Source organism: Schistocerca piceifrons, chromosome 5, assembly GCF_021461385.2.
Source record: "Schistocerca piceifrons isolate TAMUIC-IGC-003096 chromosome 5, iqSchPice1.1, whole genome shotgun sequence".
NCBI classification, from domain to species: Eukaryota; Metazoa; Arthropoda; class Insecta; order Orthoptera; family Acrididae; genus Schistocerca; species Schistocerca piceifrons.
The window spans coordinates 177307905-177379993 of record NC_060142.1 but is presented as its reverse complement, the minus strand read 5'-3'; the positions used below and the strand labels follow the sequence as shown (position 1 = coordinate 177379993).

Here is a 72089-nt window from a genome sequence, read left to right as displayed (position 1 = left end):
GAGACGTTTGTATTCCTTTTTGCCTGCTTCATTTACTGCATTTTTATATTTTCTCCTTTCATCAATTAAATTCAATATTTCTTCTGTTACCCAAGGATTTCTATTAGCCCTTGTCTTTTTACCTACTTGATCGTCTGCTGCCTTCACTACTTCATCCCTCAGAGCTACCCATTCTTCTTCTACTGTATTTCTTTCGCCCATTCCTGTCAATTGTTCCCTTATGCTCTCCCTGAAACTCTCTACAACCTCTGGTTCTTTCTGTTTATCCAGGTCCCATCTCCTTAAATTCTAAGCTGCAGTTCATAACCAATAGATTGTGGTCAGAATCCACATCTGCCCCTGGAAATGTCTTACAATTTAAAACCTGGTTCCTAAATCTCTGTCTTACCATTATATAATCTATCTGATACCTCTTAGTATCTCCAGGATTCTTCCAGGTATACACCCTTCTTTTATGATTCTTGAACCAAGTGTTAGCTATGATTAAGTCATGCTCTGTGCAAAATTCTACAAGGCGGCTTCCGCTTTCATTTCTTCCCCCCAATCCATATTCACCTACTACGTTTCCTTCTCTCCCTTTTCCTACTGACGAGTTCCAGTCACCCATGACTGTTAAATTTTCGTCTCCCTTCACTACCTGAATAATTTCTTTTATCTCGTCATACATTTCATCTATTTCTTCATCATCTGCAGAGCTAGTTGGCATATAAACTTGTACTACTATAGTAGGCATGGGCTTTGTGTCTATCTTGGCCACAATAATGCGTTCACTATGCTGTTTGTAGTAGCTAATGCGCACTCCTATTTTCTTATTCATTATTAAACCTACTCCTGTATTACCCCTATTTGATTTTGCATTTATAACCCTGTAATCACCTGACCAAAAGTCTTGTTCCTCCTGCCACTGAACTTCACTAGTTCCCACTATATCTAACTTTAACCTATCCATTTCCCTTTTTAAATTTTCTAACCTACCTGCCCGATTAAGGGATCTGACATTCCACGCTCCGATCCGTAGAACACCAGTATTCTTTCTCCTGATAACGACGTCCTCTTGAGTAGTCCCCGCCCGGAGATCCGAATGGGGGACTATTTTACCTCCGCACAATAACATCCCTGAAATATCCAGCCTGCAGAGATTCCCGATATGAACCCGTGGCAACCCCTGGATTAACTAATGTGTTGTCTTTGCTCCGCAGGCCGGGGTGGCCGAGCGGTTCTAGGCGCTTCAGTCTGGAACCGCGGCACCGATATTGTCACGGGTTCGAATCCTGCCCCGGGCATGGATGTGTGTGATGTCCTTAGGTTAGCTAGGTTTAAATAGTTCTAAGTTCTAGCGGACTGATAACCTCAGATGTTATGTCCCATAATGCTCAGAGCCATTTGAATCAGTTTTGACTTTTCTCCAGAACACAGCCTTCTCTGGTTCGGATTATGAGAAAGAATGGGCTGCTATTCCTCCAAAGACACTCACTAATCTCACTGAAAATATCCAGAGCCGAGATCAATCAGTCAAAAAGCGAAAGATAGACACACTTCACATTAATATGTAGAAGTGGTTGTTGGGTTACATTTGATCAGATAGCGTACTCGTCAAACGCAATATTAATGATTGTGTGTACTAGGTTACTTTATTTAATGATGTAAAGTCGTGAGTCTGAGCTCTGCTCCGTTCAGATCTTTTCGTACAGGTTATTGTCTGGCTCACTTAGTAAAAGCAAGATAAAATAGGCGTGACACAGGAGACAAATAATGTTCTTGTTTCTTCTGCTGCACTTAAGAGAAATTACATACGAACTCCACTCGCCTGAGGCGTCGCATTGCGAAACGACGTATGTATCACCACATTTCATGTGGTTAAAGTGATCATAGCAAGCCACTATAGGCTTATCTAATTTATTACTTTTGAAGTGGTTGTGAGGCATTTCTTGGAAAAGCTGCATTAATTTGGAATTAATAATGGTTGCTTTTTACCAACCCCTGGACTCAGATGATACAGTTCCTAAAAGTTTAAAAGGAAACATGACCCTCATTTCAAACAGGTATCGCATGCATACAGTTACGATGTTGGTAACTTCAATCTACTTCCGATATATTGGTGAAAATATAGAAATTACTTCTGGTGCCGACTCGAAGTGTAAATGTTTGTGAAAAATTACTTGCCTTCATATCAACAAATAATCATGAGCAAGTAAAGAGTATTACGAGGGTTACAGGTATCAGTTACCAAAAGAAGGTAGCAGCAAGACTCAATAGCTTGACATCCAAATCGCCCTCAAACCAACGCAAAATATATCCATTTAAAAAATAAGGTAAAAATTCGCTTGATTCTTTCCAAACAGTCTATGTAAGTGGAGACCAGAGAACGACAGCATTTGGGAAATGGATATCAAGTAAGGAGACGTAACAATTTTCCTGTGGTACACAATACGTATCAGAACACTGTTGGAGGGAAAACGAAAAGAGTTTACCTCACATCTCCAAGGTTGGATATGTTTTACAGACAGTCGAAATTTAGCGCGGTCTCCAATGCAAGGTGCTTTTCACAGATTTTACATCGAAACACTATCTCGAAATTTTGCATAAAGTCCATAGAGATTTTGGTTGTATGAAAAGCGTACAATCAATATCTTCACCGCGTGACAGCAGTGATACTGCTACCAAAGACAGTGCCACCAAAGTGGAGTTAATAGACACGTTTTTCCGAAGTTCATTCGCCAAAGATGAAGTAAATGTTCTAGAATTCGAATCAAGAGCAGCTTCCAAACAGATCAACTTAGATGACCACCGTGTACAAGCAGCTTAAACCACTTGATAAAGGAAAGTCTTCCGTTCCAGCTTGTGTAGCAGTTTAGTTTCTTTCAGAGTATACTCATATAACAGCGTAATGTTGAGCCATCATATACAACCGCTTAGTGGACGGTAGATCCATATCAAAAGACTGGAAAGTGTTACACAGAACGCCAAATTGCATTCACAGTTAAACCCGCAAAACTGTCTCCCAATTATCAAATACATACCACACTCACAAGAATACTGCAAGCCAGGAACATGTTTATCACTGTAACTACAATTATATATTACTATTCCTGCTACAAGCTGACACCAATCAATGTACACGTAATGTATCCTCTTGACGACTGTACTTCAGTATTTATAGCGCATATAATTTTACACCTAAAAGTTCTCACTCATACCCTCGTCGATATCAACCTGCTCAATCTATAAGTCCCTCACAATCATCCCCCTCTAGTCATGCCATATGCGAGCCCAAATTGCGGAGGAGAGAAAACTTGAAATTTGAAAAAGGTGTGGATCTGATATTTCTTATATTTTCTGAAATTACTATCCTAATGGGTGAAATAGCGGAAAAAAGCTCTTTTTAATGTCGCTATTAAGGCAATTTTGAAGCTAGACATATGAGAATTATTTTTTGGTTCTCGGCCAGAAATAAAGAAATGTAAGTTTCAGGAATTTTAAAAATTTAACCCTTTGTAGGCAAAATAGTGGGTGAAAGCCTTTTTTGAAAATATATCGTTGTTAAAGAACTACTATAGTGCTACTTGACTGCTCGGTTACACATAAAAAATATATGTTGGAGTATTTTCGGAGATTGAATCACTAAGGGGTTTAAATTGTGGGTGAAAGTTTTTTTTGAAAATAAATAATTACTGAAGAATTACTAAAGGATTTTTAAGGGTATATCTTTGACAACTGATATTTAACTTCTAGGTTATAAATAAAAAATATATGTGGTCTAGTGTTTTTTTAAATTCACCCACGAAGGAAGTGCAATAGGCGATGCAAATTTTTAAGAAAGTATTTCGTTACATCAACAAAATTTTAGGGCAAAATTTATTAAAACCGGTATTTTACTTATTGGTTAGATATAAAGAAATATTTGTTATGGGAGGAGAGTTGCAAGGGAGAAGTATCCACGAAAACGCAAAAGCCATGATTAACAAAAGCTTTGGAGTCCATCTGCCAGAATCGCTCTTCAGTCAGCAGTATATATAACACCATGCTTATATGGCGATAATTAGCGTCAGAAGCTCAGAAGGTGTTGCAATTTATGAAGAACATAAAAATTTTATTGAATGAAAACAAAAAAGTCTCTCTAGGCCATACAGTCTACTCGAGCCAAGTAGCGGGCCCTAAGCTACTATTGTAATATCTGTTGTTATAACTATGCTATGTCAACATGACTTCCTGTAACGCACTTCTCATAGGCAAGCTGTTAGCTGAATCTAGATCTGAGCTAAAATGCAAATGGTATTACAACTAATGCTGACCTTCTTTCTGTTCTGGATTACATTACAACCAAGCGGTTCAGGTATCCTCCTGCAGTCAAACCCAATCTAGTCGATAGTCAACACTGCAACATTGTCGGATTTCTGAGCTGTTCCAGTGTTCTTGGCAGTGTGAGCGCTTATATAAGACCGTTAATCAAGCCCCAAAAGAAAAAAGTCACGAGGTGTTAGGTCAATAGACCGGAGGGGAGGGTGAGAGGGCAAGGGAACAAAGCCATATTCTCGTCACCACTGCGCCCAACCCAGGTATGCGGTAGTTCGTCGTTTAGGCAGCGATGAACATTGATTCTCCAACGATGGAGTGCTCTGTCTTATTCGAAGATAAAACTCTTGGAATCAGCTGTCGCTTGCAGAAACCAGAACTACTACGACATTTCAGGCTAATACGAGTAGGTACCCGTCACAGTCTTCTCACAGAAGAAAAACGGACCATACAGCTTCGTCTGCAGCATTACACATAAAACATCAGCCTTCTCCGAATCTCGTTAATGTGTCACGACTTCATACGGATTATCGGCTCCCCACACTCTCACATTACGTGCATTAACATTTCCAGGTATATGGAGGGTTGGAGGCGAAATGTTCATTCCCATTGCTTTCTGATACTAAAACTGAGGGCTATGGCGAGAATCTTCCGATGTAATTCTTCCACGAGCATCAGACGGTACGGTATGAAATGTAACCGCCGTCGCAAAATCTTCCACACAATTTTCTGCGACGTTCCAAGTTCGTGACTTGCACGTAAATTTGATTTTTTTTTTACTACGAAACATATGCACAACCTCTCATGTGCATGTCACACTTGGTCGACCGATACATTTCTGTTCAGGGTGGTAACCAGTATCCCTAAATTATCGACGATAAAGCACAATGCTCTATTTACATGACGGGTCTTTTCCATATATTCTCAACTAAACATCTAGCATTTTCCAACACACAAAACCTATTTTCTTGCATTGTGAAAGTATTGCACTCATACCTCTAATTAGTAGCCACATTGCAGACTCGACAGTTTACGATTATATTCACGCATCAGTCGTATTTGTTCATGCATTACTTGGGAAAACATACAACTTTGGAAGGGAATGATTCATTCTTAGTATCCTGTAGTCCCTATTACTTTGCAATTGCGAAAAAATAATTATCTTGTTTTTATTTTATAAATTCTGCCCTTAAAATTGTTTTGATGGCAAAGATGGCCGGCGTATGCTCGATTACTCTGTTCATAGATCGTGCTTCTGTCGCCTACAAGTTCCAATTCTTAGGCATGTACCGCCAAACCAACTAGAAACTTCATTTCGTTTCTTAAACATTTCTTCCTTTAAATTTCAAACAAATTAATTTCGATTCTCCTACTTCATTTCTTTCACAATGTTTCTGTATGTATATTCCTAACTTCTTACCAAAATGGACTCAAAAACTAGCATTACTTGTACAAAATGTTACTTAAAACCCGTCTTGATTGCCAATTTTTTTATTATTCATATGAATAATAAAAAAAAATTGCTATCAAGACGGATTTTAAGTAACATTATAAAATCACTGATTGCTGTTATCCCATAAGACATTATGTCTGTTTTTGCAAAACTTGTACAAAAAATAAAAGATAGGATGTCAGAGCAAAATGTTCGCTGGCAATTACTCTTTATTTAACTATGCGTTACTTAAAATGTTTATGATATGTTATTCTGACGTTGACGTTATTGTAGACATCACAATTGTGACCTCCATGTCATTTTAAGGACTTTCTTTTCGATAAGAGTTTTCACTGTACATCAGTTTTGATCGAATTAGATACTCTAATGCGTAAGGTACTGTTATTTGCTGTCATAGGTGTTCTGACACTAGTACAGCCACCCATCACTTCGAGGGCATGGTAGAATGATGGAATTCCGTAGGCAAAGGCCAATTTATGCCTCAGCATTGTCCAATGACAGAGTGTCTTTCGTCTATAATGATATCATCTTCAGTGGTGTGCAAAGCACTTACATTCGTCTCCCCCACTGCAGTTCATTACACATAGTTACATTAAATACATTCTGGGAAAAAGTGATGTACGAATTAGGAGCACTCCTTAAAAGATTTAAAGGAAAGCCTCTCCCTATAACTTTTGTTACAAAGGAATTTTTCGGTTCGGTAACCACTAAGAGGAAATATAGCTAACATACAGAAAACGCTTGCAAGTTTGTATCTTCTTATTCGTCATACTAGAATTATCCTCCTTTAGGATCCGGCCCACTTTCTCCTCAACAAGCCGTCCACGTCGTTGCCTGTCGTTGGTTTCCAAGTGTGCCTACAATGGTAATTCGTGTGGATCAGGGTCTTAACTTTGCACACATATCCAAAATAGCAGAAAAATTTTTCTCGTCTACAGTTCATTAACGGTGGCCGTTGCACACTCTGATTAAGTAAACGCTGTGACAGGCGCACTGTAACACAGACTGACAAGGAGATAAGAAAAAAACATAATAACTATTTCAATCAAAACCTTTTTAAGAGAACGAATTTTAAAAATGGACTAGAAACTTCCTATGCCCGTAAAGAATCTTAACCACAAGTAGATATTCATGAAAATATGTGCTTGTCAATTTTTGATACTTTTAGAATTTACACCTACTGTTATCTCAAGAAAAGATCTAGAAGGTAAAAATTGGTGAGAATGGAGTTTCCATGGGGACTTACCAGCAACTATTCTTACCACGAAATATTCGCAAATGGAATAAGAGAAGGGGAAAGTACCAGTCTTACCAGAAGTACCCTCCCCGAAAAACCAGACATGAAAGTGGTTTAATATTACGTTGTTATAAGAATTCTGAGCGATGTTGACAGGTTCAAGGCCCTAACTCATAGGAAGGTTGGTTTAAAATAAATCGCAAAATTTGTAAGGAACAAACAGACACGAAAGCGACCTAATAAAACCGTCATGTTAAAGCATTTATTACGATTATGTTACAAATGATACCTAACTTTATCATAGCTCTATTCGTGGCCCTTGATATCTTAAACCGAATACAATGATACCAACGAACTTCTCTGACCCTTGACAGTATTTGAAATTTTAAGTGTAATTGATAGTAATGGCTGTAGACATTTTGTTGACGGTCGTTGTTCTCCATAAATAAAGACTTGTCCTTCGGAAAGTATTCAGAGTCCTGTCTGAGCTGACTAAAGGCACTGATGTGCAGTGTCTAACTGCTGGTGCGGAACTCACTGTCACTGATGCATACCTGTAGATCTGTGTGCGTGGTCTTGCAGAGTTTGAAAGGTATGTGCTGAGATTCGATCAGGATAGAGCCAGTGAAGAATGTAGATAGTTCCCAACCGCAAGGTTGGACGAGTAGTACATCTTCGAGTAGTAACGTCTTTGACAGTTAACAGAGCTAGATGCATGCGGTAAAAAGTTGGAGTAGTGGTGAGGAGATGCGCAGAGACAGCAGACGTGTTTCGAGTCGGAGCTAGATGCCTGAAGAAGGCAGCCGTGTCGTGACAGCATCAAAGTGGGAATTGGCGCTACGCACATAATAAGCTATATATTGAGCGAAACTCGGCACATAGCTGGAGAAACTAGAAAGAATTATTAATAAAATAGGTTTTCTTTGGTTAAATAATGTCTGAAAGCTAGATAGATATCCCATTGTTGATGCAATAAGCGTTTTGTGAAACTTTCTCGTAAATCCATGCTATAGAAGTTTTTTTTTTTTTGTTTTTCACATGTGCCTTAAAAGTTTGAACAATAAATATTTTTTAGATAAAATTAGAGTTTCATCTCACACCTTATGTCGTTCTCCGCATCCTGTGCTTGCATTGAACCAGAAGGTACATTAAAGTAAAGTTCCCATGAGTAAAGCTAATAATTTCATTTATCAGAGTAAAATAATCTACACTCCTGGAAATTGAAATAAGAACACCGTGAATTCATTGTCCCAGGAAGGGGAAATTTATTGACACATTCCTGGGGTCAGATACATCACATGATCACACTGACAGAACCACAGGCACATAGACACAGGCAACAGAGCATGCACAATGTCGGCACTAGTACAGTGTATATCCACCTTTCGCAGCAATGCAGGCTGCTATTCTCCCATGGAGACGATCGTAGAGATGCTGGATGTAGTCCTGTGGAACGGCTTGCCATGCCATTTCCACCTGGCGCCTCAGTTGGACCAGCGTTCGTGCTGGACGTGCAGACCGCGTGAGACGACGCTACATCCAGTCCCAAACATGCTCAATGGGGGACAGATCCGGAGATCTTGCTGGCCAGGGTAGTTGACTTACACCTTCTAGAGCACGTTGGGTGGCACGGATACATGCGGACGTGCATTGTCCTGTTGGAACAGCAAGTGCCCTTGCCGGTCTAGGAATGGTAGAACGATGGGTTCGATGACGGTTTGGATGTACCGTGCACTATTCAGTGTTCCCTCGACGATCACCAGTGGTGTACGGCCAGTGTAGGAGATCGCTCCCCACACCATGATGCCGGGTGTTGGCCCTGTGTGCCTCGGTCGTATGCAGTCCTGATTGTAGCGCTCACCTGCACGGCGCCAAACACGCATACGACCATCATTGGCACCAAGGCAGAAGCGACTCTCATCGTTGAAGACGACACGTCTCCATTCGTCCCTCCATTCACGCCTGTCGCGACACCACTGGAGGCGGGCTGCACGATGTTGGGGCGTGAGCGGAAGACGGCCTAACGGTGTGCGGGACCGTAGCCCAGCTTCATGGAGACGGTTGCGAATGGTCCTCGCCGATACCCCAGGAGCAACAGTGTCCCTAATTTGCTGGGAAGTGGCGGTGCGGTCCCCTACGGCACTGCGTAGGATCCTACGGTCTTGGCGTGCATCCGTGCGTCGCTGCGGTCCGGTCCCAGGTCGACGGGCACGTGCACCTTCCGCCGACCACTGGCGACAACATCGATGTACTGTGGAGACCTCACGCCCCACGTGTTGAGCAATTCGGCGGTACGTCCACCCGGCCTCCCGCATGCCCACTATACGCCCTTGCTCAAAGTCCGTCAACTGCACATACGGTTCACGTCCACGCTGTCGCGGCATGCTACCAGTGTTAAAGACTGCGATGGAGCTCGGTATGCCACGGCAAACTGGCTGACACTGACGGCGGCGGTGCACAAATGCTGCGCAGCTAGCGCCATTCGACGGCCAACACCGCGGTTCCTGGTGTGGCCGCTGTGCCGTGCGTGTGATCATTGCTTGTACAGCCCTCTCGCAGTGTCCGGAGCAAGTATGGTGGGTCTGACACACCGGTGTCAATGTGTTCTTTTTTCCATTTCCAGGGGTGTATATGCCATTGCACAGTTGGCAAATTATTCAGATCAGGACAGAAATAAGTAACAAACAGGGCCAAAATGAGTTAAGTTATCTAGAATGACAATTTTATGCCATTGCACTACGTCTGAGTTGAATATACGTTTTATTATCGGCTAAACGGGACGGAGTGCACGAGCTAAGTCGACAGACGCAGTCTGATGCAGGTTGGTGACTTTCATTTATTTTTACCACTAAACTTTCATGCAGTCAGATGTGTATTTTCAGTATTAATTTTCCAACAATATTTTCATGCAGTCAGATAAAGTTGAGCTCAGTTAAATACGAAGTCAGATGCAAGTTTTATTAAAGACTAAAGTGGTCACATGCAGTTCAGTCCAGTTTAAACAGAGAATTTTTACTAACAACACTTTCAAGTTTTGTAACTAGAAATTATTGCCATGAACTCATTTTTGAATCATTCAGTTAGGGACCAAACCTCCAGAGGCAGTCACTCCTGACTGCAGCTTGTTACTAGAAATCCTGTCCTGTTCAGGGCGCAATCATATATTCATCAGCATACAGTCAAGACTAACTTACACTCACTACACAAAATTGCTAGTCATGCCGTTGAAAGAGGACACTGGTAGTTCTGGAGGGCTTTATTGGTTTCAGAAGTGACACCAGGCGATCATTTGATCTTCACCGCTGACGAAAGTCGTAACTATGAAGTAATGTGTACGTGCCACTCGGTTGCATCAAATCTGCGGATAGCTCAAATTATTTGCAAGGAATATGTACAAGTCGCAGTCACGTCACGGGAGAACCGTGATTGTAAAAAGATGCTGTCCCATAGTGACCGTGGACAAATGTCACACCCCGACAGCAGCATCCTTTCAAAAATAGCAAGAACTGTTGCTATCAGTGAATGCTGGTCCTTTTTCAGTGCGAACGTAATGAATGGAAGTGCAAGCGTGGACAGCTTCCCAATAACTGATTGTTCCTTATTGAGGTCCGACGAATCACGAGTAAGCTAAAGGCTAGCCGACCCCAGACCCACCCACCCCGCACCCAACATGGGAGCCACTGCTAATTGAATATTCAATTTCTTATAGACGTATTCTTAGAAACGGATATTAGATGTTCATTCGCATTTATTACTCGTCAAAGCGAAGTGTAGAGACTCTCATAGCGGTAGCTAATTTTATGACGTGGTTATGTACGGCCACATTCAAGTTAAATCAGTGTGGGCTGTTAGCTACCAGTGCGCAGGGAGTAAAAGGCCTTAATTACCTTTTGACAGTGTTGACGAAACTACTAACTTTGAAATTATGTAGGCAGCAGAGACAAAATTCAGGGAGCGAATGTTTATTTACAACTTCTCCAGAAACTAGCCTTGGATTGTAAGTGAAGGACGTAAAAGGGAAGCACTGGTCGAGAATGGAGTTGTAGCTTATCGTCGATTCAACAGTCTTCGCGTCGAGCACGCAGTAAATGAAAGCAGGGATCTGTTTCGAGAGGGAATTAGAGTGCCAAGGGGAACATATATAAATCTGAGCAGCTGAACGGGATGAACAGGGTTTTGAAAAGAGATTATAAGACGAACAGCAACGAAACCTAAACAAAGACAGTGGAATGAAGTTCATATAAATCAGGTGAAGTTGAGGAAATTGATTCGGAAGTCGAAATGAGCGTTTGGCGTCATTGGCCGGGAGGCCCCTTGCGGGGCAGGTCAGGCCGCCTTGGTGCAGATGTTATCACATTCTATGCCACAATGGGCGACCTGCGCTCCGGATGGGGGTGAAATGATGATGAAGGCAACACAACACTAAGTCCCTGAGCGAAGAAAATATCCGACCCAGCCGGGAATCGAGCTCGGGCCCATAGGACGGCAATCCGACACGCTGACCACTTTTTTTCCTGCATTTTGTTCGTTGTTGATTGTTGTGTTTGGTAGTTGCGGACGTCACATGACATCAGGTCGAGTTCGTTTGTTGCTCCTTCCACTCAGTTTTTTTACTATAGATGCCAACCAGCTCTCTGACCGAACACGCTGAGCTACCGTGCCGGCGACCACTCAGCTCTCGGGGCGGACGATTCGGAAGCGAAACACTGAAAGTAGTAGATGACTAGTGCTTGGACATGAAAGTAACTGATGATGGTGGAATTAGAGAGAATATGAAACGCAAAGAGGCAAAACCAAGAAAAGAAATAAATTTAAGTGGTCTTTCTTGATGGTATTATTTCTGGAGTGTAGTCTTTTACAGGAATGAAACGTCTTTGATGAAAGTTCAGAAAAGAAGATTCGACGGATAGATCACTTAACTATTGAGGAGGTACTGAATCTAATTGGAGAAGAAATAGATTTACAGCATAACTTGATTCGTTGAAAGGACACATTCACAGGCGTCTGAAACTGATCAGATTGATTATGACTGGAAGTGTGGAATCGGCAGAATTGGAGGTGAGTTTCAAGTGTTACAATTATAGACGGAGACATAGGCATGTATACAGCTCCTGGATTCTGACGTATGTGTGTTGCAATAATCTTTACCAGAAGAAGGTGACGGCACAGCACAGAATTTTCTGCATCAAGTAACTGTTCTGACTAACGACCACAATCATCAAGGCATCAATAGAAATACAGTGAGCTGACTGAAGTCATGGGGTCGATCCGGACGTCCTTTTTGCAGGCGTAGCAGTAACTCGACATGGTATGGACTCAACAACTCGACGGAAGTTTCCTGTAGACATATTGATCTTTTCTGCGTCTATAGTCGTCCATAATTGCGAAGGTGTTGTCGGTGCAGCATTTTGTGCATGAACTAATCTCTCCGTTACGTCCGCCCGGTTAGCCGTGGGGTCTAACGCACTGCTCTCCGGATGGGAAGGCGTGACGGTCACCGGCACGAATCCGCTCGGCGGATTAGTGTCGAGGTCCAGTGCGCCAGCCAGTTTGTGGATGGTTCTTAAGGTGGTTTTCCATCCGCCTCAGTTACCCTATGTCGCCGATTGCTTCGCAAACACTTTCTCCACGGACGCCTACACCATACTTGCTTTACCATGCAAACATTGGGGTTACACTCGTCTGGTGTGAGATGTTCCCGAAGGGATCCACAGGGGGTCAAACCGCACAATAACCCTGGCTTCGGTGTGGGGCGGTGGTGAGGTGAGCGGACTGCTGTAGTCTCTTGTGGGGAGTACAACGCAACGCAACCTCTCGGTTATGTCCCATAAATGTACGATGCGATTCACGTAGTTCGAAATGGATGGCCAAATAATTCGCTCGAATTGTCCAGAACGTACTTCGAACCGATCGCAAACATTTGTGGCGCGGTTACACGGCATATTGTCGTCCACAAAAATGCCAAAGTTGTGTGGGAACATGACGTCAATGAATGGTTGCAAACGGTCAATGATCGGTTCAGTCGAAGCAGAGTCCCCAGCTCGTTCCATATAAACGCAGCCCACAATGTTATATAGCCACCACCAGCTTGCACAGTGGCTTGCTGACAACTTGGATACATCGCTTCACGGGGTCTGCGCCCAACTTGAAAGCCATCAGCAGTTCTTATCAACTGAAATCGGGCTCATCTTACCAGACCACGATTTCCCAGTCGCCTAGGGTCCAACCGAAATATTCACGAGCCCAGGAGAGGAGTATCAGCAGGCAATATCGTGTGGGTAGCAAAGGCGCTCGCCTCCGTAGTCTGCTGTTATAGCCCACTAATGCCAAATTCTGCCGCACTGCCCTAACGGATAACTTCGTCGTAAGTCCCACATTAATTTCTGTGGTTTTTTCCGCTGTTGCTTGTCTGTTGGCACTGATAACACTTCGCAAACACCGCTGCTCTCCGCCGATGCATGAAGGCCATTGGCAACTTTGTTGTCGTTTGTGAGATGAATTTCCGGAAATTTTGTATCCTCGGAACACTCCGGACACTGCGTAGCTCGGAATATTGAATTAGATAGCTATTTCCAAAGCGGACAGTTCCATGTGTCTAGCTGCGATTACTGTTCCGCGATCAAAGTCTGCTGATCCCCGACGTACGGCCATAATCAAGTCGAATACCTTTTCACCTGAGTAGATATGACAGTTTTTCCAATGCAGTGCCCCTTTATATCTTGTGTACGCGGTACTACAGCCATCTGTATGTATGCATATCGCTGTCCCATGACTGTCTCACCTAGTATAGCTACACGTCTTAAGAATTCTTCACAGTATTCGTCGTACATTACTGACCTTCGAAGCAAGTAATTAAACACTAAAAAGAATTTTTGTGTCGGATTTGGTTTCCAAAATTGCCGCACACGACGGGCCATCATGGGCGGATGACATAACATGGTTTATAACAAAGGATGTACTATTTACACAAAAAATTCAGCATCAGAATTTAAGCGGCGATTGGTTCATTCAAACGAAACGTGAATTCGTTCAGAATACACTGTAAATAAATGTTGTCCCGGTGACAGCGTGCGAGAACTGTTGTCAAACATAACTAGCCGTCAGTATTTATTTGGTATATTACGGGGCGTTGATGTACGGACGTGTGGTGCGTGACAGCGCTCCGGTTTGAGAGTGACTGTCAAAAGTTATCCCTCCCCTTCTCCACCTCTCCTACCCTTCCCACTCCTTTTTCAGTTACGTTCGGAGTTAAAAAGTATGCTATTGCTACCCGGCCTGAACTAAAGTTCACTTTTTCCAATAATACGTATGGTTCAAAGCCTTCGTTCTATCTTCTTCACGTGGATGGATCTTTTCCGATCGGCAATAACGCAGAGATCGTTGGCCTTCCTGCCGGAGGCTACGACCCAGCAGGTGGCCTCGCAGTCACCGTTACTGGATGGGGCAACGCGGTCCCCGGAGAGCTGTCGCCGTCTTCCCTGCAGAAGGTCGACATCAGTGTCACTGACCCCGCCACCTGCGTGTCCAAGTATAGGCTGACAGACCGCATGATTTGTGCCGGTGAGGTAGGCAAGAGCACCTGCAACAGCGACTCCGTTGGCCCCCTGGTTAGCGGCACCACACAAGTCGGCATCGTCACCTGGGGCAGAGAGTACTGCAAGACCGATGGTGGCGTGTACAGCATCGTCGGAAACCTCCGCCCGTGGATCGCAGCCGTTGCTGGCGTCAAATTCACTTTGCTACAGTTAAGCTGGATCACCAGAAGTCGTATGTGTCGTCACATATCATATTTTTTGTGATTACCTACAGTGTGACGTGCCATTATTCTTAAGGAAAGTAAGTAACGATTTCGTACCATATCTAGCGCCGATGCCCCACCTCCGCGAACGCAGAGTGGCAGTTAGGTCCTTCCCCAGTCTCAGTGTGAGCTAAGTTCTGTTGGCGAGTGGTCTGAATGCACAAAATGTTTGGCCTATCGAAATTTATAGGGAAATGAGGAATGTTTATGGTAACAGGGCATTCAACGAGACTTCAGTAGCGTGCAATTTTGTCGGAAAAGGTAAAGCTCCAAACACAGCAAGAACATCAACGTCATAAGTGGGTAAATTCTGGGTATCCTCGTTAGAGCCCTGTCTTGACAGAAAGTAATTTTCACATACTGCCGTATTAAAGGAATATTTTGTTAGAAAACAGTTCGAAGATGATGAAGAAACCGAAGAAGCAGTGATATCCTGGCTCAGATACTTGATGTAAGAGGAGTTGGGAATTAAAAAGCTGGTCCCATGGCACAATAAGTGGCTTGACAGTTGCGGCGTCTACATTTAAAAACAGAAGAACGTACTGTAACTTAGTTGATAAAGTTGTGAGTTGATACCTTTCCCTTTTTTATGATAAAACATTCTTAACTTTCCACACCACTTACGTAGATTGACATACCGTACACTGACCGAAGAGTGTATACATTGTATGACCGCTAAATAATGTAAAAAAATTTCTCCGACGTTCAAGTCCCATCAAGCTTTTAGGTCTGCAAGCGTTCGAGTATTTACCCACTTAATCACTTGATATGGCGACAAGCTAGAAAAAAATTGTAAAAGCATTTATTTCGCCATGTGTTAACAACAAAAACATAGATGAAATAGTGGTGCACAGCCAGCATTCTCTTATGCTCTCAAACATTAAATACCAAGAAATAACTCTCAATCATATCTTAACATATAATACCTATTTGATGTTCAAACATGACAGTGATACCATAGACATATTTACTAGAAATGTGCAGACAAGGATTAGCACTATGGAAGGCTAGATAAAAATCATATTAACAGCCGTGCTTTAAGTTGACATGGCAGCATAACAAGCAAATTAAAATGTTAAGATTATATTACTATAAAAGCTGGAATAAATGTACAAAATGACAATGAAAAATGAGGGAGCTCTTCAGCGAATTGTTTCATAGAAACGAAAAAATAAAAAACAGTTAAAGATAATCATGAACAGGAAAGTAATGTGTGGGAATTCAATTGCTTTTGGGTGTTAGTAACTTGTTGAAGCTTCCTAAAGATACTGTGTTACTTATGTCTACATGTTATTTCAAAGTCATCCATGAGTTTATTTTCAAGTGGTTTTTTCTCTTCAAACTCATGCAATAAGTTTTTAATTTTAGATTAAGTTTTGTGTGACACGTATAAATAACTATTTTCACTCTCCTTTTATGATTTTCTTATTACGGGTGGTAACGAAATTCCAGCTGATTATTATCATGAAATAATCTGCTGTCATTAGAAAGAGCAAAATTAATTGAGATAGAAATATTTGTGCAGCTTTACTATACCTGATAAACTTTTAGTAATTACTCCGAAATGCACTACAGTTCCATCTGTTGCTATGAATTTTCATAAATTAATTCTAAGAAACACAGAATACAACACACAGTATTTTATACCATATAAATGTGGGAAATAATACGTAGAAATCCATTGCAAATTATCAGTGATATTTTCTTTAATTTAGCACCTACAGTGATATTTTCTTAAATTCAGCACGTAGTACTAATGTCCTGTCAACACCTTTACATTTAACTGAAAGATACATGACTGAATTAATACAGGGCTTCTGCTTTGTATATGGACTCCGGTGCACGTGTGATATTTTTTCTTCCATCTGTCGCTGGATTAACTCACTATCTAGTTATGATCGTATCTACAGTTCAACGTAATTCAGCACATTTCTTCATCTGCAGACTTTGCATATACCTGTAAAGACACTTAAATTAAAAAAAAAAAACAACTATAAACCAGTGGCAAATTCTGCTAGCATTAATTTAGCATTGTATTTAGTAATAGATTTGTTTCACTATACAGAATACTGTAAAAATAGGCTGAATTATTAAGAATCCAAGTAAGTACCAGCTTCATGACAGTTGCTATAGCTTGTAGTGTTGATCTTTAATGTAAGTAAGAGATTGGTAGATGTCCTCATAACCTCCATTTTCCTTTGTTATTCGCAATACCTTTCATTATAACTTGAAATAAGTGATGGTACTTTTCCCATCTGATGCCTATCAAAGATGATATATCTAAGGATTGGATGGACTCGGAAGTCGAGTGTAGCAGCATACTATTCTTAAGTAAGTGGAGTTCTTATCAAATAAAGCTGTGCATTAAAACGGAAATAAGTGGAATAATTCAACGTGTAGGTTTGCAGCTAATGCGCAACGCAGACGTTAGAACTATCGTACTTTTATGTGAGGTACAGTATGCATTTAGTATAGCAATGAAATTAGCATTTCTCCAGTGCAAGTGTGGTACTCAATAAGTATAGAGTAATTTTAATGCGTTAACCAAGCCAGAGAAAATGATTTGCACAGAAAGTGACAACAGTGCGTGACATATCAGGGTATATATGCGATCAGTTTTACGTGAGAAATTTAAAGTTTTAAACATGTCAATAAGAAAGTTTTTATGATGTTACTAGTCAATAAGTAATCTGAAAAGCGTGCATCTGATGAGATCTACGTTTTGAAGGTTGTCTTTGTGGGACATGCAGCGCTGTACGTTTCGCGGGCATGATATAGCCTCCTTCTCACTTAGAAGGTTCTTTGTTAATAGAAGAGGCAAGGTACAGTGCACAGTCACTACGTGGCACATAGCGCTGCAGACGCAGTCAAGAATTTACATCCGCGCAGATCATGTGCTCACGTGACACCACGCATGCATCCTTACGCTGGCGTGTACTTAGGTCGGCACTCCGCCCCACCTCGCCAGTTACGTTCCGAGCTCCGAGCAACTAACAGCCGCCTCAGGCAGGGACGGAAGAAACCGAAAGGTTAAAATCGATACCGGTATTTTAGTTCTGATTGATCGGTATTTTTAAGTGTTTGGTCTGTATTTTAACATTTCTTTTATATTTTCTGATAATAACCCAGTAATAAAACCGAAATATCAATTATTCGTAGTAGCAGCGCTAAAATATTTCGTTTTTAAATAAACTTATTTTAAAATGGAGTATACGAGGGTTGTGCAGAAAGTAAGTTCCGATCGATCGCGAAACTGAAACCACAGTAAAAACCAAAAACGTTTTATTTGCAACAGTTAGGTACACCATCCACCTACGTCTCTACACAGTCGCAGCTCCAACTTCGAGTGGTGTCGTAGCGTTGTATCAACTTTCCAATAATCTCGTCATAGAAAGCAGCTGCCTGTGCTTTCGGCTAATTATCTGTACTGGTCTGCAGCTCGTTGTCTGTGGAAAAATTTTGTCTTCACAGCTAGCGGTCCTTGTGAGCAGAGATGAGACTCAGTGGTGAGCCAATTACGGACTGTGTTGTGGGTGATCAAAGACTTCTCATTGGAAACGCTGCAGGAGCGTCTTCATTGCCCCTACAGTGTGCGGCCGAGAATTGGCACGAAGAAGGAACTGCTCGATAGTTGTGTAATGTGGGTTGCATGACACAGGCGAAATCTCTAACCAGGACCTCACACTTGGCGGGAGACGCTATTCCCTACGCATCTTTACGTGCTCACTGGTCACTCAAAACTGAAAAGAGCGACAAGACGCGATCGACGGGCATGCTAGAGGCACTGCCCCACACATCTGCGCAAAGCTTTACCGGATTTTCCCAGTGGTTTCCATTTCGCGACCGATCGGAACACACTTTCTGGACAACGCTCGTATTTTACTCATTAAATTTGAATTGGTTTGAGATATTGCGTTATTACAGAATGTGGGAAAAGCGCTCAGTGGTGTTTTATAACAATACCTAACTATACCAGCATAGGAATTGATGCAGCACTGTTGAGACAATAATGTCCCTGTTGCCTCGTGTCGTGGTTATAGGTAAGCGTGTAGGCGTGTGTGTGCACTTCGCATGACTTGGTCCATACTGGTCTATACGGTAGTTCCTTGCTGTCGTCTCTGGACGCCCCTTATAATGCAGAGTGGCACCAACCCTAGCCTGGAAATACACTGAGGATGAAATGTAGTATGGAAGTGCAATGCCCCATTTGCTTCTAAAGTGTAAAGATTTGTCTGCCATTTCTATGAAGTAATAAAAGGGGAAATAACTAAGTAACAATAATAAATTAAAAACATACAAACGGCTCATTCATATTATACAACAAAAATAGAAAATAGCTGGTCTGTTTCTGCCTACTGAGAAGGTCTTGATCGATAAAGGAATAGATCTGTTTTCGATTCACTTGTTGTATCTGCGTAGCAGACATATTTTCTTCTACGGGAAATCCGCTTCTGCTTTCCTTTTCGTTTCCTGCTTGTTTGACGCCACTAAACTCTTTCGTTCAGCTTCTTTTGGGTTTCGGACGGAGCCTCTTCTGCCCGTGCACAAACACTGCTGTCGATATCGAATGAAATAACAAGTTTACTGTTACCAGTCACTGTTTATTTATCTCCAAGACGCCTTTCGAAGGTTTAAATCTCCACCATCAGATGGGTTTACATTTGTTTGTATGAAACTGGAGGTATTCTATTTCACTTGTTTTATTTTCACTGGTAGATATACGTTTAGTATTTAGTCAAATTACTCCCAAAACCATGTTCTGGAATAGTGTTTTGTTTCACCACTAGACAGTGCCACAAGCTCCGTCAAATCGTTACAAGACACATACATATATCATACTAACGAATGTAAAACCGTATGGTGATTATTAAAGTTTATACCTTAGAAACGCGTCGTGGAGATAAACAGTGACTGCTAACAGCACACTTGTTGTTTCATTCCATGTCAGTAACAGTCACGGTAAATCCTAACCTAAGACGTTCGCATTTAAATACTGCTTTCCTTGTCTTACTCATAGAGATCATTTGTAGCTTTTTCTGGTTTGTCTTGGCGACGTTTGTTTCGGACAGTTTTCGGACTCTCTCCACACATTCAGTTGTAAAAAGGATACGTCTTCGTCCATGTTGCTTCCACCAAACGCTCGACCCCTCCCTTTTTTTAGCGGCTGCACAGCAGTTATAGGAGGTGGCTTTTCTCCTTCTGGTTTTTTGTGAGTAATGGATGGAGGTTTGCAGCTGGTAGTTTTGGCTTCTCCTCTATCAAGCAATTGGTTCTCCATGTTGAATAAAATCCGCTCCAGTTGTTGCAAATCCTTTATTAGACGCACCACCAGTTTCATTATCATCATCGGGTGTAAATATTGTACTGGTCAAGACACTTTTGCACTCTGATCACCATCCTTCCTTTAAAATTTTAGAAATTTTCATGGATTAGAACGCCGCAATGAAGCTTAAACCTCAGCCGAGGCCGTGCCGGGATTGAACCCTGCGAGTAATGTGCGCGAACTTATCTCGTGAGATCATATACGTCAGCCGTAGCTTTCCGTCCCGGCGTAGCTTTAACTGAGGCTCCAGTAATTCACTGCCACCTTTCATCCGTGACTCATCCATTTTTTTTCGAAATTTTCCAAATATTTAAGCAAAGTGGCTTTATCACAATAATATTTGCATCTGATGATTTAATTTAAATTACGAAACTGGCCGTGCCTCTAAAAAAGAATTTGCAACAGCTGCCGCGGTTTTTGTTCAAGATACAGAATTCTGACTGTGGATGCCCTGCCACGAGTTCAGCTATCGTCAGTTTCCCACATTGACAAATACTTTACAATAATGATTCGTCTTTAGCAGTTGGTGTAGCTACAGAGGGTATAATCTACTTATACCATATAATCGTTCCAGTTCACCACATGATGGCATCAGACGTATGCTGAAATTTAATTCGACAACCAAAACAAGAAAACTTGCTACCACAGATTAAATATGTCACCAAATAATGGATTATCAGCAATTCTGGAACGAGACGTAACTCTGCCTGAGGGCTGTGCCAAGAGTCATGGCCAGTCGACTGTGGGAAACGTATGATGAATAGACTCTCTGAACAATAATGTGTCATCTTCATAGCATGATGGCAGGGCGACCTGATTCTTATCTCTCAAAACTTAAAGAGTGGGGACCGGGTCTCTCTGAGTTCTGTCCGGCCAATGACCGATACGCACTGGTTATTTCTGGATGTGTTATCAATGCCTGCGCTATCTGTAAGGAAGAATATCATTTTATGGCGTTTACCATAACTTCCACAGATGCTAGCCAATTCACGGGCCGTTGGGTGTCTTCCAATCTGAATCGAACTGGCATTTCGGCTGTGACCGTGATGTTTGTCCAAATTAAGCCTGGGAATATTTTTCCATTATATAGACTCGAAAAGAATGAAGTAGGAAAATAATGGACTAATGTCGCATCGATATTGAGGTCATTAGCGGTGGAGTCCAACCTCAATCAGAGCAATTATATGTGAAGGAATCTAGAGTCGTTTTCAGAGCACAGATTGGCCTAAAGTGATTTATAAAAACCACGAGAAACCTCATCTATAATAGGAGGGCGGTGACTGTAATCCCTGTCTTCTCGATTTCGAGGCCAGAGTTCTGCAAGAACAAAGTAAAGCAGGAACAGTAAAGGAAAATAATTCCACTTTAATGATGTATACGTATTAGGCATGCTGAGCCTTTACGTTTCGAATTCTGTCATGTGGCTTACGTTCCTCTCAAAGACGTTTTGAGAACAAATCGTTTCGAGTTCTGTAAATAGTGCACAATAATTTTATTCTTTTCAGATCTGCTACCTCACGCTTCTAAAATATATACCACAGTAACAGTAGGCAAAAATATTGTTTGATTCGTACATACCGTAACTGTTGTACGATTTTTAAATAAACTTTCCGCTGAATATTAAACATTACAACAAGGTTCATGTAATGAATCAGGTTAAGACCTGACAGGAAAATATAGTATGCCACTGTGATGACCAAAGACTGTAGCGTAAAAAGTCATAACAATAAGTTGGCTGTACTATCCCGATCTGTGGCGGTTACGGTTACGACAGAGAGGACAAAAAACAGGCCTCCGGCATCATTCAAGAGTTCTTTCTTCTTTTTAAGAAATGAGTAGAAATTTTGTGATGTTCTCTAGGAGAAGTAATACAGTATTGACATGTCTAGAGTCGGTCTGTTATTTATCTGACCAATCTTACGTGTGATGGTTCGTCACCCCAGAGAGCCGGTTTGAAAGCCTGCCCAAAAGCGCTGTTGCGGTCAGCGCGCGCATCCGGTGAAGTATCCACGTAGGCCGCACCCCTCGGGAGGGCGCTCCTGGGTCGCTTCAGGGCTGGTGCCTTCTCGTACGCCCTCAGCTCCTCTGTGGTGGACAGCAAGTGAACACAGCAGACCCAACTTGGAGAGTATGGGCACATCCTGCTGGACGTATCGACGCAAAGTGAACTGCGAATCATTAATGGATGCTCCATCCAGGCTATGATGGTGGGACACTGGCCTGATCTGTTTCTCTTGTCTGTATCTAATTTTTGGCTCGCTAGAACTTTGTACCATGGCGGGTTGCCCTGGGTTACTGGCGCTGTGGTTTAATCGTACAAGGTGAATGTCTACATTACAGTACTGCGCTGTTTATCATTAACTGGCCAAATGGGTGGTCATGGCTGTGTTCAAGAACATTATCAGTTTTATCACATTTTTTAAAGCTGCATTTAGAATACTGTATGGTATACAAAGGTATTTTTGTCAGTCTTCTCGTGAGGCCCATTTGAAGTTTATCTGTGGTGACTGTTAACTTGTTAATCAAACAATAGTGGAGTCTTATGTGCTGTTATTGATTTTTCTTTAGATTTTGTTCTAATCTTCACCTTGTCTAACAAATTTATGAAAATGCTTACCAACCACATTGAGCCGTGCTGGCCCCAGCTTATGCTTTGGTTTAATCCTTGACTGTCACTCTACATTTAGTTTCCCGCGGTTATTGCGATTATGCCATGATTCTTCATCTTTCTACGTGTGGCAGTAGCTTGTACTATCTTTGGTCTGGCGCTAACAGTTTAGGCCAGCCGGTGTGTGGCAGTCGGTCGGTTGGTGTGGATCAGCCAGGAAATCTCCGCGCGGCGCAGTGGGCCGGGCCCGCTGGCGGTCTCTACGCAGTGTCGGAGTGTGTGGGAGGTGTTCCGATTGGTACTATTTTCGTGGCTCACCGACCCAGGACATCGAAGTTGAGCGGTGATTTAATTACCGATGCCAGTCTGTTCACATTGTGCCGTTGGTTTTCATGGTTGGCTGTTGGGGGGTATTCCAGTGAGCAACAGCGAGTGTTCGAGTTGGCAAAAGTTTGGCCACCATCCGGTGGAGTTTAACTGTATTTTGCTTATTTGAAGTCCAAGGGCACAAGCGGAATTTCCTGCCTTGTGACCGTTAGCGTTCCGGTTACCTGCCCTGGCCGCTGACGTAAAATTCAGGCAGTGTCCCTTCCTCAGCGAGTTGTCGATGTCCAACACGTGTGTGCAGATTTTAGAGCTTACGCATATTTGGTTGTGGGCGGCTACGCCTTTTACGTTCTGGCTTTGGAGTTCCTTGTGTACAGGTCAGGTGGAAAGCAAATCGTCTTGTCGGTGGGTCCGTTGACGGTCTCTCGGTTGGGTTGCCGGCGGACCGGATATAGTTGGGCCGACTACCTGTTTCCCCTAAGCGAACGTTAATATTTCAAGTGTAGACCCACACCCGGAAACTTCTGAGTGCCCCTGACCTTTTCTTATTGGTGTTTTATTGTGTATTTTTAATATCTCACAGCCGATGGTTTGAATTTGTATGCTTTTATTTGGGTTTTAAATAATGGGGCCTCAGCCGTTTTAAAAATTAAAGAGGGTCTGCCCTTAAGCCATAAGATTGTGTAACAAATTCAGTTGATAGTTAAGCTCGGAAATTTGGGCTGTAATGTTTGGGCAGCTAAATAAAGTTACATGTGTTCGAGTGTAACTGGCAGTCGCTCGCTTCTGACCCCTTTCCACAATTTCAACTACCTTTTCTGTCCTGCGGATTTAACCAGGCGTTTCACACATAAGTGACGCTATGTTGTATTGTTTAAATGACTGCATATTTTGAAGGCTGTTATGGATTTGTAGAACAAAATTGTAATTTTCGGCGTTCATCTTACGACCTGATATTCCCTTGTGTACACGTCCGCTTCTTCTGATTATTAATAATTTGTTATCTGTGATATTTGCTCACGCACGCCTCTCGAATTCAGCTCCATCATTCCTTTTGGCGTCACAGTCTGGAAGGGTTTCATCCCAGGGAGAATGTCGCTTGCATATGGTTTTTCGTCTAGATCTTTACTATTATTTGTCGCATTGCGAGCCATAATATTTCTGATACTGAGGTGACTAAGGAGTTCCAAAAAGAGCTGCATCTTTCGTTACGAGTTCTTGTAGTTGACACAGCAGTGTCACAGAAAAGCTCAACAGCCTTCTGTCACCAGAGACGAACCTCTTAAAGGTAACCATCAAACAAGGCATACCATTGCCCACGGTTGCTATGGCACTTACACGCCTACTAACAACACATATCTACACTGTGCCATACTATTAAGAATCCCTTATTTGTGCAATGTAAACCTCGATATATGAAGACACCTCAACGCTCTAAGAATCCCACCAGCTGGCCCTCGGATTAGTGCATCGTGGAAGATAGTCCTAAGAAGAAAGTCCTACAAGCAAGGACAATCATTAGAATTAAAGTGCAGCCAGTAACAATTTATAATATTGCCCTTCCCCCGTCAAACCACGGCGACTGCACTTAATCTAGTCACACTGAGGAATTCACTGTTGCCGTAATATGGTACACCTCTTGAAAACTAGGAGGTAGAGGAACTTTGTTTCTTATGTGCTGAAAAGTACTAAATAAAGTGTGTAGTCATGAAACTGTGTCACTGGTCACATAGATGGCGAGCTACAGCCCAGAATAAATAAATTCTTTACAAGCAGGGGGAATTTATGTAAAAGTTATTAGGTAGCCTCAAAACTCAAGTATTACAGTTCAGTCTAAACGAAGGTTGGTTTCATAGAAACCAATGGCAAACCACTGCAGTAAGCGGTCTACGTGATTATCACCTGCGTCAATGAAGTTACCAGTGTAAAAGTAATAACTCGGGACAAAGATGTAGAACCTAACGGTAAGAAAGTGATCAGCCGCTGCGGACGCTGCTAAAAAAACCTTTTTAACACCAAACCTTCATGCACCGGGAGTAAATTATCGTATCTCAGCACGCGATTTAAAAGCTGGAGAGCAAATAAAATTATTTGAAAGTAAATGGAGTGCTTTGGAGTTCACTCATTTTGTTAAATAAGCTTCCGAATACTGGTTTAAAAACATAATGTATAATTCCAGAGGAATTACAGGCAGTACCTAATATAATTTGAAAATATCAATAACTGCAATAGCCCTGATGTGACTCAAAACATGCGTCCAGAACGAATATAATGCAGCTCAACACATTAGAACATATTCTTGAGAAAACAAAGGTTGGTTGTGGATATCTAGCCGCTTGTTCTTAAACCATTGTACTCCATCTCCACTCACTCTCACCAGTCCCTCGGGCTACTCCATTCCCCAGTATGCGAAGCTGTGTAGCGGCACGGACGTTCTTTGCGGCAGACGTGCGACAGATTTCTTAATATAGGATCTTTTACCACTAGCAGCCCTTCTCCAACTAATCAGCAACCGTTTAAAATTAATTGTCTTCGTATACGAATATTGATTGCATACTTTAGACAGGAATTAAAAAATCTTGTGTAACTGAACCGTTAGAAAACAGTAAGAAGAAGGTAAACTTCAACCGTAGACGTTACTATTATAGTAGTAGGCGATGTGAGACGCCGGGAGTTGTGTTGTCAAAGTTCTGAGATCCACCACTCCCAACCGAGTCGAAAAGACTATTACTTTTCGTGAAGCAATACACATTGCAGTGACTACGAGAGACAAATACATAACTACCTTCCTATGACCTTTCGCTGAGGATACTGTAACATCCCAAATATAGAACCCATAAAGACAACCCTTTTGTTGCAAAAGAATAGCAAAATTTGTCATCCTGACAGTGACGGCAACTACTAACAATAAAATTTACACTCTTGACAGTTTGATGAACAGGGATGCTATATAAATACTAATGATATCATAAAGAAAAGACTGAATGGAAGAACAGCATGTGATACAAAACAGAAACTTTAAAGAAAGGATTCAAAAATTATTATTTACGAAGGTTAAAGCCCAGACCATAAATCGACCAAAGATAACATTTACCCTAGAAGAGTGTTGTAGCTGCATCCAACTGTAAGTTCGCTGTGACTACAATGTAACAAGGCAATGGAGATGTTAACTTCACTTCTCTCTTGAATTCTGCAACAGTAGTACTTATGTTAAGCGCTGCTAGATTGTTTTAAAACTGACTTGAAGTTTAAAGTTTTACGATATAGACAGGAAATATTAGTCAGAAGTCGGACTTAAGTAGGGTCACCACTACCGTTAGACAAATAACGGGATTTTTCTGTATGTGACAGAAATGTGAATCGTGTCATTACTGATTTGTGATGGGACTTAGCCTTCGTGGTACTTAATAGTCAAGAACATCAAAGGACACAGAAAGAGACTGATCTCCGACATAAACTCGACTATTCGACTTGAGTAGGCCACAACTAAACGCAATCACGAAGAGATTGAAATTGCGCCGTATTGTCAGAAGTTATCGTCAAAGTCAGGATTAGTGATTAGTGATAATTTAAATGTGAACAGCAATAATTTGACACCAAAATTACGACGCATTCTGAACATTGGTCAAGGGTATGTTACCTCTGTAGTTACGTCGTGCTGTTGTTGAATACGCGACGTAGCGAAGCCTTGACGACGGTATAACAATTAACAACTTAATATCCTCGCAAAATTCAAAATGTGGCCTCGGCTTGGGTGATGGAATGATGATTCAAGAGATTATTTGTTAACGTTTGAATAACCGTTCTCAAACCGGGCATAAGAACTATAACCAGCAAGTTCGCATAAACTGAAGGGTCTGTCGCGAACACTCAACGGCCTTTTGGTTATTTCAGGTCAATGGAGGCATCGCGTTATCGAGTGGTGCAGTCGCTACATTTATAGGTGAAGAAGATCGACAGACAACGAACACAATTGCTTTCATTACAAGCAAGGGCGACGCACACACTCCGAACTGGTGCTCCATCGAGACAGTGACATCATTTTCCAGATACAGTCTATGAAAGTAACCAAACCACGCGAGGAGTTGGTTTTTTTCTGAATAGTTACAGATTGGCGTTGACGTGATCGACAGACGTCGTTCCACGTCATCTCGACTGGGACACCCATCACCATCGAGACGTGAGATAACAGCGCCACGATACGGAAGACTGGATATTCTCAGCGTGAAACAGCACTGTGGCTTGTAGTTGTTGATCTGTGTTTAACTGGAAATTACAATCACGAAATACTACACGCGTTGATCATGGATGATTGGTCAATATTTCAACATTCGTCTAAACAAGCAATTATTGGAAGTTTCGCAACTGTTTTGATATCTCTGGAAGTTTGATGTGCCCTTGATTGGGCCTTAACTTGATACTGTTATAAAATGTCTTCTTAATTAATTGCGAAAAAACAGGACTAACTTCTAAGCGGTCTGTAGAGGGTGAGTGATTAATATTCAGCGGCAGGCGGCAACTAGATGTTCTGTTGTGCAGAAAGCGAAGCGTGTTCTACCTCTTACCTAGTGGCTCCACTAGCTGATGGGAGTCCTCCATCTGTAATACGATGGTACGCTGCTGGAACCAGGTACGTACGTACGTTTCTCGGAACATGTAGATCTGCTCCAGCAGCAAGAGGAGTGACGTAAGACCCTTTCCCCCCTTTCAGTGTGGTGGCGTCAGACAATTCATTGCTTCCCATCAGGGAGCAATGAGAAACACACATGCAGTTTGCCGCGATGGAACGAATTTCAGTGAGTCTGTGACCTTTCATTTTAATTAGCATTGCCTCTCCCTTACATGTCTTACTTGTCTCTCTATCTCAGAGTTTTCGCGTTACGGAAAAGATACTTGGTTGCACACACCAATCTCATTTGAGGTTACTACAATTTCCTGGTCTTTTCTACTGGTTTTTGGTTAGTGTCTCATGCTCCTTTCGCTACTGGTGAGTTCGGATGAAGTAAACTGCCTTTCTGTAAAGGCACCTATTTCACCTTACACCTGAGATGATGCTCGTTTGTGAAATGATGGTATAACGTATCTTGCAAATGACATCCAACTGATTACCTATTGGTAGCCTATAACGGGCTTAAAAAGAAATATTTTCATTGCATTAGCCATGGATTAAAATCGTTACAAATTGGCACCTCCAGAAGAAAAAATAGCTCTCGTAGGTGAATAAAAGGTATTTCAAATATGAAAACTGACACTTTTAAATGTGACGGACAGATGTACATATGCAAGAAAGGCACTGAAAGAAGGTGGTAAACCTATAAAGAAGATACTTCCCAAGACTGGTTAAGGACTCGTGAGTGTATTGCATTGTGTAGTAACTGCAGAGTGAAAACATTTTATTGTGATATCAGGAAAGTACGACACATGTATTGAGTGATTGTGAACATTCCCAACACAAGGAAGACATTATTTTACTTCGCACGTAGTTACATACACACATGTTCAAACAAGGCCTCTGTGATGGATCAGTACCGTAGGAAAATTGAAGGACAGGCATGTTCAGTAGTCACCAAATTTCAGTGCCAACATACCAATCATTCATTTAGCGGCTAAAACTATCTCGGCTTTTCCAAAATGTACATTCACTGGTAAAATGCGTGTTCATGAGAACTGGGGACATTGCAAAGTAGTGTATCCACATGTCCATGCTAATAATTCCTGTTACTATAATTTTGACCAGTTTCGACAATGACAAAATGTTTGAAGGTATCCGTGATCCAAGGTAATGAAGTATTCATCCAATCCCTACTTGCAACATAGCACCATTCGTGTTTAAGAAGCCGCTGGATGCTGACGTCCTTATGACGCCACTTATGAGTGGGTATCCAAACTCCAGTCGGATGTGAATAAACAGAGGACAGGTGTCTGCTACAAAACTTTTTGTTTAAGTGCAGCTATCTTGTATAATTAGTTACACATATTTTTAGAAATTTTATTTTGTTGTATTAAATTTAATTCAATAATAGTTCCTAAATAGCAACTAGAAAACATTTTGCTGGTGGGCTACCTGTGACAGTAGCTGCGGGAATGTCCGTAGAGAAGGACTGTTGAGTTTTCTGCAATGCTTTACCATTTCAGACCCTCTAGTTATAATTGTGTACATTAACTTTTTCTGTGCCTTAGCTGCAACAGAAGAATTTTTTTCCAACAAAAACCAGAGGTAAACATTTGTGATTGTTCAACCTTTCCATTGTGCACAAGTGCTGTCAGCTGTTGAGCATCACTACAAAAATAGCAGCAAGTCAATCTATCAACGGGCTCCAGCTTTTGACCACCAGAATACACGGATGGAGTTGGGCGGCTACATTCTACAATATAACTGACATTGTTATATGTTTTCGCATAGTATTTATCGAATGATCATTTTACTGTTTATACCAGTAGAAAATATTTCGTAATTACTTATTTTAGTCCATAAAATGAAAACAAGTGTACAAAGTACCAGGGGGAGGTGCAAAATAAGTTTCCCATGTCGACTGTGTGCAGAATTGTGTCATATGGGCTAAAGGCCGCATACATCGAGTGGAAACATCCGTCGTCACCTGTCCGAAAGGAGTTCAAAAGCACTCCATCTGCAGGTAAAGTGCTACTCACCGTTTTCTCGGACGCCAAAGGAGTACTGCTGCTGGAATTTCTGGAGGATGCAACCGTCAGAGCTGCACGGTACCGTGCCACTCTGTCCAAATTGAAAGAGGTGGTTCGGATAAAGCGGCCTGGCCTCCTCTGATCTGGCGTTCTGCAGTTGGATGACAATGCGAGACCACACACGGCGACGGCAACGCAAAACCATATTGCAACTCTTGGTTGGAAGCGCCTACACCATCCGCCTTACAGTCCGGATCTCGCACCAAGTGACCTCCATCTGTTTTCTTCTTTGAAGAAGACTCTCGACGGAAGGCGCTTTGGCAGCAATGCTGACGTCAAACAAGCCGTTCAACGCTTCTACCGTATACAACGCCCTGATTTTTTCCTGGAATGCTTTTCGAAGCTTATAAAGCGGTATGACAAATGTCTCGATGTACTTGCAAATTATGTAGAAAAATAAAGATATGTCTTATCTTTAATGTCTCATTCTCTGTATTTTCCTTTCACACACAACCCTGGCGACAGTCGACAGGGGAAACTTATTTTCCAACTCCCCCACGTATATTTTCCTAATGAATACATATTTTTGTATAAATCTTTCATCTAAACTCTTAGAAAATCGTCTAACAGCATTACCACATAAAGAAAAATTTTCCTTCCTCCAGAGAAAATTCAGGTCTGAATGGGTTAGTGAACAGCGCGATCTGAGAACGTGGCCCATGACAAGCCAACGAGTGCAGTCTCCGGTAAAGGAATATGAAACTCTGCAATTATTTTTGCTTGATATGGAGAACAGGACGCCTCCTAAGTTAACTAGCACATTCTTGGCCTTTATCTTCACGGTTCTTCATTGAATATGGATATAACTGTCTCAGCTAAAATCGTGTCTAAGCGTTTTGTCTTCAGGTTTGATAATACACCAACCAAAATAGTAGATGTAAGAAGTGAGACAACTATGAGGTTTTAGGGACTGGATACTCAACAGAAGCAATATCATCTTCAAAACTATCAGCTACATATTCCCTACTAACAATTTTTTAGACTCTGAATAGAAAAATCATCAGTCGCTTTGTAATTAGAGACACTACGTGACGAAACGATATTTCCGTTTATTTTTAACCACAACAATCCCAGTAATTATTTAAAACATAACTGGAGAATCTGACACTTTGAGTTTAGAAAAACTTGCAGCAAGTGAGGAATTGATCAAAATTCGTCACGAAATAGCAACGCAGCAGAACCGTGTAAGAATCAGTGGTCCTTTGATATTCGAACTATGAGCTCAATAGACTTCTTTTTCAACAGAGGCAAAGAAACAGTTAACCAAACTTTAGATTCTCTGCAGTTTAAAACAGCATTATTTTCCAAGAAACAACATGCAAAACATGTCGGAGCAAATCAAAGATATCGAGAATAGTGCAATGAGGTGGCACTTACAAAATACAAGTGCACATCATCCATTGTTGGATGTTCCGCTAACGTAATACAAAAGAATTCACTGGAAGCACAAGAACAAAACTGCTTCCTGACGATGGATGTGGAAACGTCTCTAACGAACAAAGTACTATATGATAAATTTCATAGGCGAAATAGTTACTGGTCAACGCAGCTAAACTCACCGAGGTGCTGTGCGCTAGTCATCTGCGTCACGCACTCCCAAGAGGGAGAAACAAAAAGAGAGAGAGAGAGAGAGAGTGAGGGGAGGAGAGATTTTAGACAGGACAGTCTTTTGTTCTTGTAAGGGAGAAATTTTAAAGCTATTGAATGAGTTAGCTACATTCATTGATTCAGACATATCGGCTCACACGGATAGAGAAAATAAAACTTGCAGGTCGGCTAAACAGAATTTATGAAACCGACTGAACAGTAAAACTTTAGAATTCCCAATCTGAAAACGTTAGCATTATCAGTTATACATACAGTGTAGGCTTTCACGGCCGGTATTGTCTTCACTCAAAACTTCCGCGCTGAAAGGCCGTGGTCGATGTATAAAACTCTCCCCTGACGTTTCGTCTCCGACTGCGGGATACATCCTTCGAAGTAAAGCGCTTTACCTCGAAAGATGTCTTCCGTTGTCGGACACTTTTATACATCGACCACGGCCTTTCAGCGCAGAAGTTTTAAGATAGTTATACATTTTCTGTCTTATCCAAGTAGGTATTTTCTCCAGATCAGTCAGCACGACACATTTACTGATATATAAATGCAGAATATAATGGAGGAAAGCTTCACACTCTTCTTGAACAAGATGTCAGATGCTTTACAGAATGAAGTACACTTGAAATTAATCGAGAGGCATTAAGTGTATAGCAGTGCAAAAAACATGAAACTTATGAAACTGCAGGATACGGACAATCGCATCCGTAGCAGTTTCTATAGAAAGAACTTCCTCCAAAGAAACACATATTTACAGAAGAATCGTGGAAATCTTTTTATGAAATGGCTCAAGAACTTCGTTGGAGGTTGATCTTGTTTTTGAGAAACATGCGTACTAAGTTATGGAAAGGTCATATTAATGTCGAAACAAAGGCATTTGAGCCTTACATTATTTTCCAAACAGGTTAAGTGGCATTAAAGTACCGAGCCTAGTCCATTAGAGCAGCTAATTCCGTCGCGAAGTGTTGCCTATGAAGAGGAAATCAGAAGAATAGTCTGAGAAGGTAACCGGGAATAAAATCCTTGGCCTCAGAATTAATAAACAGCAACACTGAACACAAAACCACTTATAATTTCATCTCTCAATTTTACTCTATTTCTCTTGCCTTCTTCGACTAGCATTTAACATTGTCAAAATAAATGTCTTTGATTCTCAAAAACACTTTTGAGCAATCTGATTCTTTCTAAAATCTTCTTCTCTCCAACCAGTAGTTGGGCCCTAAATCATGCATATTTATTAAAGAACCCAGTTATTACTTTCATAGAATGTTAAAAGGATTGGACTGGAGTCTATTTAGTTTCTCTCTGTTTTTTCCTTTGGTAATATTAACTAAGAATGTTTCAGGGTCCGACAACACTCTTCATATAATGAAGAAATAAACAACCAGCTGCAAATAAAAAGTTTAATCTCTTTACTGGTTTCGGGCACTTAGTGCGGTTCTACAGATGATTATACTTATCGCATTATTTTCGAGTGTCAATAACAAAGTGCAAATAGCACAATGCCATGCCCCAAGGCTGCATCCACTTCATTATTGACACTCACAAATAACGTCATAGGCATAACCTTCTGAAGAAGGACACTAAATGCCCGAAACCGGTGAAGAATTTAAATTTCTTATATGCAACTGTTTGCTTATTCTGTCATTATATAATACTGCAGTTACTGAAGAGGGACAAAATACTAAACAACCTTCACTCCTCTCTTAAGATACGTGATTCGAGTGCGTGGGGTGCGTAAAAGTCTTCAAAGTATGAATATTTTGGCTATAACTTTGTTCTAACAATATTTTCCTTCAGATATGGCTGTATAAGTTGTGTTGCATAATAGGTTCTGAAATACAGTAAGGCAAGTGAACAATTAGCCAGATATTGCTATTCAGCTTACTCCTCGGAAATCTTTTCGGTCCAGATGGGAAACAGCTGTTACGTTACAACTTCAAGTCCTTTCCATTTCTTACTGGCAGTGTTTTCTCCACGAGTTCCGGATGTGAAGTTGTCCTTTGCATTAGAAGAGATAAGCGATGAAAGTATGTTGTCTATTTCTTGGAGCCCTGACCCTGTAGGCGAAATATGATTTTTATTATGACTGAAAATTAGATTTATCTCAAGTTAGTTATCAACGTATCTAAAAAAAAAATTAATTGGAAGTCGTACTTTCTCACTCTAATATGGCAAATGCAGCCAATGGTTTTATCTCATTTCAAATAGTGCTTTCTACGACACCTTAAGTATTTTAGTACAGTTCAAATACCTCATCTCTGTATTTACCTTGTAAATGCTTTACCATGGTGCTGTGGTGGTAGTTGAGCAATCTGGAAGCTAGATGTGGCGATCACACATTCATTATGAAAAGCTATTGGCTCAAATGGCTTTAAACACCATGGGACTTAACATCTGAGGTCATCAGTCCGCTAGACTCAGAACTACGTAAACCTAACTAACCTAAGGACATCACACACATCCATGCCCGAGGCAGGATTCGAACCTGCGACCGTAGCAGTCGCTTGGTTCCGGACTGAAACGCCTAGAACCGCTCTACCACCGTGGCCGGCCGAAAAAATATTAAACGATGTTAATGGTCACTGATCAAGAATCCAAATGGAGGGAAGTGATCTTTCTGGTTCTCCATAGGACTGAAGTATCGAAAGCAGAAATACGGTAAGTCCCAATAGAAGCCAACACAATCACACACAACTGTAAATCTTCTTAGTTTTTGTAACAGCCATTTTTTCAGTCATCGTCTAGTTACTTAACGTATTGTTTATACAACTATGTGTGGCCTGGTACATGGAGGAGGCGGAATGGACAAATTAAGAGCGAACTTAATTGCCTTGATTTACTTTTTCAGGAGATTATTATAGAAGTCTCGAAATTTAATAATGAAATTCTTTAGTTGGCGTCATTGCATCAGAATCGGCGTTTCGTTGAGAGTAAAGTTCGTACGTGGAACAGGGAGCTTATTAAATTTTTGCAGGTTGTTACCCCAGACGTGGGGCCCCATCTTGAAAGCATTGTCAATGGAGGAGGGTGAGTAGCATCATTGTCACGTAGAATATTTATTCCTGATCTTTTCAGACGAATCAACTTTTCTTCTATTGCATAAAGTAAACCGTCATAATCTAAGAATGTAGGGGTCACAAAAACTTGGTATCTTCATCAAACATGCAAGAGACTCACTGAAATTGAACTTGTTTTGTGCCATTTCTATTCACAAAGTTAATGGATCTCTCTTTTTTGAGGAGGAAACTGTGAAATGAATGTAATACGTGGAAACGTTGCAAATTTGGTTGTTTCCTCAATTTCACGAAGATTCCCATGATTTCATTTTTATGCATGACGGAACTCCACCTCATTTCCCCCATGAGATTCTTAGTTATCTTAAAAACACCATCCCACAGCGTTGGATTGGAAGCGGTGGACAACAACACCCAGTTCACTGCTTTTGGGCCGGCTGGAGTGGTCGAGCGGTTCTAGGCGCTAAGTCTGCAGCCGCGCGACCGCTACGGTCGCAGTTTCGAATCCTGCCTCGGGCATGGATGTGTGTGATGTCCTTAGGTTAGTTAGGTTTAAGTACTTCTAAGTTCTAGGGGATTGATGACCTCAGAAGTTAAGTCCCATAGTGCTCAGAGCCATTTGAACCATTTGAACTGCTTTTGGTTCAAATGGCTCTAAGCACCATGTAACTTAAAAGCTGAGGTCATCAGTCCCCTAGACTTATAACTACTTAAACCTAACTAACCTAAGGACATCACATACATCCTTACCCGAGACAGGATTCGAACCTGCGACTGTAGCCACTGCTTTTGTCCTACTACGTCCCCAGGTCTCGCACTTTGCACTTTTATTCGTTGGGGGTTCAAGGAAGACAGAGTCTAGTCTCACTTATGCTAGCTACTCTTCAACAGCTGAGAAATCGAATTTTTGAAGCTGTTAATTCAGTATATATGGACTTGTTGATTAGTGTGTGCAGTCAAATGGACTATCGTTCCGATGTTTCTAGAGCAACACATGGTGCTCATATTGAACGCATGGTAAAATATCTGTGCGAACATAAAACTTCGAACCTTCCACTGTCTCGTGACATTAGCAATGTGCTTCTAAAAGTGGTTAAAATGGCTCTGAGCACTATGGTACTTAACTGCTGAGGTCATCAGTCCCCTAGAACTTAGAACTACTTAAACCTAACTAACCTAAGGACAACACACACATCCATGCCCGAGGCAGTATAAAGGCACATTTGCATGCCGAGCGTGAGTTTCCGCGGAAACGCGAAATACTAATTAAATAAATGATCAGTGACAAATAAATAAAGCCTATGGCACACAACTGCAGCGCTGTGTCGCTGATAAAACAAAAGCACAATTACGTTACTCTTATGTTTGATTAAGAAAAAGGAGAGCTCTGGTTGAAGTGGTGCGAGAAGCATGTATTTTATTTTATTGTCTGGCACACCGCCATATTTCATGTTATAGAAGAATACTGCGAGTTGCAACCACACTAGGCACTCGATTCTGTAAAGAATTTATATTTATAAAAGTAAGTAGGATTATGAACTGTAGGCTTATTCATTGAATATATCTGATTTAACTAACTGTGTAATTTTTTTATGTTTAGTAGACAATCACCTCTGTACGACGTATTGGCATGGCTGGCAAATTATTGTAATATTGAGATTTAGATTATGAGTCCGCACCTACCGCAGCAGTCTTTGGAAACGATTTAATTACGAAGTCCGATTATTCAGTTTTATTTCACGGTCAACTACGAGTAACATTGCCTTTACGAAAAAGCCATTGTCAAGCGTCTGATACCGAATAATTAAACGTCCACGTTCCAGATAAGCAAATACAATTGCAATCACAATCACCATCATACAGATAGAATAATTAACATATTTAAAATAACATTTTTTTATTTATTTTATTTATTTTATATTGGCGACTGCGTGTCGGACTTGTTATTTTGTCATTTGTTACATTGTTCTCTTTGTTTCATGTAAAAAATCAACTTTCTGGACCTGGACGTCAATGTATGAGAGATAACAAAATCTGAAGATATTTTCCAATTCTGAAATTTTGCGGGAAGACGCAATGAAACTTCCAGCAAAATAAGGTAAGACGCAGCATCTTTGCATTGGTAGGCTTGACCAGACGTATAATTCAGTGTATTAGCTTTTCAGTAAATTCTGTAGTGTTTTTTTTCTGCATAACAGTTTCAGTGATAAATTTCATTCTCAGTACTTTTCCCAAAACAATAACGTATGCAACAATACCAATACACGAGTGTACAATATGGCCGACTTCTGTACGATATCATGTAACATGGCTAGCAGCCATTACCAATAATCTCAAATTCAGTTTATATTTTTAAATTAACAGACAGCCATTGTTGCTACGAGCGATTCATGCTCAACTACATTTTATTGTAAAATCAGTGTCAAAAATTTTCTTGAAACATATATCACGTGTGGCATGGTAATAACTAGAAAACAATACTCAAAAATGGAACAGCAAGGACGTACTATTCAGACGCAATCCGACTCGGACGTGAGACAAGTGTTAGAAAATGACTTTACGACAGCAACCGGTAGTGACGATTCATCAAACATTGACGCAAGTGTTGACGAAAATTTTGACAATAGGCCGTCCACTACAAAAATTTCAAAATCTCAATCAGAGCCCATGTTAATGCATGACGTCACGTCTAATGACGCGGCGGGGGCAGAGACCTTGCAAACGGTAAACATTGCCGACATGTTACAAATGCTAATGAAACAAAACGCAGAAAATATGGCAACCTTAAAGGCACAATTAGAGACACAAAATGAACAGTTAAAAACACAAAATGACGAAATCAAATCTGATCTCATAGCAATCAAGATAGGTAATGACACTTTGTGTAAACGTGTGGAACTTATAGACGCCACACTGACCAAACAGATGACTGAACTCAGTACTAAATTTTCCCAGCTTAATACGAGACAAGAAAAGACTACAACTGACGTAGCACTTTTACAGACACAAGTAAAAAACCTTAATGTCACGTGTGAAGTTCTTACTGAACAAATTCAAACATATCCTTCAGTACATGACAATCTTGAAAAACGAATTACTGACGTACAGAATAAATTTGACAATGTTGAACAACACCTGACTGACATCTTACAATCAGATGCCACAGCTCATTTTCAAAATATTAATAAAGAATTTCATGATTGGGTTGAGAACAAAGACAAACATTTTGATAGATGCTTACGTGAAAATTTACCAACAATTGTGCACGACTCCGTAGCGCAATACATTACTAATAACAAACAGCTGATCAGTGACGCAGTACAATCCGTCATTGCACCCATGAGACAATTCACCGATCAACTACAGTCTGAATGTAACGAAAATATCAGTCAAAATGTACAGTTCAGAAACCAATATACATTCGAGTATGATACACACATTCCGCACACGACAAATACACAAGAACAAAACACACCACGACTACAACACATACCACGATGTGGAAACACAAACACAAGCTATTATCATGGTAAACCACAGCAACATTATCGTAATTACTCGCCAGCTGAACATACCAGTAACTACAGTGGAATAAATCCATATCACAATGCGAAGGAAGATGAAAGCTTAATGAAACACAGGCAATTTCAGATTTTTATCCCAGAAAAACGAACCATTCATCCGGTGATTTTTCTTAAATCTTTTAGTAACGCATTTCCACACACTTGGAGTGACCGGAAAAAGATTTCATATATTGTCGGTTACATCCAAGGCGATGCAGCTGTCTGGGCATACAGTCAAGCTGACGTATGTACCACGTACAGTGAGTTTGAGCGTGCTTTTCTGAACAAATTCTGGTCGCAATCCGTCCAGGAGCGACTCAGAAGACAAATTTTAGAACCTGAAACTTTTAACAGTAAAAATGGTAACTTACGCAGATATTTTGAAAAATAATTGAACATGGGACACTTTTTAGACGAACCAGTCGCAACGCGTGATATACTCCGAGCGTTGAAGGCCAAATTGCCTTTCAACATTAAAGAAAAACTTCTACATGTCCCGGATGACGATTCAGATTATTTTTTAACAGCTTTAGATTCGGTTGACATGTTACTTGAAGATCAGCGCTTCGCGCGGCAAAACAGCAGCCACAATGTTTACACTAGTGGTATGCAAAACATGCAGGCTTGCCAACACAATTCTGGCGCGCCCACAGTTGGATACGCGGTACAACAAAAACAGCAAACTCACATGCCGTCTCAGTACGGAAATCAAAATCAACACGCGTATTCCAATACAAACAATAGTTACAACAGTAATAACATTTCATGCGGCAATCCATACAAAAGGCACCGCGGTAATAACTACAACGGTAACAACGGATACAAAGGTAATAACAAAAACACAAACAGAAATAGAAATAATAATAACTACGAGCCAAGACAGCATCAAGGTTGGACTCGTAACGATTAGTACTTTCATTCAAACTCTGCTTTACCACAGCAGCCACCAGGACAAAATTGGAGCATACCTTACGACCGACAGGTAAGTTATAATGCGCAACAGCAACAACAACCGCAAAAGTTTGGAGATCATAATAGGCAATATCCGAATGTGAATATAATAGAAATGACACCTGATGCACAACCTCAATCTGTGTCAGTACCTAGTACAAATGATAATCCAACAAACTAGAAACAGTCACTACTTTGCCCCAGGTCGTGGCTGAAGAATTCTTGGGGGGCGACTTCAATGTTAATCAGTTATTTGACACCACACTTGAACAACAGAATAATGATATGCCGAGTAATTCTAAACAAAAACTACCTGTTTTATTTATAAGATACAACCACAATAACAATATATCAGATGAACTTTTACAAGACAGTACACAATGTCGTTTAAACACAAATGAAATTGTTTTAGCATCTACTACTGGTGTAGTAGGTGGGATTCCAACTACTATTATCCTAGATACAGGTGCAGCTGTGAGCGTTTTGTCTTTTAATTTCTATAAAAAGATGTGTGAATTGGAACCTGTGCCTGAGTTTCCTGCCCAAAACTGTAAAATAACTACTGCACTAGGTAATAAGTCATGTAGGGTTAAGAAGCTCGTATTTTATTTTATTGTCTGGCACACCGCCATATTTCATGTTATAGAAGAATACTGCGAGTTGCAACCACACTAGGCACTCGATTCTGTAAAGAATTTATATTTACAAATGTAAGTAGGATTATGAACTGTAGGCTTATTCATTGAATATATCTGATTTAACTAACTGTGTAACTTTTTTATGTTTAGTAGACAATCACCTCTGTACGACGTATTGGCATGGCTGGCAAATTATTGTAATATTGAGATTTAGATTATGAGTCCGCACCTACCGCAGCAGTCTTTGGAAACGATTTAATTACGAAGTCCGATTATTCAGTTTTATTTCACGGTCAACTACGAGTAACATTGCCTTTACGAAAAAGCCATTGTCAAGTGTCTGATACCGAATAATTAAACGTCCACGTTCCAGATAAGCAAATACAATTGCAATCACAATCACCATCATACAGATGAAATAATTAACATATTTAAAATAACAATATTTTTTTTTATTTATTTTATTTATTTTATAGCAGGATTCGAACCTGCGACCGAAGCGGTCACGCGGTTCCAGACTGTAGCGCCTAGAACCGCACGGCCACTTCGGCCGGCATGTGCTTCTATCTCTCATAGTTCCTCCGTAATAAAACAGCTGAAATCCGTTCTCTCTTTTTGAGTTTCCATGTATCTGAAGTGATCAGGGTCTTCGCCTATGAGCGTAACAAACCGCATTAAACGAATGACCTATAAGCTTCCCGAGATCCTTTGGCAGATCCAGACGCCAACAGCGCAGTAGGTGCGACGTATCAGCCGTAACAAGCCGGACTGTATCCAAAACACGTCAGTCTGTGGTCAAACAGAATTCCCGTGGGCACAGCGGAATCATTCGGAACTATCTTTCCAATGAAAAGTACCAGTGGTGAGACCAGCAGTGCACGCATGCCGACCTTCAGTACCACAGTCGGAAGCAAGCAGGTTCCAAAGCAGAGCGACCACCAGGACGTGCAGTAGCTTCATCTGTAGGATATCGCCCCAAAGATACTACCAGCAGTCTGTCGTTTCCTAGGGAACTTCACTCCCCCCCGCCCCCGCTTCAATGGACTTCAAACTCGAAGACTGGTATTCTGAAGTGGAACTTAGAATGTCAACTGTACTCAGTAGCTGCCTTCGTTATACTACCGAACGAAATTTAGGTTCATTGCACTTTCTCAGAGGGAACAGTGAATCTTGTTACCGTGATTCCGTCTGTGGAGCTAATAACCTCTCATGCACTTTCATCGACAGATATTAAATAACCTTAACTGCTTCCCAGTCATTAATTTGTGAAATATTTGCAATCTATTTTGTCAAACTTATTTTCACAGATTTCTAAATTTCCTAGGAACAAGGCACGAATTAGTACATTTCTATGAGAATCAGAGTCACTATAAACTAACAGTTAAAGAGATCGAAGTTTCGAGAACATACCTTCACCGAGGAATTAAGCAATATATTGCTCCCTCGTACGTATGTCTCGGGAAGAGACCATGAGGATAAAATCAGAGAGATTAGAGCCCACACAGAGGCATACCGACAATCTTTCTTTCCACGAACAATACGAGACTCGAACAGAAGGAAGAACGGATAGAGGTACTCAAAGTACCCACCGCCACACACCGTCAGGTGGCTTGCGGAGTATGGATTTAGATGTAGATGTAGAACTGAGAAACCATTAACAGAAGTCTTCGTACATCCATATTTAAATTTAAAGACGGTGCGACATCACCTGGTATAATTTTTTATTGAAAATTAAACTCCTCCAGCCTCCAGAAATGAAATCTTAAGTACAGCTGGAGGAGTTTCACTTTCAATAAAAAGGTAACAGTAGTGGTCGTCGACAAAAATCGTGAAGATTTTGTAAAAAAAATTTCGAGATATATAAAAAAAAATAAAACGATTTCAAATGTATGGAAAAATTTTATAGTACTTGCTGGATAAAAAATGTGACAAAAACTCTTGACTAGTTGTATATGAATAACTCTCCTTGCAAATGCATACGCAACATTTCAAAAAATCAAGCAGAAAGTGTTGGGGACATGCTTAACACACGGTGAAACGAACGTAAAGTAGCGTTTAGAAAAGGTTTGTACTACCGCATTTGAAATCTATAACCCGTCACAGGAAACTGGATTCCAGTTACATTTGTAGATTTCAAAACGACGTTTCACTCTTGACGGAGATATTCTAAAAAAGTAATCAAAGAAACTAATATTAGATCAAAACTTGCTAAGTAGATGTATGATTCATAAATTCAGATTCAAAATTAAAGTTTATGGGCTGAGTTTTTGATCTCTATAAAACAAATAAAGCTGTAACGCAAGGTGGCCAGTCAATTAGGTCTCTCCGTCCGGCTCCGAGGTGTTGAGACACGGACGACTTGGCCAGAAAAGGGTGCAGTTGCTCCGTCTGGTTGCAAGCAATAGTAGGAATGCAGACACACTACGTGAGCACTGATTGTCCTTTTTTCCTGGCATTCAAAGCGCTCTAATGGCTCAGGACTACTTCCAAGACCGTAAGGTCCCATTGCAAAGCTGTATATTGACCGCTCTAGCAGCTACTTCAGTTTGTGTGATCTCGAAGCTAGTTCGTGTCGGACTGCATTGCGAAATGATAATGATATGTTGGCGGGCTACACCTGTTGCGAGAGTTTTCTTACGAAACAGGGTCCAGAAAACAATGATAGCTCACAGTGAATGTTTGTTGCCACTTAGTCTCAATTATCTGCATTGCACAATCCTCAGTAATACTTGAAAGACTTGAAAGAATGAGACGTAAAATCAGGAGTGCTTGTTGAGTGCCATTTGGACGGAAATTGCATTCATTAATTATTGATCCGTGACCGTGACATCAGCACAAATGTGTGACTCCGATATAAAAGTAAGGCACGTCTAGCACATAGTGTAGTCGCCGTGATGTCGCGAGTTATCGACTTGGTTCTGTCGCTGGCGTCCTGCGGATTGACTGCGCCTAGCGCGGTCAGATTTCGTACCGGAGGCGGCGGCCGAATAATTGGGGGAACCCCCGCCGACATCGCCGATTACCCATGGATGGTCTCCTTCCAAAACGCGGGCTCGCACTTTTGCGGAGTGTCTGTCATCAGCAGTAACTGGGTGCTGACCGCTGCCCACTGTCTGTACGACCTGGATATCGTCGTAGTGACCGCAAGAGCGGCGACGTCGATCCGTGATAGCGGCGGTGTCATGCTCGCGGCTTCGTACGGTGCGCTGCACGAAGGGTTCTCCCTGGAAACAGTCGACTACGATATTGCCGTAATACAAGTGGGTTTAGACGGGCTACGGGTCTTTAAGAGGCCGCTCACGTATATGTGTGTGAAACCTTATGGGACTTAACTGCTAACGTCATTAGTCCCTAAGCTTACACACTACTTAACCTAAACTATCCTAAGGACAAACACACACACACACCCATGCCCGAGGGAGGACTTGAACCCCCGCCGGGACCAGTCGCACAGTCCATGACTGTAGCACCATAGACCGCTCGGCTAATGCCGCGCGGCCCACTCACGTATAGATTAATGGGAAATATACTCTTCAACCGGTGCGCCCTGTTTAATTTTGTTGCTCTATTATCCACTAACTTTCGTTCATACGACTACTTTCATGGTCGCAGCCCAATTGTGCATAAATCTCTTAAAAATGTATGAAATTATAAAACGATTTAGATCGCAAAACCGCATTAATTACTAGGGGACAGTTTTCGATCATCACGTGGTCATCTTCAGAACCTTCAAAACTGTATTTATGGACAACGGATGTACAAGGAAAATGAATTGTTGACTAACTGTAATAAACAACAAATAATCAATTAGAGCAATTGATTATCGTCATTTAGTGGTGCTCCATGTGTAGCCATTGTTCATCAACATTTCTTTAAGGCGAGAAAATGATCATGTGATACTCGAAACTGGTTACCTTCTTATTTCCTACCTTTGCGATCTAGACTGTTTTATAGTTAATTCCAAATAATATACTTTGATCGCCGTCTGCAACAATTTTTTTCAAAAATAGTTAGAACCTAGTGTGTCTGTAGAACGATACTTCCTCAAATAAATACATCGTGAGCTTTCAACTCGCCAGCAAAACTCTCCTCCAGAAATATCATCGCCGTCATTATATTCATTTCCATGTTATGCATCTTTGCCTGTTCTACATCTGCATGACTACTCGTCAATTAACACTTAAGTACCTCACATAATGTTCATCGAACAATCTTCAGATAGTTTCTCCAGTGTTCAACTCTCGAATTGTTCGAGGAAAAATTTAACACTTACACCTTCCGGTGCGACCTCTGACTTCTCTGTTATTACAATGATCATTTATCCTTGTGTATGTGAGCGTCAACGAAATAAATTCCCCCTCGGAGGAGAAAGGTGACGATTGAAATTTGTGAGAAAATTTCGCCGCAACGAAATTCGCTTTTATGTTAATACGTAGTAATAACTGCCCGACTCGGAGGCATATTCATGACACTGTCTTCCAGTTTCGCAGTAATTCAAATCCACCTGCCCTTCTTTGAACTATTTCGATGTCCTCCGTCAATCCTATCTGGTAAGGATGCCATACCGCACAACATTACTCTAGAACAGGACGAACAGTGTAGTGTAGGAAGTCTCTTTCGTACACCTGTTCCATCTTCATTGTCCTGCCATTGAAATGCCCTCTTCGACATCTCCACATCATAATCTGAGTGATCGTTCCAACGTAAGTTGTTCGTAGATGCAACCTTTGTGTATTTAGTTCAACTGACAGCCTTTACATATATGTGCTTTATAAAGTAAGAAAAATTAAACGGATTTCTTTTAGTACTCATGTAGATGACCTTACATATTTCGTTATTTAGAGTGAATGGCCTCTTTTTCGCCGGCCGCTGTGGCTTAGCGGTTCTAGGTGCTTCAGTCCGGAACCGTGCTGCTGCTACAGTCGCAGTTTGGAATCCTGCCTCGGGCATGTATGTGTCTGATGTCTTTAGGTTAGTTACGTTTAAGTAGTTCTAAGTCTAGAGGACTGAAGACCTCAGACGTTAAGTCCCATAGTGCTTAGAGCCATTTGAACCATTTTTTGGCCTCCTTTCGCACAATACAGGTACTTGTCTAAATTATTTAGCGTTTGGATTTGATCTTCTAATGACTTTACTAGACGATATGTGACAGCTTCATCTACAAAAAATCTAAGAGGCTGCACAAATTGTCTTCTAAATCGTTAATATAGATTAGGAACAGAAGAGAGCCAGTACGGTGTCTTTGGGGAACGCCAGATACCACTTCTGTCATTCGATGTCTTTCCGTCAACTGTACAAGATGAGAACTTGCTGCCAATTACGAATCCAGTGGCACAGGAGAGACGACACATCTTAAGAGACTGCTTGTGAGGAACGGTGTAAAAAGCATTCTGGAGATCTAGAAATATGAACTCATTTTCAGATCCCATGCCGATAGCTCTCCCATGTTAATAACATTGTTACTTAGTTTAAATGAAGAGTAGCTGTGTATCACATGACAGTTTTTTTCTGAACCTGTGTTGACTATGTATTAGTAGATCGTTTTCTTGGAGGTAATTGTGGATTGTTTACTTCGAGGTATTTCATAACGCCCGAATAAAAATTCCTACTGCAAGTCGACGTATGTAATATGGATTTGCAATTCAGTGAATTCCTTCTACTTCCTCTTCGAGTATTAGTGTCATCTGCGGCAACTTTTGAGTCTATGGTTACGGATCTTTCGCCGAGAAAGCGGTTGTATATGATTGATAAGAATTCTGTATATGATTGCTAAGAAATTTGTAATATTTACTTCGTCTTCTTTGGTGATATAATTCTGAAAAACTGTCTATAATAACCTTGTTTTAGTGACACTGGCAGTGGAAACATTAACATTTCTGTTGCGCATTAAGCGTATTGATTTTTTTCTTACCGTTGGTGTATTTTACATTTGACCAGAAACTCTTTTAATTTTGTGCCAGATTTCGTAGAGGAAAGTACTCCACAAGGAAGTCCGTGCTAATTTCTGAGCTTCTGCAGATCGCAAATTTTGAAGATGTTCGGCATGATCTTCCCGTTGTTCCCGCAAAAGTATTCTGACGAGTTTTGTATACCACGGCGATCACTTTCGTCTTTTATTAACTTAGTTGGCATCTGTCTCTCAATTGGTGTCGATTACATTAATTGGAATTTAAGCCAAATCTAGTCTACGGTTACATTGTTGGTTTGTAAGGTGTTAATGGAAATTTATCAGCTTCAATAAATAGATATAGTTTCGGTTTATTTTTGGTGGGCCTTGAAGTTTATGCATTTAGTCTCTACAACGGTTTTCTTGCCATTCACTAATCCTTGTATCATTCATTATGCTCGGCTTTAGCTCAGGATTACCTGTTGCTAAAATGTAAATTGTGTGTTCGCAATTATTTACAATTCGAGTGAGCTCATGAAGTAAACGCTCGAAATAACTTTCGGAGAAAGCATGTGGAACGATTTCGAAAGTTTTTTTACGCCTACCATAAGCTCTAAACATGTATTTTCATCAACAAATCGAGAGTAGATTGAAACTACCAACTACTACAATTGTATGAGTTCGTTATCTATACGATATGAGATTCATGTTATCTCTGAACTTTTAGGAACTATGTCTTCTGTGTCTAGGGGGTCGATAAAAGACTGGTTTTTAATGTTGGAGGGGTATGACATCTACTCTTACCTCACAGGAACTATATACTTCAATTTCACTACTAAATAAACTGCTTCTGACGGAAACAAATGCTCAACCACCAACTGCTTTCACTCTGTCCTTTCTGAGTGCCCTAATGTTCTTAGTAAAAATTACTCCTAAAATTATATCCAGTTTTAGTTAGCTTTCAGTACATGCAAATGAGGTTTAGTGCTTTTTATTAGAGCTTGGAGCTGCGGTTCTTTTCCAACAAATACACGATGATTTGCAACTATAATACCGATTGTCCCTAGGTCCGATTTCGCCCTGTGCTTGCCTTCCTTCCTTTGAGACTGAAACCGTTTTCGTACTTTCCCTAGTCTCCCCTAAAAAACCACAAAGTCCACTGAAAACAGCCCCAGCTACGCGCGTAGCCCCCATTGCGTTAACTGATGTCTGACCTATCACGCCCGTTCCTATGTCAATCAATGTAAAACTTATCGCATCATATCATCCGTAGTCGCCGTGTGGGGTAGCCGCGCGGTCCGCGAGACTCTCGCCGTCGGAGGTTCGAGTCCTCCCTCTTGCATGCGTGCATGCGTGTGTGTGTGTGTGTGGTCTTTAACGTTAGCATTTTTAAGTTAGATTAAGTAGTTTGTGTAAGCCAAGGAACCTATGGTCTCAGCAGTTTGGCCCCATAGGAACTGATTTCCAAATATCCTACGTGGTCGTGGTATTCTTCTTCTACTAGAGTATTTGTAGTCATAGGTTTTCCGTACAAACCGCCTTTGACTTTACAAAAGTGCATGACTTTCCTAAGCTTTCTGTGCTATTGGATCTTTTCTGCCACTTACAGACCATATAGCTCACCGTTCCTCTTATGATATTTTAATTTGTATCCTGACAAAGATCTCGAAGGCTCATTTGTACTACTGCTATTCTCTGTAATTGTTCGAATTTCATTACTTCGGCTCTGTAAAATAGTGGGGGTATAGTCATAGTATTACACACAGAAGATCCAATGAAACTGAAACGCCTGCCTAACATCGTATAGGGTCCCCGCGAGCACGCAGAAATGCCGCAGCACGACGTGGCATGGACACAACTAATGTCTGAAGTAGTGGTGGAGGAAACTGACACATGAATTCTGCTGGGCTACCCATAAATACGTACGAGTACGAACGGTGGAGACCTCTTCTGAATAGGGCGTTGGAAGGACTCCCAGGTATGCTCAGTAATGTTCATGTCTGGGGAGTTTGGTGGCCAGCGCAGGTGTTTAAACTCAGACGAATGTTCCTTGAGGCATTCTGTAGCAATTCTGGACACGTGTGGTACCGCATTGTCCTGCTAGAATTGCCCAAGTCCGTCGGAATGGAGCCGGTGGGTGTGGCCGAGCGGTTCTAGGCACTTTAGTCTGGAACCGCGCGACCGCTACGGACGCAGTATCGTATCCTACCTCTGGCATGGATGTGTGTAATGTCCTTAGGTTACTTAGGTTTAAGTTGTTCTACGTTCTAGGGCACTGATGACTCAGATGTTAAGGCCCATAGTGCTCAGAGTCATTTGAACCATTCGTCGGAATGGATGGTGGACATGAATAGATGCAGATGATCGGGCAGGATGCTTACGTACGTGTCACCTGTCAGAGTTGTATCTGGAAGTATTAGGGGTGTCTTGTCACTCCAACTGTACACGCCCCACACCGTTATAGAGACTCCAACAGCTTGACGAGTCCCATGATGACATGCAGGGTCCATGGATTCAGGGGGTGTGTTATGAAACATCCATCCTCTCGATACAATTTCAGATGACACTCGTTCGGCTAGTCAACATATATCCAGTCATCAACAGCCCAATGTCGGTGGTGACGGGCCCAGGCGAGGCGTAAAGCTTTGTGTCGTGCAGTCATCAAGGGTACACGAGTGAGCCTTTGGCTGCGAAAGCCCATATCATGATGTTTCTTTGAATAGTTCGCACACTGACACTTGTTGATGGCCCATCATGGAAACCTGTAGCAATTTACGGGAGGGTTACACTTCTGTGACGTTGATCGATTCTCTCCAGTCGTCGTTGGCCCCGTTCTTGCAAGATCTTTTTCCTGCAACAGCGATGTCGGAGATTTGATGTTTTATGGATTCCTGATATTCACGGTACACTCGTGGAACGGTCTTATGGGAAAATCCGCACTTCACGCTACCTCGGAGATGCTGTGTCCCATCGCTCGTGCGCCGTCTATAATACCACGCTCAAATTCATTTAAATCTTGATAATCTGCCATTACAGCAACAGTAGCCGATCAAACAACTGTGCCAGACACTTGATGTCTTATATAGGCGTTTCAGACGGCAGCACCCTTTTCGGGCTATTTACATATCTATAAGAGCTTCTTTGGCGCTTCAGTGTTTCGTATTGAACTGAGGCGCTACCTGCGTCTCTGTTTTGTTCAGGAGTGTTCTGTTCATCGTTCCAAACATGTTTAAGTATATTTCCAGGTTCTATACAGGATCATTACCATATGGTATAATCATAAGAAGTGTGACAGTCAATGCATTTTCGTCTACGTGCCTGTTACAATATTTTCTTCTCTACTGTGAATTTTGCTCACAGATGTATTTTTCTACAAAAGAATGTGGTTAAATTAGATTTCTTTGCCGTGATATGCAAGGATCATACATCTAGTTGTACAGTGCCTATTGTATTAGGGGGTACAACTTGGTCATCTCGTTACCGTACCATAAACTAAAAAAAAAAAACAAACACCAAGAAGGAGTTATGCAAATTAGTCATAAATTGATATTCATACAGGTATCGAAGGAAAACGTAAAACTGTAAGTTTAGCGGCTGATAGATGAATGGCTGACTCTGTAGCGCAGTTTCAACGTGTATCTGGCAAGGATGGTAAACAGGGGACATGTCGATACTAGGGCATAAAGTCGATGCGAATTTCATTCCGTGCGCTCAGTTGGACAGTAACTATGCCTCGCAGATTGGCGCTTGAACAATATAAGCAGATTTCATCATTTAAAAGAGGACTTGTAGCTAGGCTCCAAGAAGCTAGTTGGAGTAATCGACGAATCTGTCCGGAATTGAACAGGAGTGATTACACCGTTGTTGGCAGGAATATGTGAACCATGGCCAAACACAGCGTCAAGAAGAAAGCGGTCGACCTACAGAGACGACGGAGCGAGAGGACCAAACAATTGTCAGAGAGACGCCCAGAGCCCGGGATTCATCATTGTCATCGTTCGGACGTATAATTTGTGCTTCACTGACCACAAGGATCATCAATAGGTGCTCAGAGAAAGGAGACTGTGCTCACGGCGCCATTTTCCCAACTACCATTGACTTCTGTATATCTAGAAGACCATTGGCAGTGGTGTCAGGTACATAAGACCTGGAACTTCATTGACCGAAGTAGAGTTGTCTTCAGTGATGAAATCCGCTTGGAACTGAGCCCCGATGACCAGCGGAGACACGCCTGGAGACGTGCAGTCACTGGTGGGATACAAGCCATATGGCCGGGGTAATCGGGATGACAATTTCTTTTCACCCCAGGACCACTTCGGTTGTCATCCGCTGGACCCTTGCAGCAGAGCGGTATTTCCACGATATTCTTCGCCCCGTTTTTTGCCCATCACAGCAAACCAACCTTGGTTTACATTTCAGCAAAACAATGATCGCCCGCAGACGGCTACTGTTTCTAGTGCGTCTTCGTACGAGTGCTTGCCAAACTCTATCTTTGCCCTAGCGGTGGCCGAGTCTCTGCTCAGCTGAGAGCGCGTGGAACATTATGGACAGTTACCTGTAACCACCACCGGATTTTGCCGATCAAATCCACCAATCATTCAGCATAATATCCAACAACTCTACCGATCAATGCAAGCCGAATAAGTGCTTGCATAAGAGCCAAAGGTGGAGAATTTATATGATATTGTAATCATTTGTATTTCCGTACATGTAAATCGCATACACTTATTTCCGCCCAATGTCGATACCTCGTTCCTGAAGTACTTTTTTTTAGAGCTTATGTTAAATAGTGTTGCCGATAAAGAACGCACTAGTGTAGTGTTTATGTGAATCCCTTAATTCCTGTAGTAGTACTTGAACCGACGTGCATATTGATGTTGTTACCAGGACTTTTTTCATTCCTCAGTATTCTGACTGATTTGATGTGGGCCGCCAAATTCTGTCGCTTGTGCTAATCTTTTCATCTAAGGGTAGCACTTACAACACTAAAACCGTACGTCCTCATTTATTTGTTGTTTACATTGCAACCTCGGTTTTCCCCTACAGCTTTTACTCTCTAAAGCTCCCGCTAGTGTTATGGAGGTTATTACCAGATGTCATTACACATTCCCAATCATCTTCCTTCTTCTTGTCAGTGTTTTCAACGTCTTCTCTTCTTCGCCGATTATGCGGAGAACCTCCTCAATCTACGTAACTTTCTTCTGTAGCACGACTTCTAAAACGCTTAGATGATATTCTGTTCCGATTTTGCCACCCTCCATGATTCACCTCCATACTCCAAATATACATTCTCACAAATTTCTCCCTTGAATTAAGGCCTATGTTTGACACCGGTGGCCATCTCTCTGGGAGCTCCAACGTCAGGGGCCCCTTAGGGATATGGCTGCAAGGGAGGGGAAGAAAACCAATGTGCACTCCGTGTGCATACCGGGTTGAATCATTCCAGATGTTGAAAGGGTCCTTCCGGATGCCATGATGGGCACAGGGTGCACCCATCTGCAGGTGGTCGCTCATGTCGGCACCAATGGTGTGTGTTGCTATGGATCGGGGGAAATCCTCTCTGGCTTCGGGTGGCTATCTGATTTGGTGAAGACTGCCAGTCTCGCTAGCGGGATAAAAGTAGAGCTCACCATCTGCAGAATCGTCGACAGGACTGTCTGCGGACCTTTGGTACATAGCCGAGAGGAGGATTTGAATCAGAGGCTGAGACGGTTCTGTGACCATGTGGGCTGCAGATTCCTCGACTTGCGCGATAGGGTAGTGGGGTTTCGGGTTCCGCTGGATAGGTAAGGAGTCCACTACACCCAGCAGGCGGCTACACGGGTAGCAGGGGTTGTGTGGCGTGAAGTGGGTGGATTTTTAGGTTAGATGGCCTCGGGCAAGTACAGAAAGGGCAACAGCCTCAAAGGGTGCGGGGCAAAGTCAGGACGTGCGGGGATCAAGCAGCAATCAGTATTTTAATTGTAAACTGTCGAAGCTGCGTTGGTAAAGTACCGGAACTTCAAGCGCTGATAGAAAGCACCGAAGCTGAAATCGTTATAGGTACGGAAAGCTGGCTGAAACCAGAGATAAGTTCTGCCGACATTTTTACAAAGACACAGACGGTGTTTAGAAAGGATAGATTGCATGCAACCGGTGGTGGTGCGTTTCTCGCTGTTAGTAGTAATTTATCCTGTAGTGAAATAGAAGTGGATGGCTCCTGTGAATTATTATGGGTGGAGGTTATACTTAATAACCAAACTAGGTTAAGAATTGGCTCCTTTTACCGACCTCCCGACTCAGCAGCTTTAATGGCAGAACAACTGAGAGAAAATCTGGAATTCATTTGACATAAATTTCCTCTAGTCCTAGGTGGAGATTTCAATTTACCAGTTATAGACTGGGACACTCAGATATTTAGGACGGGTGGTTTGGACAGAGCATCGAGTGACATTTTACTGAGTGCACTATCCGAAAATTACCTCGAGCAATTAAACAGAGAACAGACTCGTGGAGATAACATCTAGGACCTACTGATAACGAACAGACTCGAACTTTTCGACTCTGTAAGCGTAGAACAGGGAATCAGTGATCATAAGGCCGTTGCAGCATCCCTGAATATGGAAGTAAATAGGATATAAAAAAAAGGGAGGAAGGTTTATCTGTTTAGTAAGAGTAATAGAAGGCAGACTTAAGACTACCTAACAGATCAAAACGAATATACTGTTCCGCCACTGACAATGTTGAGTGTTTATGGAAAAAGTTCAAGGCAATCGAAAAATGCGTTTTAAACAGGTACGTGCCGAGCAAAACTGTGAGGGACGGGAAAAACCCACCGTGGATCAACAACAAAGTTAGGAAACTACTGCGAAAGCAAAGAGAGCTTCACTGCAAGTTTAAACGCAGCTAAAACCTCTCAGAGAAACAGTAGCTAAACGATGTCAAAGTTAGCGTAAGGAGGGCTATGCGTGAAGCGTTCAGTGAATTCGAAAATAAAATGCTATGTACCGTCTTGACAGAAAATCCTAGGAAGTTCTGGTCTTACGTTAAATCAGTAAGTGGCTCGAAACAGCATATCCAGACACTCTGAGATGATGATGGCATTGAAACAGAGGATGACACGCGTAAAGCTGAAATACTAAACACCTTTTTCCAAAGCTGTTTCACAGAGGAAGACCGCACTGCAGTTCCTTTTCTAAATCCTCGTAGGAACGAAAAAATGATTGACATCGAAATTAGTGTCCAAGGAATAGAAAAGCAACTGAAATCACTCAACACAAGAAAGTCCACTGGACCTGACGGGATACTTGTTCGATTCTACACGGAGTACGCGAAATAACTTGCCCCTCTTCTAACAGCCGTGTACCGCAAGTCTCTAGAGGAACGGAAGGCTCGAAACAATTGGAAAAGAGCACATGTAGTTCCAGTTTTCAGGAAGGGTCGTCGAGCAGATGCGCAAAACTATAGGCCTGTATCTCTGACATAGATCTGTTGTAGAATTTTAGAACATGTTTTTTGCTCGCCTATCATGTCATTTCTGGAAACCCAGAATCTACTCTGTGGAAATCAACATCGATTCCGGAAACAGCGATCGTGTGAGACCCAACTCGCTTTATTTGTCCATGAGACCCAGAAAATATTAGATAAAAGCTCACAGGTAGATGATATTTCCCTTGACTTCCAGCCGGCCGGTGTGGCCGAGCGGTTCTAGGCGCTTCAGTCTGGAACCGCGCGACCGCTACGGTCGCAGGTTCAAATCCTGCCTCGGGCATGGATGTGCGTGATGTCCTTAGCTTAGTTAGGCTAAAATAGTTCTAAGTTTTAGGGGACTGATGACCTCAGATGTTAAGTCCCATAGTGCTCAGAGCCATGTTTGAACCTTGACTTCCATCACCATGGAATGCGTTCGATGCAGTTCCGCACTATCACCTGATAAAGAAAGTAAAAGCCTACGGAATATCCGGCCACCTGTGTGGCTGGATTGAAGAGTTTTTAGCAAATAGAACACAGCATGTTGTTCTCAATGGAGAGACGTCTACAGACGTGAAAATAACCTCTGGCATGCCACAGGGGAGTGTTATGGGACCATTGCTTTCAACAATATACATAAATGACATAGTAGATAGTGTCGGAAGTTCCATTCGGATTTCGCGGATGAAGCTGTAGTATACAGAGAAGTTGCAGCATTAGAAAACTGCAGCGAAATTCAGGAAGATCTGCAGCGGATAGGCACTTGGTGCAGGGAGTGGTAACTGATCCTGAACATAGACAAATGTAATGTATTGCGAATACATAGAAAGAAGGATCCTTTATTGTATGATTATATGATAGCGGAACAAACACTGGTAGCAGTTACTTCTGTAAAATATCTGGGAGTATGCGTACGGAACGATTTGAAGTGGAATGATCATATAAAATTAATTGTTGGTAAGGCGGGTACCAGGTTGAGATTCATTGGGAGAGTTCTTAGAATATGTAGTCCATCTAACAAAGGAGGTGGCTTACAAAACATTCGTTCGACCTATACTTGAGTATTCCTCATCAGTGTGGGATCCGTACCAGGTTTTGTCGGCAGAGGAGATAGAGAAGATCGGAAGAAGAGCGGCGCGTTTCGTCACAGGGTTATTTGGCAACCGTGATAGCGTTACGGGGATGTTTAGGAGACTCAAGTGGCAGACTCTGCAAGAGAGGCGCTCTGCATCGTGGTGTAGCTTGCTGTCCAGGTTTCGAGAGGGTGCGTTTCTGGATATATTGCTTCCCCCTACTTATACCTCCCGAGGAGATCACGAATGTAAAATTAGAGAGATTCGATCGCGCACGGAGGCTTTCCGGCAGTCGTTCTTCCTGCGAACCATATGCGACCGGAACAGGAAAGCGAGGCAATGACAGTGGCACGTAAAGTGCCCTCCGCCACACACCGTTGGGTGGCTTGCGGAGTATAAACGTTGTCCGTCATTGGTTAGTTTGCTTTCAAGGCATCAAAATTCCTTAACTACTTCGTAACCACCAATTTTGATGTTAAGTTTCTCGCTGTTAACATTTCTCCCACAACTCATTGCTTTTGTCTTTTCCCAGTTTGCTCCCAATCCGTTATTTGTAGACATTAAAATGCTCATTCAGTTCATCCGAGCTTGTAATTCATCACTTGCACTGAGGATAGCAACGTCAACAGTGAATCTTATCATTGATAACCTTTCACCTGAATTGTAGTCTCTCTCTTGAACCTTTCCTTTATTTTCGTCTTGCGTCTACGATGTACAGATCGCACAGTAAGGTCAAAAGGCTGCACCCTGTCTTCCACATATTTAATTCGAACACTTCGTTCTTTGTCTTCCACTCTTATTGCTCCCTCTAGGATCTTGTATATATCTTATATTACTCTTCTAACACTATAATTTACTCCAATTTTTCTCAGAATTTCGAACAGCCTGCGCAATTTTACATTGTCGCACGCTTTATAGATCGACATTTCCTGTGGACGTGTCTCGATTTTTCTTCGTCCTAGCTTGCACTCTCAAGCGCATCATAAGAAGTGCCTCTGGTGCCTTTACCTTCCCTCAAGCCAAACTGATCGTCGTCTAACCGATCCCCAAGTTTATTTTCCTTTCTTCGATGATTAGTTTTTTCAGCAGCTTGGATGAATGAGCTGTTAAACTGATTGTGCAATAGTTTCGCATTTATATGCCTTTGATGTCTTCGGAAATGTGTGTATGACATTTTTTCCGAAAGTCTGATGGTACGTTGTCAGCCTCGTAAATTCTGCACATCAACTTGAATAGTCGTTTGGTTGCCACTTCCTCCAAAAAGTTTAGAAATTACGATGGAATGATATCTATCCCTTCTACCTCTTTTGATCTCAGTTTTTCATAGCTTTTTTAAATCCTGTTTCCAATATTGGATCCTCTTTGTCATCCATATCAATTCGAGTTTATTTTATTACGTGATCAGATAAGTCCTCCTTCTCGCAGAGGATCTCAATGTAAGGGAGTCCGTGGCACTTTTACGCGCACTTTTTTTGGATATTTTCTTCAGAAGATGAAGAGGTAGAGAAAGTGTATGAAACTACTGAAAGGGTAATACAGTATGTACAGGGGGATGAAAACCGAATAGTCATGGGTTTCGGAAAAGCATCATCCACACAATTCCGAAGACTGCAAGAGCTGACAAGTGCGAGAATTATCGCACAATCAGCTTAACAGCTCATGTATCCAAGTAGCTTATAAGAATAATATACAGAAGAATAGAAAGTAAAATTGATGATGCGCTAGATGACGTTCAGCTTGGCCGTAGGAGATGTGAAAAAACGAGAGAGGTAATTCTGACGTTGCGGGTAGTAATGGAAGCAAGGCTAAAGAAAAATCGGCACGTTCGTAGGATTTGTCGACTCGGAAAGAGCGTTTGACACCGTAAAATGGTGGAAGGTCTTCTGATAAAGTCAGGGGCAGACGGGTCGTATACAATATGTACAACAGCCAACAGGGAATAATATGAGTGGATGACTAAGAAAGACGTGCGCGTATTTAAAAGGGTATAAGACAAGGATGTAGCCTTTCGCCCCTACTTTTCAGTCTGCACATCGAGGAAGCAATGATGCAAATAAAAGAAAGGTTCAGGAGTGGAATTAAAATACAAGGTGAAAGGATATCAATGATACGATTCGCTGATGACATTGCTATCCTGACTGAAAGTGAAGAAGAACTACATGATCTGCCGAACGGAATGAACAGTCTAATGAGTACACAGTATGGATTGAGAGTAAACTGAAGAAAGACGAAGATAATGAGAAGTTGCAGGAATGAGAACAACGAGAAACTTAACTTCAGGATTGATGGTCACGAAGTAGATGAAGTTATGGAATTCTGCTACGTAGTCAGTAAAATAACCAATGACGAACGCGTCAAAGAGGACATCAAAAGCAGACTATCTATGGCAAAAAACATTTCTAGCCAAGAGAAGTGTACTAATATCAAATATCGTCCTTAATTTCTGAGAATGTACGTCTGGAGTACAGCATTGTATGGTAGTGAAACATGGACTGTGGGTAAACCAGAACACAAGAGAATCGAAGCATTTGCGATGTGGTGGTACAGACGCATGTTGAAAATAAGGTGGACTGATAAGGTAAGAAATGAGGAGGTTATATGCATAATCGAAGAGGAAATGAATATGTGGGAAATGCTGATACGGAGAAGGGATATGATGTTAGGTCATCTGTTAAGACATAGGGGAGTGACTTCCATGGTACGAGAGGGAGCTGTAGAGGGAAAGAACTGTAAAATAAGACAGAGATTGGAATAAATTCAGCAAATAATTGAGGACGTAGGTTGCAAGTGCTACTATGAGATCAAGAGGTTAGCACAGGAGAGGAATTTGTGTCGGGCCGCATCAAACCACTGAGAAGACTGATGACCAAAAGAAAGATAGAAAAATCTATTTCAATTGTTGGGGGTATGCCAGGGTTAAAACTTCGGCTTTCCTTTTGCTCTTTGCACACATATTGCTTACTCTTTGGGAAGAAGTATTCTGGGGAGAAAAATCTACTGGCGTGAGGGTGACAGCATGGAAAGAAAGGGTGGGTAAAGAGATGGACAGACAGAGAGGGAGAATGCGGAGATGGACACGGAATCGAAGGAGGAGGGAATGGACAGACAGATATGGATGACGAGGAAATGCACTGAGGAAGGGATAGTGACGGCAGAGAGTAAGGAGCTACTAAGAGAGGGGAGAGGAGGAGATGGGAGGAGATATGGGGAGGGGAAAATTGGCAAACAAAGGGTTGATGGAGAGTGAGTGAGGGATGGAGAAGATGGGCTGAGAGAGGGGGAAGGAAATGAGCAGAGAGTAGGGGAGGAGATGGGCAGAGGAGTAAAGCAAATGGCCAGAGAGATGGGCAGGAGGATATGGACAGAGAAGGGGCAGAACAGTCGAACAGAGAAAAGCGGAAGAAGGAAATGGATTAATAAAATTGAAGTACATACATACTCAGGCAAACCTGTGTACTCAGCAAATCTAACATAAATTTACTAATTAAGAGGTCTTTCCTGAACATTATAGAGTGTAGCCATATGTGGCAGGAAAATATTGACGATAAGTGTTTCAGACAAGAAAAGAACAGAAGCTTTTGAAAAGCGGAGCGACAGAAGAATGCTAAGATAAGATAGGCTCAACCAAAAACTGTTGAGAAAGTCCTGAATCTAAATTCAGGGAAAAGAAATTAATGGCACAGCTTGACTGTACGTATTGCCCAGTTGACAGAAAACATTCTAACACTGTGACAGTCACGTATTACTTGTGGAGTGGAAAGTAATATGAAGTGACTGGTGGAAGAGCCATCGCTTCGCCACTGTTACCAGCAACAGCTAACTTTTTCCTGGAAGATTTGGAAGAACGGGCCTTGAATTATGCCCTCCTCATCCCTACTGCTTTTTCAGATACGTTGATGTTACGTTATTAATCCGGTCAAATGGCAGTGAGGCACTGCAGTATTTCAGTGGAAATAGGAAAAAGCATCCGAAAATAAGAATTACGAGGGTAGTGGAGAACGATGGAAAGTCGACTTTCCTTAATGTGCTGGTGCAAAGGAAAGTAAATAAACGACCCGGCCCCTTTGTGAATTGAAGGACGATGCATGTAACCTGTTTCTTCACCGACGCAGCTTTTGGTATCCAGCTATGCTGAACACCCTACTTCACAGAGTTAGGACTATTTCAGACAATGCTACGAGACGAATCATCTGAAGGCGGTGTTCAAAAGAAACGAGTATTCAAATATTTGACAGTTGGTCAAAACTGTCAAGAATACCAAGACGCCATGCCTTACAACAAGGCGGGAGGATCAACACATAAAGCGTCCCGCACTCTACGGTGCTACAACTACTAATGCAGGTACAGTCCTGAGCAGGCAAAGAATCAGACCCACTCTTGGCATCTCAGAAAAATTAAGGACCTATTAAGACATGTTAAAGATAATTTCGGCCTTAGAGTGCCAGAGATTTGTAACATTCTCAGTGTAATTATCCTGCGCCCTACGGTCGAAGTTTGAATATTACACACTTCCTCCTGCTTAGGCAAATGGAAGATATGGGTTAATTGTGTCTGGTTTGAGGTGGTCTACGGTGGAATTGAGGGACATATGCGAACACCCATAGTTAATGGGCGGTTCGTCGAAAAGCCCCATAAAACAGTTTTTTTCTATATACACGCCGTTGTCACCGGATCGTAATGCAGCGGACGATTCCGAGACGGCTAATCACATCAAACGAACTTGAAAATTGTATTGATGTCTTTATACGTTGCCAAAATACATAGGTTTGAAGTTATCCTACTTCTACAAGTAAAATCTTCTGAGACGTAATGTAAATAAAAAGGCAACTGTAGCAAATTTGTCAAATTTAACGGTATAGTCTCTAGGCATTTATCTAGAAGAGCAACGTCCCCGTTTTCTGAAATCTTTATGCGTTATCGGGAAACACCTCAAAAACCTTGTCTTTTGGGTTTCCCGCACCCGGCCTCGTATTCCGAGACGGCTATGCACAGCAAATGAACGTATCTTTTTACGATGTATTACCAAGATACAGGTCTCCCACTACCTTCAAAATTTTCTTCGCGTCTTTATACGTTTCCGAGAAACAGATGTTGAAGCGTACTCATAGACTTAAAAATCGCACGTAAAATGCGGTGTGAAGTGAAATCGTAGTTTATAAGCGACGTAGCACGGAGAAATATGCTGCAAAGTGTCTCCGTTGTCATTTGGGAAGCACATGTTGTGGTACTGAAACACGTGCAAACTATTTTGCACGTAAGATCCGATGTAAGATGTAAAATGTGTTTTGCGTTATTTCAATTTCACATTAGTAAACTATCAAAATTTTACCAATACATTTCTTTTCATATGAGTTACATACCCTGCTGCAGATGAATAAAAAGGGAACCAGCAGACATATGCTGCTATCGAAGCACAAAAAATGTGAATTTTAAAAAACACGGACTGAAGAGTACCACCTGCCTCGTCCTGCCTTCTTCACTACCTTTAAAAATTTCCCAAAATATTTGGCTTGTGAACGTATTCTCTCCATTATATGCCGGGAGAGAAGAAGACCGTGGCAATGGCAATGAGACGGAAAATAAGAAATGCTAGGAGATAGTAAGCAGAGATTGTGTTACTCAAAGAACGAATGAGACAATGGCTGTGTGAGAGGACGAAAGGGACACAGTGACAGTGGAATATAGTTGGTAGTAACAGAACAGTGCTAGAAAAAGAGTGAAGGTGGCATTGCGATTGTGGCGGAGAGGGCATAAAGAGAAAGTGGAAGTAGAGCCCCTGATAGTGAGAGACAGAGCATATGACAAACGAAGGAATGAGATGTTAATAGGAACAGGGAGCGACAGTGAGAAGAGACTTGAAGTAGTGGGACAGAACTAAGTGCACTCTGAATGTGACTTAGAGGACAATAAAAGGGATTATGACAAGGTGTTGGACTGAAAAAGTGTGCGAGTGGACGGGTAACAGCGACTTACAGTGATGAAATAGTGGGTGTGAGTCAGCTACAGTTAGAGGAGCTTGTGAGAGTCTGAAGTGAGTTACCTGTAAAAAATGTGCCAGTATCTTGGCATGTCGAAATTATGTGGAAAATTTTTATAGTTGCTGAGGAAGGTAGAATAAGGCAGCTGGTTTTCGACTTTTCAGTCAGGGTCTTTCATTTCAAATACACGGGAACATTTTCGCACGTTTTGTGGTCCGGTAGGAGCATTTTTCCACAATTAAATAAAACGCGCACGATAAGCCTTTTCATAGCCCACTGCCAACATGCGAAGGATATGCACTACTAGGAACGCTGGATAGAGTGCGCAAACATTATCTATGCACATGGAGGGCATCGCTTCAGGCCACGTCATTTCCTTTATGTCACCATGATGTCATTCAGTAAGACCTGTGCTGTAGATTCAGCATAAAAGTACGACCCTCGCCAATTTTACGAAAGTTATAGCTCTTGACGACGGTGATGAAGGTAGCTACCGAAAGCTTGGGGTTTTCTCCCAATTGGACATGGAAAGTTTACAGAGAACTTTTTATCCAAGGAATAATCAGTCTGATACTAATGGGGAGTGCCAGGTGGGGGGAATTATGATTGTAGAGGGAGATATAGGTATGAATGCAGTTTGTAGATTCTAATGTGGGTTCTTGTGGCAGCACTTCAGACGAATAGGATTGCAGAGTAAAGACTTATGTAGAACGTTGCATCAAACCGTTGTTCGGACTAAAGAGCATAGTAACAACAATGACAACAATAATAAGGGTTACGGACGTTTCGAAAACTTGGCAACTATCTGCGTATAGAACTTAATTTCATCGCGAGAGGATTTGGTTTTGAAAGGTGCCACAGGAGACGAGGCATCTTGTAAGAACGAGACCACATACTGAACTTTAAAAAAAAGACGTACTACTTATATTTTACCAGAAAAATTGAGCATTGTATCTCAAGTGGCGATTGGTTTGTTGAAACGAAACGTGGCTGCATTCAAAGGGCATGCGAATAAAAGATTTCACTGTGACTTCATGACGAGTGTTGTCAAACAAAACTTGATTACTCCTTGGATTACACACAACGTTGGCATACAGAGATTTAGCGTGTATATCTTCGCTATTGAAGAGTGTGATGCTACTAGATCCCTCCCCCCCCCCTCCTGCCACCCAATCACCCAGTCCTTACCCTCCTTTTAACTATTTTTTAGGTGTCAATATGACATTGGTGCTACCCTGCCAAGAACATTCAGTTCTCTCTCCCGTATAATATCTGTAGTTAAATTAATTCGTGTCTCTACCTCAGGTGGATGGGTCTTTCCCGATCGGCAACAACGGGCTGGGGCAACACAGCCACAGAAGGCCCATCGGCCTCCTCTCTGATGAAGGTCGACATCAGCGTCATAGGCCGCGTCAGCTGCGTGGTCAGGTTCGGCGTCACAGAACGCATGATCTGTGCCGGGAAGTCTGGCAGGAGCACCTGCTACGGTGACTCCGGCGGTCCGCTGGTTAGTGGCACCACGCAAGTCGGCATCGTCTCCTGGGGCAGCGAGTACTGCGAGACAGATGGTGCCGTCTGCACCAACGTCGGAAACCTTCGCTCTTGGATCAGAGCTGTTGCTGGCGTCTAATTAACTGTGCTGTCGTGACGTTATTCTGTTGTCACATATACTTGACTTTTATTACTATTAAGATTGCCTGCACTCTAACGTAATATTCTTCTTCAGGAAACAACAATTAAACTTTATTGTATTATCTTTTCTGGCTTGAGATTATATTTAAACTTGCTTTTCAACGACCAAAGAGCACACACATTATATGAATTCATGGCCTCTCATCGAAATAAACCAACACAATTTTCTCCACTTTTAAGTTCTGTCAAGTGCTTGGATATCTATGAACATTCGGATGTGTGACCACCTGATATCGTGGGAAGTTTTAAAAGATTTAATTAGGATTTACATTTTCGAGGGTAGCCCTCACTATGACAGATGAAATTAGTTGTGCCAGCCAGCATTTTCGTAGGTTATCAAACATAAAATATCAAGAAATCATAGTCATATCTTGACGCATTTAAGGTTTTTCAAATGTGAAGGAATAAATAATAACATAGAGAGTTCAGAGAATGAAACATTGATATTATTGCTAGCAACATGCCGCCCAGAACTGACACTCTGGAAGACTATATAAATGCCATATTAAAGAAAGGAAGTTGTACTTTAAATTAACAGCAGGTCGGTGTGGCCGTGCGGTTCTAGGCGCTTCAGTCTGGAACCGCGTGACCGATACGGTCGCAGGTTCGAATCCTGCCTCGGGCATGGATGTGTGTGATGTCCTTAGGTTAGTTAGGTTTAAGTAGTTCTAAGTTCTAGGGGACTGATGACCACAGATGTTAAGCCCCATAGTGCTCAGAGCCATTTGAACCAATTTTAAATTAACATGGAAGCATAGCAAGCAAATTATAATGTCAAGATTGTATTATAAGATGAAATACACTCCTGGAAATTGAAATAAGAACACCGTGAATTCATTGTCCCAGGAAGGGGAAACTTTATTGACACATTCCTGGGGTCAGATACATCACATGATCACACTGACAGAACCACAGGCACATAGACACAGGCAACAGAGCATGCACAATGTCGGCACTAGTACAGTGTATATCCACCTTTCGCAGCAATGCAGGCTGCTATTCTCCCATGGAGACGATCGTAGAGATGCTGGATGTAGTCCTGTGGAACGGCTTGCCATGCCATTTCCACCTGGCGCCTCAGTTGGACCAGCGTTCGTGCTGGACGTGCAGACCGCGTGAGACGACGCTTCATCCAGTTCCAAACATGCTCAATGGGGGACAGATCCGGAGAACTTGCTGGCCAGGGTAGTTGACTTACACCTTCTAGAGCACGTTGGGTGGCACGGGATACATGCGGACGTGCATTGTCCTGTTGGAACAGCAAGTTCCCTTGCCGGTCTAGGAATGGTAGAACGATGGGTTCGATGACGGTTTGGATGTACCGTGCCCTATTCAGTGTCCCCTCGACGATCACCAGTGGTGTACGGCCAGTGTAGGAGATCGCTCCCCACACCATGATGCCAGGTGTTGGCCCTGTGTGCCTCGGTCGTATGCAGTCCTGATTGTGGCGCTCACCTGCACGGCGCCAAACACGCATACGACCATCATTGGCACCAAAGCAGAAGCGACTCTCATCGCTGAAGACGACACGTCTCCATTCGTCCCTCCATTCATGCCTGTCGCGACACCACTGGAGGCGGGCTGCACGATGTTGGGGCGTGAGCGGAAGACGGCCTAACAGTGAGCGGGACCGTAGCCCAGCTTCATGGAGACGGTTGCGAATGGTCCTCGCCGATACCCCAGGAGCAACAGTGTCCCTAATTTGCTGGGAAGTGGCGGTGCGGTCCCCTACGGCACTGCGTAGGATCCTACGGTCTTGGCGTGCATCCGTGCGTCGCTGCGGTCCGGTCCCAGGTCGACGGGCACGTGCACCTTCCGCCGACCACTGGCGACAACATCGATGTACTGTGGAGACCTCACGCCCCACGTGTTGAGCAATTCGGCGGTACGTCCACCCGGCCTACCCCATGCCCACTATACGCCCTCGCTCGAAGTCCGTCAACTGCACATACGGTTCACGTCCACGCTGTCGCGGCATGCTACCAGTGTTAAAGACTGCGATGGAGCTCCGTATGCCATGGCAAACTGGCTGACACTGACGACACGGTGCACAAATGCTGCGCAGCTAGCGCCATTCGACGGCCAACACCGCGGTTCCTGGTGTGTCCGCTGTGCCGTGCGTGTGATCATTGCTTGTACAGCCCTCTCGCAGTGTCCGGAGCAAGTATGGTGGGTCTGACACACCGGTGTCAATGTGTTCTTTTTTCCATTTCCAGGAGTGTATCTTAAAACAATTTCAGTAAAGATGAGGACAAAACTGTTGGTGTTGTCTATAATGTTTAAGCAAAACATGAACAGGAATGTGATGTGTGAGAAATTAATTGTCTCTCGATGTGTATACCGTCCTGAAGTTTTCGAAACGCACTTTGTTACATATGTCCCCCTTTTCTTTCTAAATTATGTGTAAATGTGTTACGTAGGATTCTATTATTTCTTATCTCATTTTATTCCCTTTTCAAGTTTATGTAACATGTTAATATCTATTTATACTCTCTATGTTATGGTTTTCTTGGTGTAAGCAAATGGTTATTATCATTAAAAAATTGCTATAAAACATTTGTGCTTTTTTGTTGTAACTGATTAACGCTTAGTAATTACGGCAATATGCACTAGAGTACCTTCTGCTAACAAAAAGTTTTCAAAAATTAATTGCAACTTATGTAGTGCGCAACATACATTTTTTATATCACATACGTTCGAAAATATTACGTAGAGATGCACTGAAAAAAATCAAAGGTATTTAAACAGCAACTACTGCCCATTATGATTGATGCTTTATTGTCTGTACATATATGTTTTGATGAAAGACGTATTTACACATGGAAAGTTGATCTAATTAACACAAGGTTACTGGTTTTTGTTCGGCTGCACGTGGTATGCTTTTTCTTCCATGTCTCGCTGGAAGAACTCTTCTAGTTATGGTCGTATTACTCATTACAATGCTTCACCTTTAAAGAAACATAAATTTAAAAAGCAGCAATAACCCAATGGTAGTTTTTACTTGTTTTATTTTTGCATTGCACACCGTAATTTTATGTGCCTCACAGCACAGAATACTTTAAACATATACTGAATTACTAAGAGCCCAAGTTGGTTGCTTTTCCATTATAGTTACTACGGATTTTAGTGTTATAATTACTGACGTTTATTTTTGATGTGCGTAAATGATTGGCGGGTGTACTCACACTTACCGGATAGAAACGTCGACTCTTTGAACTGTGTTTCGGAAGGAATTGGGAATTTGTGGTAAGGTCTTATGGGTCCAAACTGCTGAGGTCATCGGTCTCTAAGCTTAGGCACTACTTAATCTGACTTACACTGACTTACGCGAAGGACAACACACACACCCATGCCCGAGGGAGGACTCGAACCTCCGACGGGGTGAGCAGAGAAGACCGTGACACGAGGCCTGAGACCGCGCAGCTACCCTGCACGGCTGTTTCGGAATGTAATTTATTACTATTCTCAGTTACTGTCCTCTATACCTTTCACTACAGCCTGAAATACATGATCGTATTTCGTGCATTTGATGCCCATACATTATGGCCATGTAAGGTCTGAATCTACTCAAAAGCCACGTAAAGCAGCATTCTCGATTTAAAAGAGTGAATCTCTCGTCAAACGAAGTTGTGCATCAAAACATAAATAAATGCAATAATTTAATCAGGTTACTCCTAATGAACGACATAGCAATTAGAACTATGATTTGCGTGGGATAGAAGATACATTTACTGCTGCAGTCACACTAGGTAATTTTGATTATTTGGCCCAGTCGTGATCACGAAGGCTTTTTCTCCATTACGAGATCCTCCAGAACACTTCGGCTGGGCTGCTCCCTACGATTGGCCGTAATGCGGGTGACTCGGTCCACAATTTTTCGTTGGTTCAGCAGTAGAACGACTATTCATTCCGCCGAGAAATGAAAACGATACATCTGCCATCAATCAGTGTCGTAAGGAACTTTTTTCATCAGATTTCCATCAGATTTGTAAATTAAGTTTTATGACATATTTAGTAAATGACAAGTATAATTAGAATGTAAAGGACGAAAAGTTAGTTCTTCTTGTTTTACATTACTCAGTATCATTATTCTGTTCAAAGCGTTAATTAGGTTTGCTCTCATTGTGTTACTGGCATGATATTCACGAAATGATACTCCCACGTTTTTACTTTAAAAAATCGTATTAAAGTAACTCATTGATATAGTTTAATAACGTCATAGAGTTGCAGGATTTCACCGCCTAAAAATTTAAAAATGAGGTGAAAAATATGTGCTGAAACTTAATTGAACAGCGTTAACTAGAGAATTTGCCATAGATTACAGACAGCACCAATCATCAATTTCAGTTGTACTTTCCACAGTTCTAGCCAGGGTAAGTTATGACGAATGAGAAATCTGAACAATAAGGAGTCATCTTCGTAGCATAGATGGCGCGGAATTCTGAGTTTCGTGCACCGAACTTGAAAACGTCATGTACGTTTGGCGTCAGTTTCAAGACTTGGAAACTGTGCCATTGTGAATTCAATCCGGGCAATGGAGTATATCAAGTCGTGGGTGTTAACACCTCCACATATGCCACGCAGGGTACTTCTGCTGAAGAAGGTTAACAATCGGTTGGAACACTTCGAATCCAAATGCAGCGGTTTCCAAGCGACGATTCGGTGCTGGTAGATATGTTTTTCCAAGGACTTTCACCCCATTAAGCACACCGCGTTTGTCCTAAATGAAAATTTTCCTCCATTTGTATAAGAAACCCCGTAAGCCCATCATAGTACGATGAAAAATACAAACATACAAAAAATATGGCAGGCAACGAGGAAAAAAGCGTTATTTTTTATGGCTGTGGGGCAACGTTCAAATTAACCGAATCATTTTCGAAAATAGAAGCCCAATCATAATCAATATATTTTACTCTCGATGAATAGCACAACCCCAGGCAAACTTTGAAACTGATTCATTTCATTGTCATAACTGGACCATCATGACCCCTTTCAGATATCTAACATATCAAATTACATTAATGCCTTTGCTGGAAGCATTCATCCGCTCTTGCAATGGGCAAATGTATTTGGATATTTATTGCAAATTTATATGTTGATTAGATATTAAAACATACTAATGTGAGTGTCTGTAATCAGATATAAGGTGAAAAACGATATCATACATTTTGCAGTGGAGGGTGCTTTGTCCACGTGTTATTACAGAACAACATACATATATTCTAAACAAATCACTGTGGCACACTAAAGATTTATAAACCTCTGTCAGTTCCAATTTCACACATGAGGTTTACATTTATTGTTTTGTATATATTGCAAAGCACATTCACTGTCGAAAGGTATCATTAACGTCCTTTTGAGCAAAGGCCTAAACTAATCAAAAAAGTGTGGGAGGCGAGAAATATAAATAACAGACAAATACTTGTAATCTAAGAACGTAATTATTAACCAAGCGTTATGGAACAAGCTGCCTACAGGAGTCTTTTTCCCACAACTGGCATCGCAAATTTTAACAAAACATTATAAAGCCCTCAGACTGCATACCATACATTATTTTTCACGTTGTGGTCTCCAGTCAGAACACTGGCTTTTTATTGTGCAAGTATCCTCATACAAATGTGTAAGATACAGTACATGACAAAATTATTGTTTATACAAATGATTGTATGTAGTAGTTGTCTACACTGATTAGCCAGAACATTATGATCACCCACCTAACAGCCGGTAAGTCCAACTTTGACACGGATAACAGCGGTGACATTCGTGGCACGGAAGTGACGAGTAGGGCCCGGATTTTAATGACAAGTTATATTTTTTTCTGAACTATAGGGTGAATTTTAGAACAGTTTATACACAAATCTAGGCATTTTAGTGTCGAGAAATGTATTTTGATTATGCATATCAAGTCATATTTAAACAGATTTTAGTAATAGGTCATATTGCGGCTAACTTTTAATATAATAGGTCATATTTCCGCCAAGTTTTGCCAAAAATTCATATACCGTTTTTCTCGTATCTTACAGGACACACGAATAAGAAAATGAATATGTTGCTCACGAGACAATATTTAACGTGCTATTATGAAAGATAAACAGGTAAATTATTACACAGCTTTGTTTCTCATGACTGTAGCAGAAAATTGGTGTACCACAACAGTCGTTTCGCGAACATAAAACATTGTTGCGCAGAGTCGACAATACGCTCTCAGAGCCAACAAAGGCGGCTTCTGCCGTAGTAATCATCGCAGTCACACAGGTATTCCCAGTAACCAGTTTGAATACAGCCTTTGCCTTGTTCAACATGCCTAAAGCAAAGTGCTCCGACAGCGTGAAGATGCGAGGATGTGTTCGAGAATTTGGAGAGACGTTCTTTAGTACTGATGGGAAAATATTATTTTTTAAACTGTGTGAAGTTAAAGTTAGTGTAGAAAAGCGCAATCATTCAAACGCGCAATCATTCTGAAAGGATTTGTATGAGATGATGGTGTCCTGCAACATCCCATTGGAAAAGCTGAAGAATCCAGGCATCAGACGGTTCTTGGATAAGTACACAACACATGCAGTTCCAGATGAATCTACACTGAGGAAGAACTATTTATCCTTATGCTACAATTATGTGCTCAACAAAATACTAATTATTATTGCTGAGCAAAAGATCTGGCTGTCGATAGATGAAACTACGGATATCAATTTGCAATATATTGCGAATGTTGTTGTTGGTGGTCTAAAAGTTGATGGCCCTGGATACGTTGTTACTAACGTGTGAAGCACTCGATAGAGCAAACAATTCGACGACTGCTATTTTGTTTCACAACTCTCTGAAGCTACTGTGGCCGGATGTGTGAAAAAAGACAACGTTTTGCTGCTTGTAGCAGATGATGCTTCATATATGACTAAAGCAACCAAAGGGCTTCAGATTCTCTACCCCAGTTCGGTGTACACCACTTGCCTTGTACATGCGTTGCACAGAGTTACCGAAGAGATGCGATCAAATTGCCCTGACGTGGACAAATTAATTTCCTGTGTCAAGAAAATCTATGTGAAGGCTTCGTTACAGGTGCAGAAATTCAAGGAACAAGCACCTTCAACGCCGCTTCCACCTAAACCTGTTCTTACACGATGGGGTTCTTGGCTTAATGCTGCTGAGTATTACTGCACCAACTACACCCAAATAAAGACTATCTTCTGTGAGCTTGATAGCGATGAATCAAGTGCTATCAAAATTGTGAAAGAAGTTTGTACAGATACATTTTCTCGAAACTTGGCATACATCAACGCCAATTTTTCAGTGATACCAAAAGCCATCAAATGACTGGAAGCGGTTGGCACTCAGCTATGTGAGGCCCTGAGTATTGTGCAACATGTGCAGAGTGAGTTGGGTCGAGCTCGTGGTCATGTGCCTGACAAAGTGAAAACCAAATTTCAAAGTGTTCTTCAACAGAATACTGAATGTTCTACACTGTGCAAAGTTAGTGACAGTCTTTCAGGGAATGCCGCAACATTTGAAGATACTGAAAGAAAGCTGAACTCCAGTGCCCTGGCTGCCTTCAAATACTTTCCAGTGTGTTTTGTGAAGTGGAGAGGAGCTTTTCCAGGTACAAATCTATTCTCAGCGACAACCGTAGATCTTTGACAATGGAAAACCTGAAAATGCGCCTTGTGATCCAGTGAAACTTTGCAGATACTGAAGATTGACATACGGTATTAAATAATGTGATACGCTTTAAATACTATGTAGAAATAAAAACATTGTTTTACTGTTTTCGATAGATAATCTCTTCAGTGTACTTTGTGTTTAGAAAATAAAACATTCACACATTCAAAAAATAGGTGCAAATTAGCCACGAAACCTACAGAAACAAAGAACTATACTTACAATATTTTGAGAAGAGAATTTATTACTTTATGGTGAATAAAAAATTAAATAAACAAACACGAATGCTTTAAATAAAGTTCTAATAAGTCATATTTTATTTTTTAAGGTCATATTTATGTAAGTTTTATGTCATAAATGCTTGCATATGTCACTGTTTTTTAGGTAATTAAAATTCGGGCCCTAGTGATGAGGTCGTGGTAGGTCGTTGGAGGGTGTTGGCACCACGCTTGCACACACAAGTTACATAATTCCCGTAAATTCCGGTGAAGGCGGACATATGTTCTGAAACCACGTTCAGTCACATGTGTTCGATCGGGTTCAGATCTGGTAAGTTGGGGGGGGGGGGGGGGGGGGGCAGCCCATCACCTGTAACTTTGCAGTGTGTTCGTCGAACCACTCCGTCACACTTCTGGCTTAGTGACATGGCACATTATCTTGTTGCAAAACGCCACGTGATCGTCATAAAATGGTTTACACGATCTACAACCAGTGTACGATACTCCTTGACCATCGTGGTGCCTTGCATGAACTCCACTGGGCCAAGTGAATGTTCCCCAGAGCGCAATGGAATCGCCTCCAATTTGTCTCTGGCCGCAATACTGGTGTCTAGGTTCTGTTCCCCTCGGATTTACGTCCTCCCATCGGCATAATGAAGAATGTATCGGGACTCATCAGACCGTGCAACACTCTGCCGCGCTCCAACGTCCTGTGATCATGATCACGTGGCCATTTCAGTCGTAGTTGCCGTATCGCGGTGTTAACATCGGCACAACCACGTGTCGTCGGCTGCGGGGGCCCATTGTTAGGAGTATTCGGTGCACTGTGTGCTGCTCAGCATTAAAGTCTGATGATAGTTCCACCTTCAGTGAGCCGCCTGTCCTGTTTTATCAGTCTGCCCATCATACAACGTCTGGCGTCTGTAATGAAGGGTGGTTGCCCAGCCCAACGACGTCTGGACGTGTTTACACCTTGCTTTCGCTACGTGTTGAAGCCACAGTACTCCTCGAACACTCGAAAAGTCGTGCAGTTTCCGAAATGCTCGTGCCGAGCGCGGGCCACTACAATCTCCTCACTGTCAGACACAGATAAATCGCGCGCGTTCCCCATTCTACACACGGACAGCAGACTTACTACACCCATCAAAATGGTTAAAATGGCTCTGAGCACTATGCGACTCAACTGCTGTGGTCATAAGTCCCCTAGAACTTAGAACTACTTAAACCTAACTAACCTAAGGACATCACACATATCCATGCCCGAGGCAGGATTCGAACCTGCGACCGTAGCGGTCGTGCGGCTCCAGACTGAAGCGCCTTTAACCGCGCGGCCACTCCGGCCGGCTTACTACACCCATCGTTTGTGTGTCCGACTACTAGCCATTCCTCGCCACTTGGCGCTGTTATCGTCTGTAAGGTTTTATATCGATAGCAGGTCGGTGGCTAAGCCCCAGAACGAAGGCTTCACTCGGATGATGACCCTTCAAGACTTTAGAATCGAGATCCGCCGAGAAAGTTCTAAATTTGTATACATTCCACATGATTCCATACGACCCTTAACTTTCTTATCTTCTTCGTCCTCACACAAAATTTACGTTAGTCGTTGTACAATCATTCTACAGCTCAATTTAAATACCGATTACTAAATGTTCTCAGTACTGTTTCTATTACAAGAACATCTTCTTCCCTCCAGAGTTTACCACTTGAATTCACGAAGCATTTCCGTAATACTCACTTGCTGATTGAACCCAGCAGTAAAAAGAATTCGCAATAGGTCTCTGAATTCTTTAATGTCTAACTTTAAACAGCCATGGTTGGAATCCGTAACACTCGATCAGTACTCAAGACTGCGATGCACTGGTGTTCTATAAGTGGTCACCTTTATACGTAGATGAGCCACACTCTCCAAAACTTTTGCCAGTAAACAGCAGTTGGCAGTTTGCCTTCCTAGTTCTGGCTTCACGTGCTTCTTCCAGTTGCATTTTGCAAAATTACGCCTAGATGTTTAATCGAAGTGACCATATCTCGTAGCACATACTATTGCTGTATTCGAACATTACGAGACTGTTTTTCCTACTCGCCTGCACTAACAAAATTTTTTTTTGTTTAAAGCATCCCGCCATCCATCACACCAAGGAAATACTCTGTCTAATCATCTCTTATCGTTCTGCAGTCATTATTCGCTACACCTTCCCGTACACCACGTCATCAGCAAACAGCCGCAGATTGCTGCTCACATTGTTCGTCTGGTCATTTACGTATACACAGAATAAGAGCTGTCCTACCACACTTCCTAGCAACGGCGTTGCCGAAGTGGATACACTGGTTCCCGTCAGATCACCGAAGTTAAGCGCTGTCGGGCGTGGCCGGCACTTGGGGACTCAACTGCTGAGGTCATTAGTCCCCTAGAACTTAGAACTAATTAAACCTAACTAACCTAAGGACATCATAAATATCCATGACCGAGGCAAGATTCGAACCTGCGACCGTAGCGGTCTTGCGGTTCCAGACTGCAGCGCCTTTAACAGCACGGGCAATCGACACTGAAATTTAGTTTTGTTAACGAATATGCTCGACAGAAGGCTTACGAGATCGAACGTTATTTACGGGACGAGGTGAAAATCGAACCTGAC

General features: G+C 41.9%; 1 protein-coding gene across 1 annotated transcript; it reads left to right on the top strand.

The window, feature by feature from the left end:
• The first annotated feature begins 42400 nt into the window (after positions 1–42400).
• On the top strand, positions 42401–61523 carry LOC124798858 (trypsin delta-like). Its single transcript, XM_047262391.1, has 2 exons — positions 42401–42807; positions 61199–61523. Exons 1-2 carry the CDS (start codon positions 42401–42403, stop codon positions 61521–61523), a joined length of 732 nt encoding a protein of 243 aa, XP_047118347.1.
• Positions 61524–72089: the final 10566 nt, after the last annotated feature.

Bases quoted from the DNA above. Each gene is read 5' to 3' on its own strand.
- LOC124798858 (XM_047262391.1), top strand. From the start codon at position 42,401: ATGTCGCGAGTTATCGACTTGGTTCTGTCGCTGGCGTCCTGCGGATTG. The intron at 42,808-61,198 runs GTATATGTGTGT...TCTCTACCTCAG, and splicing joins GTCTTTAAGAGGCCGCTCAC to GTGGATGGGTCTTTCCCGAT.